At 35.7% G+C, this 72,089-nt stretch overlaps 1 long non-coding RNA gene across 1 annotated transcript; it reads left to right on the plus strand.

The window, feature by feature from the left end:
• The first annotated feature begins 15,290 nt into the window (after positions 1 to 15,290).
• On the plus strand, positions 15,291 to 33,921 carry LOC117064401. The gene is made up of 3 exons (XR_004429439.1): positions 15,291 to 15,324; positions 16,779 to 16,947; positions 32,808 to 33,921. It is a non-coding gene; the product is annotated as an uncharacterized LOC117064401 (long non-coding RNA).
• The last annotated feature ends 38,168 nt before the right edge of the window (positions 33,922 to 72,089 follow it).

Consider the following 72,089-nt stretch of genomic DNA (forward strand, 5'->3'; position numbering starts at 1 on the left):
AATAAGTTAGTTAATTTCAAGATACAATGGGGGTACAGGCATTGGGTAAACACTCCTATTCCATAAGGGAAAAATTAGCCAAAACAAAGGGTCTAAAGGCCCCATGCAAGTCCAAACCCCAACAGGGCAGTCATTAAATCTTAAAGCTCTGAAACAATCTTCTTTGACCTTATCTCTCACATCCAGAGCACACTGATACAATATCTGCACTCCCATGAGCTTGGACAGCTCTGCCCCTGTGGCTCTAAAAGGCACAGCCCCCACAGCTGCTTTCACAGGCTAGGATTGAGTGCCTGTGACTTTTCCAGGCACACTGTGCAAGCTGTCAGTGGATCTACCATTCTGAGGACTGAAGTACCATGGCCCCCTTCTCAACGCTCCAGTAGGGAATGCCCCAGTGGGAACTCTGTGTGGGGGCTCCAACCCCACATTTTCCCTCTGCACTGCACCACCCAAGTAGAGGTTCTCCATAAGGGCTCCACCTCTGCAGCAGACTTTTGCCTAGACATCCATGCATTTCCATACATCCTCTGAAATCCAGATGGAGGTTCCCAAACCTCAACTCTTCCCTTCTGCACAACCACAGGCCCAACCTCATATGGAAGCCACCAAGGCTTGAGGCTTGTATTCTCTGAAGCAATGGCCTGAGTAGTGCCTTGGCCCCTTTTAACTACAGTTGGAACAGAGTAGCTGGAACACTGGGCACCATGTCCCGAGGTTGCCCAGAGCATCAGGTCCCTGGGCCCAGCCTACAAAATAATTTCCCCCTCCTACGCCTCCAGGCTTATAATGGGAGGGGCTGCCTCAAAGGTCTCTGAAATGTACTGGAGACATATTCCACATTGTCTTTGCTATTAACATTTGGCTCCTCTTTACTTATACAAATTTCTGCTTGAACTTCTCCCAAGAACATAGGTTTTTCTTTTGTACTACATGGTCAGGCTGCAACTTTTCCAAACTTTTATGCTCTGCTTTCCTTTTAAATGTAAGTTTTCATTTCAAATAATCTCTTTCTTCATGGGTATGAGCACAAACTTTTAGAAGCAGCCAGGCCACATGTTGGAAGGTTTGTTGCTTAGAAATTTATTTCACCAGATACCCTAAATCATCTCTCTCAAGTTCAATGTTACACAGATCTCTAGGGCAGGTCAAAATACTATCAGTCTCTTTGCTAAAGCATAGCAGGAGTGACCTTTTCTTCAGTTCTCAATAAGTTCCTCATCTCCATCTGAGACCCCCTTGGCCCGGACTTCATTATCCATATCATTATCAGCATTATGTTCACAACCATTCAACAGGTCTCTAGGAAGATTTAAACTTTCCCACATCTCCCTGTCTTCTTCTGAGTCCTCCAGCCTCTTTCCTACCTCTGCCTGTTACCCAGTTCCAAAGTTACTTCTATATTTTCAGTATCTTTATAGCAATGCGCCACTTCTTTGGTACCAATTTTCTGTATTTAGCTCTTCTCAAACTGCTATAAAGAACTACTGGGTAATTTATGAGGAAAAGAGGTTTAATTGACTCACAGTTCTGCAAGATTAACAGGAAGCATGATGGGAGGTCTCAGGAAATTAACAATCACAGCAGAAGGTAAAGGGGGAGCAGGCACCTTCTTCACATGGTGTCAGTAGAGAGAAGAGCTGGGGGGAAGTTCCACACACTTTTAAACCATCAGATCTTGTGAGAACTCACTCACTGTCATGAGAACAGTATGGGAAATCCACCCCCATGATCCAGTCACCTCCCACCAGACCCCTCCCCTGACACGCGGAGATTATGATTCAACATGAGATTTGTGTGGGGACAGAGAGCCAAACTATATCACTAACCTAAGAAGTGCTTATCATGATTGAATTGTATGGAAAGCTACAATTCAAATTATGTGGTCAGAAACTCTATCTAATGATAGATGTTAATTCAAACACTGCCATGCTCTCCTGTCAGTTTCTCATATATTATCATGGATATGATTTAATTGTCCTTCAGTGTCATGGAACACATCCTGAGATTCAGCTGATGAAGTTGCAAACTGGGTAAATATAAATGATAATGTTTCAAAAAAGAAAGTCCTCACTTAGTAAAAAAAAAAAAAAAAAAAGTTTATTTTACACTTTCTTGACAGCTGTACTAACATAAAAAGCACTCACCTTGTTTCTTCCAGTTTTGCATGTTTTGATCGTGTCAACTGAGTTCTTCTTCAAGGGATTTTCTCTTTATGTGTCAGAGACACTTGTCCCCCATTCTGTTTTCCTGTATAATCTGAAAATTGGCAAGGAGTCTTCACTGTATGTGAAAAGGATGTCAGTGTTGCTTGATTTTATGTGTGACTACTGTTTGCGATTGTCCTTTTCTCAATATGACATGTAATTTTACAGCACAGATTACTTTTCAATAGAATTACATTCCCAGGTTTAGTAGAGGGAGCGGCTTATTTATTGAAATGTGAACTCGAATCTCTCAAACAGAAACAACAAATTCTTATACTAGTCTGTAAAGTAGTTATAAACTGTTATTTTTCAGAGTGAAGTATCTGTCAAAATGGCTAGTTTTGGTGTATAATAGAAATGGTATTTTATTCCTTTTATTTCTGTAAACAGATTAAGTCTGTATGTGTGTGTGCATGTGTGTGTACATGAGATATAATACAAATGTACCTCGACTTATAATGAGTTACATCCTGATAACCACAGGCCAAGACGTGTTTTGATGGATCTGGATATACTCATCATAAGTTGAAAATATTTTAGGTAAAAAATGCATTTTATACACTTAACAAAAATACTGGCAAACCAAATCCAGCAGCACATCAAAAAGCTTATACACCAAGATCAAGTTGACTTCATCCATGGGATGCAAGGCTGGTTCAACATATGCAAATCAATAAATGTAATCCATCATATAAAGAGAACCAAGGACAAAAACCACATGATTATCTCAATAGATGCAGAAAACTCTCAATAAACTAGGTATTGATGAAACATATCTCAAAATAATAAAAGCTATTTATGACAAACCCACAGCCAGTATCATACTGAATGGGCAAAAACTGGAAGCATTCCCTTTGAAAACTGGCACAAGACAGGGATGCCCTGTCTCACCACTCGTATTCAATATAGTGTTGGAAGTTCTGGTCAAGGCAATCAGACAAGAGAAGGAAGTAAAGAGTATTCTATTAGGAAAAGAGGAAGTCAAATTGTCCCTGTTTGTAGATGATATGATTGTATATTTAGAAAACCTCAGCATCTCAGCCCCAAATCTCCTTCAGCTGATGAGAAACTTCAGCAAAGTCTCAGGATACAAAATTAACATGCAAAAATCACAAGCATTTGTATACACCAATTACAGACAAACAGCCAAATCATGAGTGAACTCCCATTCAAAATTGCTACAAAGAGAATAAAATACCTAGGAATTCAACTTACAAGGGATGTGAAGGACCTCTTCAAGGAGAATTACAAACCACTGCTCAATGAAATAAAAGAGGACACAAACAAATGGAAGAACATTCCATGCTCATGGATAAGAATCAGTATCGTAAAAATGGCCATATAGATTCAACGCCATCCCCATCAAGCTACCAATGACTGTCTTCACAGAATTGGAAAAACCTACTTTAAAGTTCATATGGAACCAAAAAAAGAGCCTACATTGACAAGACAATCCGAAGCAAAAAGGACAAAGCTGGCAGCATCACATTACCTGACTTCAAACTATACTACAAGGCTACAGTAACCAAAACAGGATGGTACTGGTACCAAAACAGAGATATAGACCAATGGAACAGAATAGAGCCCTCAGAAATAACACCACACATCTGCAACCATCTGATCTTTGACAAACCTGACAAAAACAAGAAATGGGAAAAGGATTCCCTATTTAGTAAATGGTGCTGGGAAAACTGACTAGCCATATGTAGAAAGCTGAAACTGGATCCCTTCCTTACACCTTATAGAAAAATTAATTAAGATGGATTAAAGACTTAAATGTAAGACCTAAAACCATAAAAACCCTAGAAGAAAACCTAGGCAATGCCATTCAGGACATAGGCATGGGCAAGGACTTCATGACTAAAACACCAAAAGCAATGGCAACAAAAGCCAAAATAGACAAATGGGATCTAATTAAACTAAAGAGCTTCTGCATAGCAAAAGAAACTACCATCAGAGTGAACAGGCAACCTACAGAATGGGAGAAAATTTTTGCAATCTACCCATTTGACAAAGGGCTAATATCCAGAATCTACAAAGAAATTAAACAAATTTACAAGAAGAAATCAAACAACACCATCAAAATGTGGACAAAGGATATGAACAGACACTTTTCAAAAGAAGACATTTATGCAGCCAACAGACACATAAAGAAATGCTCATCACCACTGGTCATCAGAGAAATGCAAATCAAAACCACAATTAGATAGCATCTCACACCAGTTAAAATGGTGATCATTAAAAAGTCAGGAAACAACAGGTGCTGGAGAGGATGTGGAGAAATAGGAACACTTTTACACTGTTGGTGGGAGTGTAACTAGTTCAACCACTGTGGAAGACAGTGTGACGATTCCTCAAGGATCTAGAACTAGAAATACCATTTGACCCAGCAATTCCATTATTGGGTGTATACCCAAAGGATTATAAATCATGCTACTATAAAGACACATGCACACATATGTTTATTATGGCACTATTCATAATAGCAAAGACTTGGAACCAACCCAAGTGTCCATCAAAGATAGACTGGATTAAGAAAATGTGGCATATATATACCATGGCATACTATGCAGCCATAAAAAAGGATGAGCTCATGTCCTTTGTAGCAACATGGATGAAGCTAGAAACCATCATTCTGAACAAACTATCGCAAGGACAGAAAACCAAACACCACATGTTCTCACTCACAGGTAGGAATTGAACAATGAGAACACTTGGACACAGGACAGGGAACATCACACACCAGGGCCTCTCATTGGATGGGGTAGGGATAGTATTAGGAGAAATACTTAATGTAAATGACGAATTAATGGGTGCAACAAGCCTACACAGCACATGTATACATATGTAACAAACCTGCAGGTTGTGCACATGTGCCCTAGAACTTCAAGTATATATGTGTGTGTGTGTGTGTGTGTGTATATATATATATATAAAATACACTTAACAAATGTGCTCAGAACACTTAACATTAGCCAAAAGTCAGAAAAAACTATCTAACATAAAGCCTATTTTTAAATAAAGTGTTGAATATCACATGTAAATTATTAAATTCTGTACTGAATGTGAAAAACAGAATGGGTATATAGGTAATAAAAGTATTGTTTCTACTGAATGTTTATCACTTTTGTACCATGATAAAGCTGTAAAGTTGTACCGTTGTAAATCAGGGACCATCTGTGTTACATTAAAAAGAAAAGCTCAGTTGAACTAATAAATAAATCAGAATTTCTTTTTATTATGTAGGCGTTTTTTGCTGTTAGATAATTAAGACATCCAATTATTGCTTGCTGCTTCACCACGCAGACACAGCACAGATACAAATACAAACTCCATGAATGAGCATATGTGCTTGTTTAAAGAGACATATTAACCAACAGTTGCATGCTGCCATGATATTGATTATGTCATCAAGTTCCTTATTTAACAAAACACAGCTGTGCATGACGTATTTCTTTAAAATGCATGTTCAATAGCAACTGGAGTCTTGTGTATCCATATTATTTAAATAAGCACCTGGAGTCTAGAATTGCTAAAAAATATCTATGTTGATGCATATTAAGTTGATTTTGAGGTCATACATTTTGACAAGAATTGATATTATGGCACAATCATAACTTTACAAAAGATGACCTGAACTAACAATATTTTATGCTTTTACCAGTGGAATTCCCTGAAATATAATCAGACAATTTGTTATTAAAGCAAAACTAAGTTTATTAAAACTCTGTGCCAAGAAAGTACACCATTTTGACATATTTTGCAGTGTTTCAGGAGGGAATCTTGAGAGGAAGATTTTTCATGTCTGTAGAGAATGGCTTAAGAGAGTTAAATGAGTCTTTCAAAGTCTTTCATTAGCTGATTGAAATTGAGCTAAACTTAGAGCATAATAGGTTAGTCTAAGAAATTGAAAAAAAAGTTGATGCCAAGCATACAAGAAATAACAACCACCAAAAAATAGAACTAAATACAGACAAAACTAAATTAAAAACAAGAATAATATGTTCAATGTTAAAAAAAAAACACACACAAAAAAAACAAAAGGAACATAGACATAGTTATGGAGGAGTTTTGCTTTGTTTTGTTTTAATAAGATAAAAATGTACTTAGTTTTATACCAATACACTTGAAAATCTGGATCAACTCTGTCCACTACAGTTATTACTAGTGACATGTAGATATTGAACACTTGAAACATGGTGAATTTGAATTGATTTATGCTATGTGTAAAATACAAACTAGATTTAGTTTTAAAAATAACAAAACTGAATAAAAATTTTAATATTGATTTATGCTGAGATGACAATATTTTGGATATGCTGGATGAAATAAATATAAAATATTTTTAAAAATCACGGTATTTTTAAAAATCAAGTAAAATTGATCTTTTTGTTTTATTTTTTTCTTTTGTTTTGTTTTTTGAAGGGATAGAAATCACAGCCAAAATGGACCCTGGGGCATATCATTGACCATCATGAAACATGCACTGATTTGCCAAATGTATTATTTTCCTACGACTGTTAGAAAAATTACACACTTAGTAGTCTAAAACAACATAAATTTATTGTCTAACAGTTTTCCAGGTTATAAGTTCAACACAGGTCCTACTGAGTTAAAATCAAAGCACTGGAAGACTGTATTCCTTCTTTAGGCTCTGTGGAATAATCCATCCCCTCTCCTTTCCCAGGTTTTAGAATCCAGCTGCATTCTTTGATGAATGTTCCCTGTCTTCACTTGGAATGCTATAAGACAATATCATAGATGGGGTGGCTTAAACAACAGACATGTATTTCTCAGGGTTCTGAGGGTTGGGAAGTCCAAGATTAAGGTGCTGGTATATTTGGTTCATGGTGAAGGCCCACTCCCTCTCTGGTTGGTAGATGGCCACTTTCTCTCTGTGTTCACATGGCCTTTCCTGGATACATGTTTATGGAAATAGAAAGAGAAGGGTGGGGCAGGGGTCTAGTATCCCCATCTTTTCTTAAAAGAACACTAATAGTATCATGAGAACACCACACTTATGACATTATCTCAACCTAAGTTCCTCTGAAAATCTCCATCTCCAGATACTGTCATACTGCCAATTAATAGATTACTAAAAATAATCTATTAATAATTGAACAATGCCCATCATCTTAAATAGATTAATTTTAGGGGGACACAAATATCCAGTCTATAACAGTTCCCTTCCTTCACCTTCAAAGCTACCAATGAAGGACCAAGTCCTCACATTCTCCTTTTATATTTCCCTCTTCCACTTCTAAAGAATCTTATGATTGCATTTGGCCACCTAAAAATCTATGATAGTCTCTCCATTTCAAGATTCTTAACTTTAATTTCATTTGCAAACTCTGTCCTGCCAGGTAAGCTAACAAATTTATAAATTCTCTGGATTAGGACCCCAATATCTCTGAAGAGTCATTATTCTGACTACCACATCAATATGTTAGTTTATGTCAAGATTGCTGTAATAATCAATAGGTTCTGGTACCACAAATCCAGTAGCAGTCATTACGGTTGATTGAGTTTATTGATTGCCTTCAGCTCCATTCTGCTATTAATCTCTTTTGGGGTTATAAAATGAAGACCTTATCACACAGAGGAAGAGGTAGATGTGATAGGAGCTTGAATATGTAATAAGAATTCTTTATGATATGTAAATGTGAGAAATGAATTAAGTATGTGCCATTTGTTCTCTTCTTTTTAAGACATTTCTTTCTAAAGGTTTAGTGACAGAAGCTGCCTTATATTAAAGATCTCTGAGTGCTCTTCTACTGTAGGCATAAGCTTTCTTTCCTGGGTGCAGCATGTTAGGATTTAAGATTTCTATTTATCTAATGCTCTGCTGTTTGTCAGATAAAATGAAAATAAGCAGGGAGTTCAATTATTGATAAACTCAGATGTTTCATATGTGGAATCAATGTTAAAAAAAAAAAAAAAAAAAAAACACTAATGGGCATCCTAAGGAAAATGTGTGCAACTTAGCCCCGATTCAACTGCATGTTTAGCCAAATTGTGAACGAATTATAGCCAGCTTCTGAACTCTTCTAGAGAGTGAGGATGGCATAGAGAAATTAGGAATAGTAGCTTTATAGGTAAAGTAATTAAATGTAACCTTAAGCATAAAAAGATAAAAAAAAGGTAACTAGGAAAATAAAAACTCAAGATTTACAGATTAAATATGACACCCAATGGATCTTATTATGTGGACCTTGGTTTGCAGATACTGATATCTCATATAGCGATTCACATGATTTGAAGGCATTTGATGGAAGCTGTCTCCTCCCAAAGACTATTTGCTTTTGGAAGAATCCTAAGAGTCATTAGTTAGAGGTTTTTGGTAGAGTTACTTTCTGGTAATATGAAGATGACCTAAACCTCTTTACTTGAGAGATAGGAATCTGAGGATCAGTCTTTTAAAGATTTATGGGTTTGCTAGTTGCCAGCTCTGCCTGATACTGACTTTTTTCCTGGGATCTTTCTCTGCGGTGTCTCTTAGAAGACAAGGTATCCAGGTATGAAAACCAATTTTGCAGACATTGTTTAGGATACTAATGGGGAAAGTCTTCAGTAACTTTTGTTGAAAGAATGGATTTCCTGAGTCCTTACAGCATTTGGTTAAACAACTGTAGATTTCTAGAATCAGAGCTAATATTCCTAGACACTCAGTTTAGTCTGTTACTAACTCATAAACCACAGATGAACCACAGAAAGAAGAAATACCATAGACCACGCAGGTTTGACAATCTCTGTGAACTTTGCCAACTTTAGTTTCAGAATTCCATTTTTCTACCTTGCTAAAAGGTTGAAAGTGATATGGACAGTGAAGTCTGATTAATTGACAAAACTTTGCCACATTATTTAATAAAAATTTCAGTAAAATGATTTCCTTGTTACTAGAGATATAGGTTGGGATTCCCCAGGCTGAAAAAAAAAGAAAGTATTTTCTCCATGCCAACAAGACACAAATAATGATCAGAACATATTTAAAATCTATTGCCATCACTTGTTATCAAAAATTCATTTAGATTTTTACTGAGACATTTTATAGTTTTGCTAGGATTAATCTGGTGAAGGTTGAGACAAGTTATACAGATATAGTTATAAAGATATACTTACCAATTTTAGCAAAATGTTTGCCCAGCTATTGGTTAAATACATTGGTCAATTTGTCCTCAGTGTGCCAAGAAAGCTCAGCAGTTATGACTAAAGTTTATGTTAACCCACTGCCAGTAGAATGAAAGAGTTGAATCCTCTCTTAAATTATAATATGTAGTTGACTCCTCAACAACACAGGTTTGAACTGTACAGGTCTGCTCATATGTAGATTTTTTCCTATAAATATATCAGAACATTTTTGGAGATTTATGACAAATTGAAAAAGCTTACAAGTGAACTATGTACAAAAGAAATATTAAAAAACTAACAAAATGATGTCATGAATGCATAAATTATATGTAGATACTAGTGTAATCTATCATTTACTACAATGAAATATATATGCATCTATTACAAAACGTTAAAATTTATCAAGACGTAGGCACACACTTAGCCAATTGCAGTTGAGAGAAATGTAAAACATAAATATACAATATTAAATCATAATTGCACAAAATTAACTATATTACATACTGTATTACTGGAATAATTTCCTAGCCTCCACCTGTTGTTCTTGCAGTGAACTCAAGTGTTATGAGTATTCACTTAAAATGCCACATAATGCTAATCACCTTCTTGTGAGTAGCTTGCCTCTCCAGTAAATTGTCACAGTAAAAGGTGATCTCTCATGGTTCTGTATTTTTCATGATGTCTAGTGCAATACAATAAAACTTGAATAACACCTTCAGACTTATACAAAGTGCTGCTAGTGATGCTGAAAGTTCTTCCAGGAAGCAGAGAAAGGTCCTGACATTACAGGAAAAAGTTGAATTGCTTAATAGGTACTCTAGATTGAGGTCTGCAGCTGTGGGTGCCGCCATTTCAGAAGAAGGATCCATCTTGTAAACACAGGATTGTAAATTTGTGAGATAAATATAGTACAGTATGTAAATGTATTTTCTCTTCCTTATAATTTTCTTAGTAACATTTTCTTTTCTGTAGCTCACTTCATTGTAAAAGTACAGTGTAAAATACATATAGCATACGAAATATGTGTTAATGCTATCACTAAAGTTATATGTGAATGTTTGACTGTGCTAGGGTGGTGGGGAGGGGATAGGGAGGTTTGATGCCCCTAAATCTTGTGTTTTTCAGGAGTCAGCTGTACAATTTAGAATAATATGATTAAGGATTTCCCTGAGATTAAGAACATATTAAATGGTGGGAAGGATATTGATAGACCTCTGCATCTAGTGACACCATCAACTTTGACTGTGTCTGTTTGATGAAGGAATTAAAATCTAGTAACAAAAGCATTTTGTAGATAGTTATTGTACCAGTCTTTGTTCTTGAACATGAGTGTGTTTTTCTGGAACTGAAAATCACACATTGAATGAAAGGCTTTATCTCAATATATTTTATTTACACATAAATTTGAGCTGTTTTTGCTCATAAGTTTGGTTGATAAAAGAGCCCTCACAATAGCTTTAATTACCATTTAAAATAACAAAAAAAAGGGTTTTTTAAATTGTTCTCTCTTTTATAGGGTGAAGGAGCAATGCTTTTGGTTACTTAGTATTCTCTCAAGAAAATTTAAAGATAGTTTATACATAGAAGATATTTTAACAGGTTGTATTCCGAACTTGTGGGCTGGATTTGGAAAAAGCAATATCAAGTATGGTCAAGGGGACAAGAAAGAGAGAAGCATTTGTTATCATTTTTCAAAGTCAAAAATATTTAATCAGATAATATTTTAAAACCCAGCAATAATTAATAATGATTGGTATAATGTTTTTTGTCAAAGTTATTAAATAGGAGATAAAATTAAAAGCTTTATTTTTTGCATTAAAATAAAACTTTAAATATTTTGATGAGCATATTAAATCAACAATGCATGTATTATATTGAACCTGACTTCTTATTAAGTTGCAACCAAATCTTTAAGGGTAAGTTTAAGCCAGAGAGATAATTTTGGGATTTGTCACCATAAAGATAGGGTATAATGTCATGTAAATAATTAAGATCAGGTGGAAAGACAAACAAGATTGGAAGAAGACCCAAGACCAAGGTTTGGGGCTCTCTCAGAATTTCTAAAAAAAAATTCAGACTGAGTAAAGAAGGATTGATCAGTAAGGTGAAATGGATCAAGGAAATGAAAATACTGAGACGAATGTTGAATAATAAATTAGATAGAACAGATGTCCCAGAAATCATGAAGATAAGTCACTTTATTAAAATACATATTATAAACAAAGAAGGAATTAACTGTTCAAAAAGTTATCTTGAAGAATTGTTTTGGGGGAAAATATAAAATAAACCTTATTTTCTAAAATACATTAAAACTAATTCCAAAAGAATCAAAGGATTGTGTATAGATATTTTAAATTATTAAAACAATATTAGTGCAGATTCTCTTTAATTACTTCCCTGATTGTTTTACCTATAGTAACTCATTTAATACTACTAACAATCTTTTCATGTTTGATACAGCTATTCAAATTTTCTTTTGTTATTGCCATAGACTCCTAACCATTCTTCCACAAAACTGGGGCACTAAAAGGTTATGAAATTTCCTTAATGCCACAGAGCTATTTGGTGATGATTTGGCATTTGGAAGCACGTAATCTGTCTTTGAAATGTTCATTTTGAATTATAGCACTACACCATGCACTGAATCACTGAGGGTAAAAATGCACACTGTTAATAAGAAGGAGGGAGTCAATCTAATTAGTATTATGATATCTATACAGAATGAGAGTCCATTCCCCAAATTCACAAAATTAAAATAATAAAAATAAAAAATTATTGCTAGCAAATTTGCAGCAAAAAAGATTCATTCTCATATTCTGCTATGAGAAAGTAAATGGAATTAAATTTTTAAAGACATTTTTTGAAAGTCCCTTTTTTTTTTTTTTTTTTGAGACAGTCTCACTCTGTTGCACAGGTTGGCGTGCAGTGGCATGATCTCCACTCACTGCAAGCTCCGCCTCCCGAGTTCACGTCATTCTCCTGCCTCAGCCTCCCGAGCAGCTGAGACTACAGGCACCCGCCACCAAGCCCAGCTAATTTTTTGTATTTTTAGTAGAGATGGGGTTTCACCATGTTAACCAGGATGGTCTTGATCTCCTGACCTCGTGATCCGCCAGTCTCGGACTCCCAAAGTGCTGGGATTACAGGCATGAGCCACCGCGCCCGAACAGAAGCCATTGGAATTAACCAGAAAATTGTTAAATTCATAGTTTTTTTGACTAACATTCTTCTTCCAGGTTAATGAAATGTATATATAAATGTCACTCATTGCATATACTTTTGAGGGGTAAAATAATTACTAAATTTATGTACACTACGAATACTTCGTTTTATAAAATTGCATATATACCCATATGCAAATGTGCACAGAATCAATAGGTTAACTATAGACATAAAGTGATCAGTGTAGGATATTTTATTTTATTTATGCATTTTATATATAATATACTTCTCATTTAATATTTGTGCTAATTTTATTTAATTGAATATTTATGCCTTGGTTATAGAAAAACTAAATTTATTTTCAGAGAAACTCCCGTTATTATTGTCCGCAACACTAAAACTTGTAAACAATCTAAAAATTCAACCAAATACAACCATTTACAATTGTGCCTTAGTTGAATACATAATCATAGGAGAAAACACAGGTGATGAATTTTTATAATTTCATTTAAAATATAATTGACACAATCCCTCAAGTATCATATAAATTAATTGGATTGTTACTGTCTTGGGTTAACATTTATTTCAATTTTTTTCCCCTTAATATCTGATTTTTTCCCATTAACATTACCTATTTGGATAATCAGTAAAAAAATCAACATTGCCAAAAGATAGATAATACCACAAGCGAAATATCTACAATAATGATAGGAAAATGTTTTGATTCAGGATGAATGAGAATCAGTCTAGGAAAACAGCTTGGACCCTCTCATTCCTGTTAATGTCATCTCTGTATTTAGCACTGCTACTATTCCTCAGCCCTTAAGAAATGCTCTATTGCTGGGCATGGCATATGGGAAACCGAGAAAAATGACTGGCTGCATGGTGACAGCTCTCTACTCCTCATGCCAAGTTCTGCCAGCGATTCAAATATTAAATAATGGAAAGAATTTTGAAATCCAGGATGATTAGAGAAGTCATTTTCTGCAAGAGTGAAGCATTGTCTTTAAAGACTAAAATCTATGAAAAGAACATTATTGAAATACTAGACTTGAGACTATTTTTCTGAATTACTGTGACTGTTGAAATAGGTCTTTCAGCCCATGAAGATAAACACCACACTTTTCATGATCTTCAGCTGTAATTTTATAGTGAAAAGTACTTGCTTAAAAGAGTTCACACTATCTGAAAGATGTCACATGTAACAGTGACTGGCAGCCATTTCAGAATGGCAGACAGCCAATAAATCATTCAGAACTATGTGTCACTCGGTGTGACTTTAAAATTGTATTCCTTCTCCCTTGATAAAGAATATTTCTATGTCAAATAGTTTGTTCTACTGAAACTTATACATCAACTCAAATATTGAGATACACAATAAAATTAATTGATTGGGTAATACATTTAGAACTTATCTAAAAACAGCAAGATGTATTTGCGTGACAGATTTCTTTCACAAACCAATCAAGTTGTTGGTATCAAAGGCATGTGTTAGTGTTGATTTATGTATAGAGAAATTTGTGAAATTACATAAATAGAAATACTTCTTTATAAAATTCCTGGACCCTATGATATCTTGGTATTAAGAATCTTAAAGGAATCATTTTTAAAAATTCAAAAGCAAACGATTTCAATTTTACAAGAGCTAAGAAAAAAATCATTTTGTGATGGTCACAGATCGCTCTTCAAGAAAAGATTTTTCCCCCCTGGCTGCTAGGAGCAACATTACAAAGCAGCCTTCAGCTCTCAACTCCTTCAAAGTTTACCTCAGCTGTAACAGTTGTCTGGCTTAATGTTAGGTCATCCTGGAGTACCTGACATGCAAACATGAATGGAGATGAGGTATAAAGCCCGGCTATTTTGACCTACCTGGGAGGATTCTGACAGGTCCTTTCAGCGCCTGAGAAACCCAGGGCTCACATCCTTTATATTCTGATTCTTCTGCAGGGGTTGTTCCCATGGGTGATACTTAATAAAGCTGCCAAATACAAAGAGGCAGCCATGTAAATTTTTAGGGATTATTTCCAAAACTCTCATAACATCATATATATTTATTGGTTGTTTAAGTAGATTTTTGAGGAGTAGGTAGCAACGATAGAAGTCAAAGAAAGTAAATGCAGTTGTTAAAGGACTAGTCGTTCCATACTTAGCAAGTACACAAGTTGTATATACACTATGTTCCTTCCTTAGAGCAAAGTATTTCAATGCAGTTTTGTGTGTGTGTGTGTGTGTGTGTGTGTGTGTGTGTATAACTGAATTCATTGTAGATTTTATTGGATCAGATATATGAAGAGACTTGGAAGACTCGGGTTTGTCCGGAACTGGCTGAAATAGAGAAGGATGATCATTGACATAGAAAGCTCATTACTTTGTCCTTTGATTATAAATAGTCTTACAATAAAATGGCATCTCCACTGTCTAAAACACATTTTTACATTTGCTCTCCTTCTGAAATTATTTATGTGAAATTAACAAATCTGCTTATTACCTTAGAAACAAATGTTCCCTAATTTATATTATTTATTGTATATTTGTAGATCCACTTAAAATTGATTTGCAATATAGGGAAATAAATACATTTTATAAATTGTTTGCTTTGTGTAGTGGATCTGGTTAACCATAGGACTATTGTTGCATCGAAACAAAATAGAATTAATCTGTTCAGGTAAATAGAACTGGAAGTGAGATTTGTTGTCACTCATCCCTCCCTCAAGTACTGACCAGTCTTTTAATTCACACATAACTAACACTCTATGCAATAATATTTTTTTTGTTCTCTGTCTTTTCAAATAGAACTCAAGCTCCATGAAGAGATGTTTCATTGTAGGTGAGCACATTCTTGTCAGTTAATTCTTTCTTGTTTATTAGCATAGCCCCTGTGTCTAGAACATTTCCAGGTATTCAGTAGCCATTTAAAAATTATTTGTTGAATGAATTGTTATTTTTAAGAACATCCATAAGTTTTCTGATTGGGCATGGGAATACATGCCCATCTTTGGACTGAATATCCATTTTTCCCTTCTTTTATCAAAATATTGGTTAAATGATAGGGACAATTGTTAGAAGGAATTTTATATCTAAAAATAATATTTTCCCTCCTATGGATGTAAAAAATAGTGATAGTAGTTCTGGCTTTTACATTAATTCGATGTTTCAAAGTGTTTTTTCTTTTCATGACAATATTCTACATTCTTGAAAACCACTCGTTCATGTGAGTGCTACCATTTATGCTTGCGCAGCACATAAATATGGAGAGAAGATAAGGAAACAGTTTACCCTGTGTCTCCTTCCCTGTAACATAGTTTACTATATTGATTCGCCACTTTCTACTCCTGAAGTAAAATTTTGCAACAAGCATTTGGGAAACTCTGGATATAAGAAAAAAAATTTAATATCGTACAAAGAGACAAGAGGTGACTTCTTTTTTATTTATCATTTAGAGTTTATACTCTAATTAAAGAAAATGCACATATATCTAAAGATAATCATGGATAATAAACTCATATAATTACTACTTTCAGTGGCTATAACAACAGCCAAAGCACAAACAGAAATGAAAAAGGATTATCAGCATTATGCAAATACGTATCCTCTAAGAATTCCTGTTATAGTGAAAGCATTAAAATAATTCAACACATACAGAGACCATATACTTTGTGATCTTTTTTAAAAAGTATTCAAAATATATTTCTGTATGCAAAACATTTTCATAATGATCTTGTTTAAATGAAGGTATTTAGAATAGCACATTGTAAAATCACATTGCAGAGCACAATTATTTTTCTCTTTAGAAGACACATAATAAAATAGAATCATCAGTGTTTTTTTGTAAACATGAATCTTTAGAGTGTTACTTGATCCTGCATAATAAGGGTACTTTTTTGCTTAATGTAAGCATAGTATACTAATTCTTTTAAAATTCAGAAAGCATATTTACAGTCTAGGCAGATGGGATATGAAGGTCACACAGCATGAGCAGTGAAATATCTCATTTACCTAGAGTTCTAGAGAGAATTTTAGGAACTCTTATTTATTATCAGTGCATAGATAATAGTCAACTATACAAAACTGTTTGCAAAACTCTCCTCTTTCTACTCAGAAGGACTTCCCTAGAATAATCATATGGACTCTGTCCATCCTTTACTCATTCACTGCATGGGAACAGGTGCTAGTTATGAGATTGGTGACTTTAGAAAGCTAACCAATTTCATACCTATTGTGCAATTCTCAATTCACAAACTGTTGTGCGTTTCTTAATCATTTCCTTTCTTTTTCTTGTAGAGAGCAGTCATGATGGTCTGCACTCCACACAATGCAACAGAGTGAAAGGGCAGGTTCTGGTTCTTTGGGGTAGTCCTGAAACTTCCTGAGAAAGTTCACATCAGGTGATGGATAGGAGCAACCCTACAAAACCAGCCTTAGACTACTTTTCAAACAGTAAGTGATAAAGGTGACATTTTGATCTTTATCTGTTTAATTACTTCTGCTGTAATTCTATTGATTCTAACATTGAAGGAGCAGTAAATTTATATGTATTATCAAACTATAAAACAATAAAACTATCAAATACATTATCACATCCGTATGTTCTTATAATATTGTTCTTTTTAAACAGTTTTTATTCTTATTTGTTGATTGGTTTGTCTTCATGTTATGTCTTTTCTACTATCAAACTGAACATGTTGACATCATAGGCTATCAAAACTGTACATTTCTGATGATAAGCATAGAGACTTAGCAAGAGTAAATATGCCAAAATGGAATGTTGTTAGCCATAGTGTGTATTATTATTATTTCTTTTATACGTTTCATCACTATTAGAAGAGTTTATCAGTGTTTAACAGTGTTTAATGACACACAAACCATCTACAAACAAATCATACCTTATTTCCTCACTGCAATTTTTAATGTTGCTATTTTTGCCTGTTAACATTCCATAGGTTTATCACATTGCTTAAAGTTTTAATTCAATTTCTTTATTGTTGTCATGAGAGATTGCTTTTAACCTTCCAATGTGCATGGTCTCATTTTCACTAACGTAATCTCAACTTTAGCTAAGCACAATACCACATTTCCCAGCATCCCTTGCATCTGGATATAGCTGTATTAAAATAAGCTGTGTGAGGTCGGGCGTGGTGGCTCACTCCTGTATTCTCAGCATTTTGGGAGGCTGAGGCGGGCGGATCACGAGGTCAGGAAATCGAGACCATCCTGGCTAACGCGGTGAAACCCCGTCTCTACCAAAAATACAAAAAAATTAGCCGGGCGTGGTGGCAGGCGCCTGTACTCCCAGCTACTTGGGATGCTGAGGCAGGAGAATGGCGTGAACCTGGGAGGCGGAGCTTGCAGTGAGCTGAGATTGCGCCACTGCACTCCAGCTTAGGCGACAGAGCAAGACTCATCTCAAAAATAATAATAATTAAAAAATAAATAATAATAATAACCTGTGTGAAACTTCTGGGATGGCTCCTTAAGTGCAGTTGACTCATTAGGGAGGTATGACTTTTTTATTTTTCTATACTTTCTGCTGCTGTCCTGGAATGCAGACATCGTGTCTAGAAGCATGAAATTGCCTTGAAGATAGAAGTCATGCATTGAAGTTAGTAAAAGAGAAATGTAAGTGTATAGGTTTGTGAAGAAAATGGGAAGCTTATGTACTAGCAACAGAATACTTACTATGCAGGCTTCTTATGTGTAAAAGAGGAAAAATTCTCATTTTATTAAGTTTCTGAAATTAGATTTCTAAACGCTGGTTCTCTTTTTTATTGAAAGTAATGGCAAAAAATGGCGTTTTTTGCCATTTCTAAATGCCATGAATAGTGTCTGTTAAACCCTGGAGATGATCAAAACAATAATTTTTCTGTTAATTATAAAATCTGAACATTTTTCTGACTATATTTCACACATGACACACCGTTTTATTTGCAGATTTTTTTTATCCCCAATGTTTTTGTTAATTTATTAACAACACAGCACACAATTCTAGTGGCAATGCATTATTACCTCTGCAGCTGATTTTGAATTCAGAAGTCCTATTTATTGCATTCATTACTGCTTAGATGACATCTTAAATCCATTAATTAGATTATTATGCTCTATTCTATACATTTATTGATCTATAGATTTGTGGACACAAATTTCAAAACATACTGGAAAATTTAGTAATAGCTTTTTAGAATCTATTCTTCAACATAGTTATTGAAAGTGAACAAGAAGGACCTCCTCTAGATATTATGTTGAGAACCACTTCTTTGATTTGTTGAATATGTGTACAGTGGATACCATGTGGCTTTATTATGAGGAGCCACTTATGTGGCTGAGTTACAATTCACAAAACCTTGTCAAAGGGAAAATATCAGGACAAATTTACAAGTCACATGCCAAGAAAAAAATCTTTCTAAATGCTTATAAGAAATACCTTAATTAACGGGAGCCCTTCAAATTATATAAAACGTCATAACTAGGATGTGCAACAAAACCAGCAATTTGCTGATTGAAATGCGTTCATTCATACTGACTTCACCTGCTGAATGGAATATTGTGCTGTACTGTCCTTAACTTTGGAGAATTAAGGAATATTCCCTTCTGGTGTTCAACAACAACAACAAAAGAGCAAGAAAGATATATTCCTAATTTTTAAAGAAGAATATAGAGATACTTAAATGAGACACTGAAGGTAGCAGAAAGAAGATTATTACCATCCCCAAAGTGTTTGCTCATTAAAACATTTTGTGACTTTCTTTGCCAATATCATACCTATTTGGATAATTGTTTTACTATCCACACAGTTATGAGAGTGAGAAGAGGGAATATGAAAGATGGAACAAGAGGGAATCTGTGTGGCAATCACAGTAATCACAGGCTGGTTGGGATCCTAAACTTGGCCACATCACAAAATCATGTTCAAGTTTAAAGTCATGAGAGAGGCCAGGCATAGTGGCTCACACCTATAATCCCTGCACTTTGGGAGGCCAAGGTGGGAGGATTGCTTGGGGCAAAGAGTTCAAGACCAGCCTGGGCAACATAGTGAGATCCCATCTTAAAAAATTGTTCTTTAAGTTAGCCTTATGTGGTGGCGTGTGCCTGTGGTACCGGCTACTCAGGTGGCTGAAGTGGGAGGGTCACTTGAGCCTGGAGGTTGAGCGGTAATCATGCCACTGCACTTCAGCCTTGGTGACAGAGCAAGACTCTGTCTCCAAAAGTAAAAACAACAAAAAAAGTAAAGTCACAAGAAAATGAGATGCTATTAAGGTTGTTTTATGTTGATTTTCAACTAGACCAGCATTTAGCTTATACAAAGGCATATACAAAATAAACCCTGAACCTAAATGGAATTCAGCAGCAGCAGTGTGGGTTAAAGAAGCCACCAGTTCCCGGAGGCCAGAACCAGAGGTCTGTGATCTTTTTTATTGTTTTGACAGGGAGGTAGAAAGCAGGAATATATCTATATTCAAGTGCCTGCTCTGTTGCTGTCTGAGAAAATCCGCGCTGTAGCACATCAAAGTTTTTTCAAACTGCATTTCTTAGGACATCTTTGGGGTTTACGTAAACATTTAATAGAGCTGCCCTGGCCCCCGCTTACACACGACACAAAGTCATATGTCTAGTCTCATATGTATATATGCTTAAATTGTAGCAGAAAGTTTGCAAAAATTTAAGTGAAGTAATGTTGAAGGTTGAATCATTTGAAACAAATTACCTGCACCAAAATATTCTTTGCTGTACTGATTTCTGTCCCACCCCTAAAGGGGCTGAATTTTAATCTTAACTCTGCTTGTAATTAGGTATTTATATGTGTCTGTTCATTTTTTGCAAGATGTCTCTTCAGAGATAAAATGAGGGTAGCAAAAAATAATTTTTACAGACATTTATATGGCTTTGATAACAACTGTCTGTTCTACTTATTTGACTGATTCTAAATTCTAAAGGTTATTTTACAGTTAGTAAGTTACATAATTTTTATGCAACAATTTGCCTGCCAGGATTCCTATAATACTTGTCAGCTATCAGTAGGTATAAACCTGTTAGCCTCTACTGTGAAGATAGTATCTCTTTAAGTTATAATGCATTTACAATTGTTAGAGTTTCTAAGGTCTTTTAAGTTACAGATGCTTCTGAGGATGATGGTTTTCAAGGAGATAGTTCTTTGACAAAAAAAAAACAATGTGGGACTTAGTGTTATATTAATTTACAAATTATGTTTTTGTTATAAAGAGATAAAAGATGTGCTGTACTAGCTATAAATTACTATATGCCACATTTTGTATGCTTGTTTTTCATATTATTATAGAACGTGGCACTTAAATAGTATCATGAAGAAAGTTTATTCGAGAAATAATAAGACATTAATGAAATATGATTAATATATATTAAGACTATATTTAAAAATAATTATGTATTTCTAATCCTAAGCTTTTTAATGTGACATTATTTTTTTCTGTGATATAATTTCAGTTTAGAAGAACTTTAAATTTTAATAAGATTTTAAGATGATTCAGTAATGTTAACATACTTTTCTTTGGTAAATTTTGTTTGTTAACATTTTAGCTGCATTAATTAAATATTTATATAGCTAATTTTAATACTGATATTTTAATACAATTCTTAATTTTACTCCTGGCTTTCAGTCATTCATATATGTTTTTAAAAATTGCTTTTTTCATTGCTTTACTTTTTAATTACTTTTATCAAAGTCTTAATTGTATATAGTTGATTTTAAAAGTTAAATATTTCTATAAGATTTATAAAGACAAGCCGGGCGCAGTGGCTCATGCCTGTAATCCCATCACTTTGGGAGGCTGAGGAGGGCAGATCACTTAAGGTCAGGAGTTCAAGACCAGCCTGGTCAACATGGTGAAACCCGTCTCTACTGAAAATACAAAAATTAGCCTGGTGTGGTGGCAGGCCCCTGTAATTCCAGATACTTAGGAGGCTGAGGCAGGAGAATCACTTGAACCTTGGAAGTGGAGGTTGTAGTGAGCTGAAACCATGCCATTGCACTCCAGCCTGGGCAACAAGAGTGAAACTCCATCTCAAAAAAAAAAAAAAAAAAAAATTATAAGACAATAGAAATGTCCTGGCTATATCTATGTCAATAGGTCTTTCACATTAAACCAAAGTCTCAAATATGGTTTGATTCTAATTAATTCTAATGCATCTTGCAGGTTACAAACTGTATTGTATTATGTAATTATCTGTTGATCCACTCTGTATACTGTTGTGTAAGTTGGGGTGATTAATCTCCACCTTTATTATGTAATTCAAATGTAGCATATAGACTTCAATGATAAGATTGATCATGGTGCATTTAATCATTAATTTATTATTAATCTCTTTTATCCTAATACTTAGCAGATTTTTCTCAACAAATATTTAAGCAATAATTAAATAAAATAGGCCAGGCACGGTGGCTCATGCCTGTAATCCCAGCATTTTGGAAGGCCGAGGCAGGCGGCTCACCTGAGATCGGGAGTTAAAGATCAGCCTGACCAACATGGAGAAACCCCGTCTCTACTAAAAATACAAAAAATTATCCGGGCATGGTGGTGCATGCCTGTAATTCCAGCTACTGGAGAGGCTGAGGCAGGAGAATCGCTTGAACTCGGGAGGCGGAGGTTGTGGTGAGCCAAGATCGTGCCATTGCACTCCAGCCTGGGCAACAGGAGCGAAACTCTATCTCAAAAAAAAAAATAATGAATAAATAAAATATAGCCTTGTGTCAGTTAGCAATGAGGATATGTTCTGAGAAGCGTGCGGTTAGGTGATTTTGTTACTGTGCAAACAACATAGAGTGAGCCATCTATAATGGTGATAGAAATTTTTCAACCCTATAATAATCTTAATGGGCCATTGTTTTACATGCTGTCTCTTATTGATGTAAACGTTGTAATGTGGCACATGATTATATAAAAAATATGAATCCATTCATTATTTATGCATTCATCCATTTGACCTATGGTAGTGTCCTATTGCAAATGAGTTTTCGTAATATAGAAATCCACTATTAGTTGTTTTCACTTTCTCTTTTTCGTGGGGAAGTGTGGGTATTGATTTTAAAAGTCTAAAGAATGAGGTATACACACAATCAATTATCAAGCACTGGCACCTTGTGTGAAATGATAAACCCATCTAAGATCCTAGCAATTCATTCAGAAAATAAACCTGGAAATATATCTTGGATATGTCAAATGTTATTGTAAAAATTAATGAAACTAAGCAATGGGAATATGAGTAGGAAATTATTGGAGAAAATATTATAAAATTTACTTTTTTAAACTTCAAAACTTTATATTTCCTTCTTTAAAACTGAAAATGTTTGTGTACATATCTAAAACTAATTGTGTCACTTTTCATTTTGTTACAATATAGAGTAATGCTTCAAAATACAAACATAATAGATAGAGTCAATTACTTAGGGGAGTTTAAACCTGCAGGTAACATTAGAAATAGAAATAATAAACGCAGTGTTTTTGGATTTGTCTGTTAAGATGATTTTAATCCAGATCCTATTTAATGGTTTACATAGTTGTATATCAAATTTGGTTTCACAAATAAATTATATAGTAAATTTTAAAATGCAAAAAATATATATTAAGTTATAATATGCATTCTATAACCTATGAATCCATATAACTTGGGCAAGAAAATTATGTAATTAAAAATAAAACCTTTCTGTTCTGAATTACCTTTTAGGGACAGCTATATAATTCACACTCACAAAGGAATCATAAAAACTCTATGTATAATCTTATAAGTAAAAATATTTGTTGTATCATATGTATGAAGTATACAATTGATTAAAAAATGACAAGGTCTGCCTTCTATCCAATGGCAGTAACAGAAGATAATGGCATCTAAGTAGTCCTGTCTCCTTTCTTTTTGGCATTGATTTATATATCTTCACTAGCTTTGCTGTTTTCACTCCAATAAAAGATTATTTAGTAAGCCAAAGCAAAACAAACAAACAAACAAATCCTGTGGGCAGCCCCAAACTGAAGGACTGTGATTTTTAGTCAATGTAAATAACACATAATTTTAGGTTAACCGATGTGTCAAAGAGAATGAAGAAAAATTATTACAAAAATGAACAAATAAACTGGTCTAGGTCAAAATGTACTCCTTTCAAAGAGAGTAGACAACTGATATTAAAGCCTATGACACAGAATGTGCCATATTGAGTATGCAATATCAAAATATTTCTGCTTTTTCTTTCTCTAACTACTGCAGACCCTAATTATCTCCTTATCTGATCACTTTAAAGTTATTCAACAAATCATAATTATGCCATTGTTAGCATCAGAAACTGAAAGCCTACTGTCAAAAGTGATTTAAACTATCACTATTTGGATTTATTATAAATTTAATTTACTTATAAAAAGATGGAGTTTCAATTTGAGAATAACATAAAAATCAATTCATTCCTCTGTGCATCCGTATTGTGTCATTGGTAGTTTAAACTTTTCATCTAATATTAGATTGCATGCAGGATTTTATATCTAATTCCTCTGATGGATGTACTTTAGAAAATGCAAAAATAAAATGCAGCAATTCATATTGGCAGATTTACTATTGAGACCAATGCTTTTTTAACTAAAAGGTTTTGTTTAAAATCCTTAGTTTAGCAAAACTGATAAAGATTTTTGAATATCAGAGTATTTAAAAGAGATTCTTACTTTAAATCTGGCATATTTCTTATATTATATATTACAATTTAATTGAACATGGCTGTCTGTAAAACCATATATATGATCCAGAAGAGACTCAAACTAAATTAAGTTTTAACAGCCATCAATTTATTTTAAAATGACACAGGCATGAAAAATGATCTATCAGGGTTTGTAAATCTTATTCTGTTAGCTATTGCTAGAGATAGTCTAAACATATTCCACTTGGAATTTGAGATCAAGAGAGAGATTTTCTATTAGTAATAATATTCAGATTATTTTTACTTTAATGTATAAATTTAAAATTCTTAGAATATTTTCAACAATATTTTCCATTTCCAAATGTATTTAATTTATAAACAAATGTAATTACTCTAATTATTTATTAACTTTTATTTTCAGTTCAGGGGTATATGTGCAGGTTTGTTATATAGGTAAACCTACAGGTAAATAGGTATACAAATTATTTTGTCACCCAGGTATTAAGCCTATGTGCGTTAGTGAAAAATGTTATTACTTTAAATATCCAAATTATTCAGCTGCATTTGATCTCATTCTTTAGTCCAATGTAAATAAGAGTAAAACAATGACATTTAAGGCCACCAGGCTATTCTCATTTTCGGAAAAATGCTGGATTACATTACCAGCATATTAAATGAGAATATCAAGGTATAATATCTCCCTAGAAATTGTCTCACCTTCAATACTATTGATATTTTTGAACCTGATAATTTTGTTGTGGGCTGTAGCCTTGTATTATAGGAGGTTTAACAGTTTTCCTGGCCTGAACTTACTGGATGTGAATAGCACACTCCACTACCCACAGTAGTAAGAGCTAAAATTGTCTCTAAACATTGACAAATGGTCCCTGGTAGTCAAAATCACCCCTGGTTGAGACCGTGTTGTTGAAAATAAAACAAAAACTTTCACATCAATAACTATGTCAGGCTGTGTATATTAAGGATTATCATTAAGACAATATGGAGCAGGCACTACATGAAAGCAGTGACGATTTGGAATTAGTGGCACATTATCCTAATAATTATCTTAATATAGTGACTTTAATATCTAAATATCATCATATAGAGTTTTTCATAGATTTTTTCATTAGTATAACTTAGGATGTTGTGTATACAGTTATTTTGAGAGAAAATTTTGGGAGATTTTGCCAAGGTATTTTCAATTATAGGTGTTTAGTAAATACATTCTAAGCAAGTGGGTCTCAAAAAAGGGAATTTAACACCCCACATTCTTCTTCCCATCCAGTGGACATTTGTCAATGTGTACAGATATTTCTGATAAAAAACTGTGAAAGAGAGGGTGCTACTGGCATCTGGTGGTCGAGGCTAGGGATGCTGCCAGTCATCTTAGATGTACATGATAGCTCTCCACAAAGACTTTGAGAAACCCTGCTCTAACACTACTGCAGGATGAATTTTAAGCACAATTATGAGAGAGGACCTAGAGATTGAATTTTAAAGGAGAAAATATAAGTGCAAAAGATGAATGAAGATTGTTATAACAAGGGCAAGTAGAAGTTAGAAGAAAATGTGATAAAGTAAATCTACGTTTTAGAATAGTTCTGGAAGTTATTATAAGGTGTTACAGACAAATCTGAGAGTTCCATAAGTGACCTAAGAAATTATGGACACTGCAAGACTAAATAATCCTTCATTTAGGAAGGAGCTTAAAAATACTTTCTCAAGTGTGCTAAGTCACAAAAATATGAGTTATCTTGAGCTTTTTTTTAACTGTAAGCTTTCAAGTCATTGTTTGGAATCTTCAGAACCTCTTTAGGGTTTGGGATTTAAGAAGCAGTATGTAGATAGTGAGCTTAAGATGCCAAGCACAACATATAAAACTACAAAAATCCATATGATCTTGAAAGCTTAAGTGGAAGCCCAGCACAAAACAGTTGCTGAGTATATTATTCACATTATCTGAAAGTATGCCAAACAAACACGTTATATGTTAATAAAGATATGAGAAAGAAAATTCCAAAGAGTTTCCAAAAAGTGAACAACCACAAAATTTCAATGGCATACAACAAAAATTTTCTTCTTCTCACTCATGTTACTTGATGGAAAATCAAGGCTGCCTGGAGACAGCGTGGAGGGAGAGATTGATTACTGAGGTGCACAAGAAAACTTTTCATAATGATGGTTGTGAGTGTAGTGGTATTTCCAAAAGTATATACATACATATTAAATTTGACCACATCATACATTTCAAGTATACTCAATTGACTATGCATCTCTTATTATATCCCAGGAAAGTTGAAGATATGACAATGAAAAAAAATTCTTCCATCGACTACCCATCAATTTTCTTCTCTCGTTAGTCTCATAGATTTCACAGTTAATTAAAGGAAAGATGCAAATATGTTCAAAGTGTACATATTCTGAGGCCCATACCTTGTCATTAGCTCAATAAAGAGAAACATTGTCCCTGGCATGAAATGAAAACCTGTACACTCCCTATATGGCTTCTGGACACTCTAAGACATGAACACACTTTGGAGGCTCACCCCGTTGTCATTCATTGCTCTTAGAATTTAAATGAGAAAAACACACAAATAAGACCAAAAGATGACATTTAGATGCCCATCAAGAAAGATATGTTGCGAACTGGAGAGGTCAGGGCTTTAAGTACTATATCTTACTGTATGTTAAAGTACTGTATGTTACTGTAGAAACTTACTCATTTTCCCCTCAGAAAAACTCTGTCTCAGGAGGTGAGTCTGAGAGCTACTGTTTCTTTGTAAAGGTTTTATCTGATCAGACCCACTGTCACCATGTCAGTCCCACTGCCCCTAAATGGTTTGACTCCTGATGTTTTGATTTCAAAGACTTCTGATTCTAGCTACATAGCTGTGTCCATTTCCCACCTTACCACTATTTACTTTGAATTTTGTTGCATGCCAAGACCAGTGACTGCCACAAATGTGACTGTTCCTAGAATCTGCTTTCTGCTCTGATCTTTAGTCAGTGTGCAGACTCTAACATAAACTCCTTTCTATCGTATTTTCTTGAGTCCAAGAGCCCATAGATTTTATAATGCACTATTTTATGTCCCATTAAGCAAGTAAGTAGCATTATGGTTAATTAAACTAAGACATACCACTGAATTGTAAAATGCATCATATTTTCAGGAGATATGAAAATATGAAACGTATGCGTCTTGGAATAGATGAACTGTGACAGTATCTTTGGAAAGTTCATTCAGTGTGTAGCATTACTGAAGATGTCTTTAAGAGCTGAGCTGCTTCCTTTAGTTTGTAATACATATGTAAATTATTCGCAGAGGATATTTGTCTCTTCTATCTCATCATTTATTTATTCAATCATTCATTGATATCAATATGGACTAAGGATAATTACATTTTTTGGTATAATCCAAATATAATACTATTTAATTTATTGTGTTGCTAAAATTATTCCAGTAATTGAAAGGTCTTTCACTTGGCCCCTGTGCTTGTTTGACAAATAGGTTTTTGTTAGTATTTTCATAATTTCTGGCACTACAGGATGTTCCAGGCTCATCTTGTGTATTTTATTCCTCATTCTTAAAATCAGCCACTTTCACAGATGCCCTTCTTTCTATATAAGAAATCAATATTTAAGTGCTAGGTGTACTTATAGCTAAGGGAGTATCATTTTTTCATAGCTCTCTAACCTGAGAGAGTGAAGAAATATATGTGTATATTCTTACACATGTATAGGCAGATATCTTTAAATATTTCTATATGTAACCATCTGTATTAGTCCATTGTCTCATTGCTATGAAGAACTACCTGAGACTAGGTAATTCATAGGGAAAAAAGATTTAATTGCCTCTCAGTTCCACAGGCCGTACAGGAAGCATGGATGGGGAAGCCTCAGAAAACATACAATCTTAGCAGGAGGCAAAGGGGGAGCACGCATATCTTACATGGCTGGAGAAGGAGGGAGAGAACTAAGGGGAAGATGCTACACACTTTTAAACAACCAGATTGTGTGAGAACTCACTCATTATCAAAGAACAGCAAGGAGGAAATCTGCCCCATGATCCAATCCCCTCCCATTGAACCCTTCCTTCAACACTGGGGATCAAAACTGGACAAGAGATTTGGGCGTGGACAAAAATGTAAACCATATCACCATCTATGTCTACACTAAGCTCAACATGGATTCTTACTGATGTCACTACCTCTAACCTAGTCCCACAAGCATCACTACCTTCCTGTATCTCTCAACCCCCACTCCAACAATAAAAATCCTGACTCTGACCATCTGACATCTATTTAGTTAATTGTTCACTGCCAGTATACATGTATAGCTATACCAGATTGATAACCTGCCCTTGGTAGAAGAACATATTTATCAACTAGATTAAATGCCTTGTACAAGTTTCTTTTGCCTTTCATCTTAAGAGAGTGCACTCATTTTCAATATCACTTTGACCAGCATCCTTTCCCTTAAGTCCCTCATTGAAGTTATTTTGTATGGTTCCTAACAGAGCTAGATAAATTTGTAACAGTCTGCATTCCATCCTGAGATTCTAGTTGTAGAATTAATTTTTTATTAAAAATATAACTATTATTTTGGTAAATATTAGCATTTCTGTGCCACACTGCTATATAAAAATATCAAAAACAGGTCCAGCAAGCTATAGAAAATTTAAGTAAAGTGCTGAATGTTGAGCCTAATAATAACTTGGCTAAAGTAAGTATAGAAAGCAATTTTTGTTTGTGTAACTTTATGGGATATAAATATCATTTTGTTACCTTCATAAAGTACATGGTGTTGAAGTCAGGGTTTTAGAATATACATCACCTGAAAAATGTACATTGTACTCATTACATAATTTCTCATCATCCCCTCCTCCCACCCTCCTGAAATTTCCAAGTCTCTTTTGTCTATCATTCCACATTCTACATCCATGTGTGTACAGTATTTAGCTTCCAGTTATAAGTGAGAACGTGCAGTATTTGTCTTTCTGTGTCTGATTTGTTTCACTTAAAATAATAACCAGTTACATCCATGTCATTGCAAAAGACATGATTTTATTTTTTATAGCTGAATAGTATTCTAGACTGCACATATGCTACTTTTATTAATCTGATCATCCACTGACGGATACATTGCTATTGTGAATAGTGCTGAGATAAAAATATAGGTGCAGATATCTTTTTCATATAATTATCTGTTCTCCTTTGGGTAGATATCCAGTAGTGGGATTGTTGGGTGAAATTGCAGTTTTATTAAGAATGTATATCCTGTAGTTGCTGGGTAAAATTTTTCTGTAAATATCAGTTAGGTCTGTTTTGTCTAAAGTTGAATTTAAGTCTTATGCTTGTTTATTTGTTTTCTGTCTTGGTGATATGTTTAATGCTGTGAGTGAGATGGTAAAGTCCCCCACTATTAATGTATTGCTGTCTATTCCTTTTTTACATCTAGTAATATTTATTTTATGAATCTTGGTGCTCTAGAGTTGGAGGCATATGTGATTAGAACTGTTATATCCTCTTACTGAATTGATCCCTTTATCATTATGTAATGGCCTCATTTGTCATTGTTATACTGTTTTAGGTTTAAGTTCTGTTTTACTCGATATAACTATTCCTGCTTGCTTTTAGTTTCCATTACATGGAGTATCATTTTTCATCCATTTACTTTAAATCTATATGTCTCTTTACTTTCCATCTATATATGTCTATACATTTCTTGTAAGCAGCCTATTTTTGGATTTTTTTTAGTTCGTTCCTTTTTGTTTTTTTTTTTTTTTCTTAGATGGAGTTTCACTCTGTCATCCAGAATGAAGTGTAGTGGCGCAATCTCAGTTGACTGCAACCTCCGCCTCACAGGTTCAAGCGATTCTCCTGCTTCAGCCTCCCAAGTACCTGGGATTACAGGTGCTGGCCACCACGCCCAGCTAATTTTTGTATTTTTAGTAGAGACAGGGTTTCACTATGTTGGCCAGGTTGGTCTCAAACTCCTGACCTCATGATCCACCCACCTCAGCCTCCCAAAGTTCTGGGATTACAGGCATAAGCAACCGTGCCTGGCCCAACATCAATCTATATCTTTTAAGTGGAAAGTTTAATTCATTTATATTCAAGGTTAATATTAATACATGAGGTTTTCTTTCTGCCATATTGCTGTTTGTTTTCTGCTTGTTTTATAAGTTCTTTGGGGTTATTTTGTTGTTGTTTCTTGCTTTTCTTTCTGTCTCTTTGTCTTTGTGGTTTGGTGGAAATCTGTTGTGTTGCTATTTGATTTCTCTTCCTACTTTGTGTGATTGTTTTACAAGATCTGTGACTTTGCTACTTTCCTGTGTTTTGATGATGATGCATGTTGACCTTTCGTTTTTGTGTTTGGGACACCTTTGAGTATTTCTCATAGGACTCGTTCAGTGGCAATGAATTCCCTCAGTGTGTGCTTGTCTGGAAAATACTTTGAATCATTTCAGGAAGATTAGCAATGAGTTATGTCAATCATGCCATTGGTGTGTATTTGGTGGCACATTTACTCTGTATTATTTCACACCGGAAGCATCTGAGTTAAGTTTTATTATTTGCTCTATGTTGCAGATGAAGAAACTGAAGCTGAGAGAGGTTTAGTGAATGACTAAAGAGGTTGCCAGGCTGCAGGGGAAAAAAAAAAACTGTATCACTAACCTGCAATGCTTCCCAAAGTATGCAGCTTATTATTATCAGTCACTTTATGAGCACAAAATGCTGTGCTATATAACAAAATAATACAATGTACATATGTATAAAAGTTAACATATACATATTAAATTAACATAAGCATAACTGTAATCACATATATTGATAAACAAAAATATAAAGTAATATATGGTAATGACCCAACCACTTGCCTAAGTTACATGTATTACAGAAGTTTTGAGGAGGGACTTCAGCTGTGTGTGAATCAGCAATTTGGATTGTACAGTTGATTACCCATTAGTTCAGAATTTTAATAATTTAAAATACATTTATTATATATTTAATAATTTAAAATACAATTATTAAAATGTATTTTAATAATTTAAAATACATTTATCAACAATTGGAAGACCTTATAATAGATGGGGAAATTTGATAGATGAATAATGCTCAGGAGATAGCAGCACGTTTTGGAAGGATATTCCCTTGAAGAGCAAAAGTATTGTGGGAAGTGTGGGAAGTGTTATGGTGTGAGAGTAATATAGGTTCCAGAATGTGTTTACATTATTTTGTTGGAGGTGTTGGGGAACCTTTCATGGAAAGTGTGTGGTAGACTGTGTGGACAGGTTTCCTCAACCTTCATTCCACTATTCTTAAAGTTGAAGAGGTTAGAAAATTAAAACAAAACAAAACAAGCAATGCAGCTTCCTTTGAGCCAGTTTTATGAATGCAGCTTAGACCACTTATCCATTTTTTGCATATGAATCAGACTTAGAAAAATGGAAAAGATCAAAGCCTGTCTTGCTATTGTTGATTCTGGCAAGTGAAATCATGGAGACAATAGTTCAGAAGTAGTGGAAGTGGCAGGATTCAATATCCTTGTGCCTAATCACCAGTTTCATGGGCATAAGAAGCTTAAAGTTTTAATAGTAGGAGCATCTTTTTGACCCAGGATTACAGAAATGATTGTATGCCTTTGAATTCAATAACTCAAAACCTTCCTCCATGCCACAGTTACAACCATACTTTAGTTATTTTAGCTTTTCCTATTGCATATGTATGAAATGCAATTTCTGTTTAAGATACCTATTGCGGTTTTTATTTCCCTATTAAAACTCTGGAAAAATGTAGCACTTAAATTATGTTTTGAGGAAATTCACTAAGCCAATAAAGCTAAAGAGGGAGAGAGTTAACCTTCTCTGCCCCCTTTTTATCAGAAGTTAGTTGTAGAAGAAATATACAATTTTTACACAATTTTAGCACCATCTAAGTTTTGTAAACAATTAAATAATACACAATTTTAGCATCATCTAAGTTTTGTAGGTCTGGAACACAGAATGGTTAGATGAGCATTTCAGGAGCACTACAGTTGCAAAGTTAAGCAGTCACCACAATTTTATGTGTCATACAAAGGTTTTTAACTTGATGTTTAACCAATGAGCCTAGAAGCAAATGGTATTTCCACCAATAATTGTCTCATATAAAGTAGAGCGTTTTGGAAAATGAAGTTATTAATACATAAAAACATGTTCATACATTTGGTTTCTAGGTATGACAAACCTATTTCTTGGTAAATTACAAATCCATTGCACCTGTGTTTATAGGCTCATTTACCTAAAAATCTTGGGGTTTTTTCTGGTGATCTATTAAATTTTCTTTCTGATTATCTTTTCTAATGCTGTAATAGCATTTCTAACACTGTAATGAAAGAGAACAAAAGTACATGCTTGCTCATCATTTACTAATTCAAACAATATATATTGAATACATCTATGTAGCAGGTACTGTGGTAGGTGTGGAAGACAGCTGAGACAGATAACAAGCCCAACATTATGGAGCTTAGCATCACCACATAAAAGAGTTTTTTTTAAAAAAAAAAGATAAATGAATAATAATTATAAAGACAAAGAGATTCTTACCATATAATTACATATAAGCAAATTTAGGTTGTGATTAAAGATTTTGATACTGGTCTTCTGATTCGGCTGTAAGGGGAAGTGTTTATAAGTCATCCCAAGGAAGAAACAATTCAGATGAGAATTACTCAATGGATTTGCAATACCAATCCAAAGTTGGAAGAAAATACTTCTAAGTAGACAAAATGGTAAGTATAGAGAATCTAAATTAAGAGAGAGCTTAGCTTTCAGATGAATTAAAAGATCATGGTGATCAGAATGTAGAGATTGAGGAGAAACAAATGAAATAAAACTAGAAGGACAAGTAGAGATTTGTGGGTCAAGTTTTTTAATTTTATTATAAATGCACTGATACTGTTCTGAACATTTTCTTAAGCATGGAAATTCAATGATTACAGCTATTGAAAAATATAACTCTTAATTTTGAGAATGAAATCGGTGGAATTGCTGGGATGAAAATGTTCAATGCAAAACAGGAGGCTAATTTAAGAAGATACTGCAAAATTGGTCATGATGGCTCAAAATGCTGTTCGTAAGAGAGAGAAGAAAATGGATAGAGTTACATATGGGTGAGAGTAAACTGACAAGGCTAAATGCTAAAATGTGGGTAGTGACAGAATGTAGGTGTCAAAATAGACTTCCAGGAAAAGAAAAAATGGGTCTACAAAAGAGCCAAATGATGATCTGGGTTACATGATCCTGAGCAGTTGCGGATGTAATTGGTTAAGTAAAGTAAGTTCTTAAGATAGATTTGGCCTGGCGCTATACATTCTAGAGCCCCTGAATATAAGTGGGATATAAAACCATGGGAGTGACTAAGGAGAGAATTTGGCAGAAGAAAAGGAGATATAAGATGAAATACAGAGGAAATTCAAACTTAATTGGCAGGTGTAGGAAGACAAGAAGATGACAAGGGAACTGGAAATGAGTAATCAGAGAGAGAAAAGTGAAAGTAAGAGTAGAATGTCATGGAAGAGTAGAATGATCGTAAAGCTTTTCAATAATTGGAATGTTTCAAGAACAGGGAAATGGGCAATAAAGAGAAGAAAAAAATAGTGACCAGAGGGTATAGCAATGTGTAGATATTCATCTTGTGTTAGGTTTGATTGTTTAGACATTTTATAATAAAAATCTTTCCCAAAGAGTAATAAAATAGTGAGGTTAGAGAAAGAACATATGATTTAGCCAAAAAGTGGGAAAAGTTAGGAAATGAAGAATAAATATGTTTAAAGATAATGTTATGGCTACTCAAAGTGCAACCTCTATTCTTTTATTATTTTTAATTTTCATATTTTAAAATAGTAATTACCACTTTTAAAAATTGTCCTCTTATTTGTTACATAAGAAAATGCACTAATTCAAGCCACATAGAATCATTTATATTATGACTCTCAAAACATTAATAGAATTACTGGAACTATTAACCTAATGGCCCGAAAATGTCAACTCACTTCTCTATCCTGATGATCATTAGTGAAAGGAAAGACTCCATTAAATAATGCTTACTTATAGAGAACTGGTTATATCTGTCTCATTTGCATACATATAGCTATATAAGTTAATTTGATTAATAAAACAAACACAAGGAACAAACAACAAAATAAAATTTATAAATGTCATTGAAATATGCATGCCTCTACCATTTGGGTATTTGTAATTATAAATTGATACACTTCATTTTTTATCCAGGAGTTAGTTAGATTGAAACTTTACCTAATGTATGATAAAATAATATGTGATTAAATTTAAAAACATGATGAATTTATTTAAAATTGTCTTACTTCAATAATGTCAGAAAGTAGTAAAATAAAATGATTTCTTCAAAGAAATCTGTTTATCGCTTGAGATCATCTCTCTTGGCCACAAATCAATACTACTTTCTTTCATTCATCCGTGATCATAAAGCTTTTCAATAATTCTAATTTTAAAGGATGATTACAGCAAGTATATAGTCATTGATTACTTAAAGGTTGCAGCTAAAATGAACATAAAGGTAATTTTATTTTTAATAAATGAGCCCTTTTGAAAAGTCAAGCATTTTTCCTCTCACAAAACTTTGTGTAATAAAGTTATAGATTTGATTATGTATGAGTTTGCACTGTGCGTGTGTGTATATGTGTGTGATTGCAGCAATAAAGTGCACTGTTCCACAACTGGGAATTTATTCTGCTTAACTGAAAATTCCGTTTTAAAATATTTCTTTAAAGTTCTAAAATGGGTTTAAATGGGTTCATGAGCTGTAATACCATTAAAAAAATATATCCACGTGTTTGTTTATTCTCCTCAGTTTAAGAAGTGGAGCTTCATACTCCTTCCCTGAGGGCAGGCTAAGCTGAGTGACTCCCTTCTAAGAAATAAACCACCACAGGACTGGAATGTTACCTTCTGAGACAAGGTCACGAAGGCTAGGGTTTTAATTTTGAGTGAACTATTTTGCTCCTTACTAGTGTTTCCCTCTCTTTCTCTCCTTCAACTGTCTATGAGCCCAGCCACCATGCAAATAATTCCAAACTTTCTTTTCTAGAAAGCTCACATAAAGAACAGAGGCATCCTATGTGATATCCAGTCAAATGATTAAACATTCTAGAAGCAGACTACAATGCTTCTGAATTTGTGAAATCCTACCCCCCAGTGTAATGATATTAGGAGGTAGAGCTTTTGGTAGATGATAGTCTGTCTTCATGTTGGGGATTAGTGCCTTGATTTTTTTTTTTAATTTTTATTTATTTATTTATGTATTTATTTTTTTGAGACAGAGTCACGCTCTGTCACCCAGGCTGGAGTGCAGTGGATCCATGTCAGCTCACTGCAACCTCTGCCTCCTGGGTTCAAGTGATTCTTCTCCCTCAGCCTCCTGAGTAGCTGAGACTACAGATACGTGCCACCACACCTGGCTAATTTTTGTATTTTTAGTAGAGACGGGGTTTCACCATACTGGCCAGGCTGTTCTCGAACTCCTGACCACGTGATCTGCCTGCCTCGGCCTCCCAGAGTACTAGGATTACAGACGTGAGCCACCGCGCCCAGCCGGGGAGTAGTGCCCTAAAAGAGACCCCGAAAAGCATCCTTGCCCCTTCTGCCATGTGAGCTAGAGGACGGCAATCTATGAACTAAAAAATGGGCTCTGACCAGACACCAAATCTGCAAACACCTTGATTTTGTACCATCCACCCTCCAGGACTATGAGAAACATTCCTGTTGTTCATAAGCTACCCTGTCTATGGTATTCTGTAGTGACAGTGCAAACAAACTAAGACATGGACCTTCCAAAACGAGTTAAAGGCTTCAGGGGATGCAACTTGGGTCAATAACATGACAGCAACCTTTACTCGTGAAAGACCTCAAGTCAGAACCACCTACCCAAATCCATCATTTTCCTGACTTCTATAATTGTGTGATACATATTTGTTATTTTAAGCCATTAAGTTTTAGGGTAATTTTTAAATGGAGATGATACACGATCATAGGTAAAACTATAATTAACAGAAAAATCTAATGGCAATAATATTTACCATTGATTGACCATAAAAACTCTATTAAAACATTGCTTCTACAAATTTAGTGAGAGCTTCAATAATCAGTTTTTTCAGTCTAAAAGATGCCTCTTAGTTGATTTCACTATTTAAGTCTTGAGTAAAACAAGATGCTTTCTGTACATGTGACATTGTATTATATTCATAGGCTTAATCAAATACAGCTCGAATATTGGAAAGGTGGAAGTAATTCACATAATATATTAAAAAACATTGACTCCTTTTTTATTTTACTTCCTGAAAATTAGGTTTATTTTATCCTTTATATTACCATATTTCCAGGAGGATGAAAGTCTGTGCAAATTAAAGATGGAAGAATAAATGTTCTCGTGTAAGTATCTTGAAGAAAAGTAAAGAAAGTAATTAGTTTAGGGAGACAGAAAGTGAATGAGGAAAAGAGTGGTAAGAGGTGATATATCAGAGCCACTGGCTTTCTTCCTGTCACTATGGACAAAAACTTTTAAACTACAGTCTGTAAAGAAAACGCGGTTTGTGTTTTTCTTCTGCTTTAGGGTGTGTGGGAAGAGCCAGTCTCATGTAATGTTCCAAACTCCCCATGGGGTCATTAGGGCAGAACAGAAATAATTGCATCTTGTTATTAGGTAGCTTAGCCTGAGTTTAAAATGAAGCTAGCAGGGTAGGTCTCTACCAGGCTTTATTAAGAATCGTGATCTTTTCCTTGGGGCAAAGAGAGGTCATTGAAATGATATAATACTTAGGTGAAGGGCAGACTTGAATTTCATAATTATTACCCTGGTTACAGCGTGTAATTTAAAATGGAAAAGTTCAATGAGGAATTGGGAGATTAGTTATAAAGATAAGGAAATATTAATAGTTCATGTACAAATGTAGCTTTGACATGAACGGTGAATGGAGGAGATGACAAGTGGACATATTTGTATAATACGTGGGAAAAAATCAGCAAGCCATGAGGGTAGATTGAATATGGAATAAGAGGGAGGGAGATAGGTATTAAGAATAATCCGAAATATTGTTTTTCATGAAGGGATATGTAGGGTGCCACCTGGTGGAATAAGAAACACTGAAAAGGGACCTGTTACAAATGGGAGCAATGTGGACTAAATTATCCCCTTGTGAGCTTAAGATGATTTGCAGATTTCTAAGGGAAACTGTCGCAACATAAATTGTATATGTGGGCCTGAGGTTTTAAAGAGAGGCCTAAGATATACAGGAAATTTAATTTTGTGAGTCACATAATATAGATTAACAGTGAAGGTCTGTGTTTGAGATTGCCCGTTGGTTACATAGAGTGGCAAGGGAGAGGGCAAAGAAGTGAGCATTCAATGACTGTGCATAGAATAAGAGTGACTCTACAAAGGAGACGGAGAGGGAATGATCCAAGGAGTAGGAGGGACACGTGATGAAGATGACATCTTAGCAACAAAGAAAAAAGAAAAAGAAAGGAATGCTTCATGTTAGAGTTTATGCTGAATATTAATGAATAATGACAAAGGTCAAATAAGAAAAAAAACTGGAAACAAAACACCACCCCTTCCCACATCCATTTATTTTATAATTATTACTCTCCACAAAATTTGTTATGATGGCCCAATATCTATGGCCACTAGATAAGAATGGAATTGTGGAAATGGAATCAATAAATGTAAAGAACTCTTGGTAAGTTTTGTTGTTGAGATGAGGTGAGAAATAAAAATACAGTAACAGCTTTTTCCTTGCCACCTGAACATGCTTAAAAACAGATGGTAAGTCTCTGTGTCAGAGGAAGAGGTTAACCATCTAAAAGTGATAAGGAGCAATAGACTGTGTGGTCTCTGAGAAGGTGGTAGGGAAAGGATTGTATCACATACTGGGGTGGTTATGATGTGGGATCATAGATTATGGGTTTCTGATATGTGAAGAGAGACAATTAGGAAGACAACTCAAGTGACTGAGCTAGCAAGAGAAGAGTCAGATAGAGTTAAAATCCTCTGTGAATTTGCTATTCATAGATTTATGGTAGTTCCAGTATGTTCTATCATGTTCTCCTGGAGTTAAGCTGTTTCAAAGCAAGTGAGATACAGGACATGGACAAATGAACTTAGAGCATTGGCAAAAATGTAACTGAAATTATTGATGAAATGAAGAACAAATCTAGAAATGTCCTAACATATTAGAATGAGAGACTGTAGGGACAAAGAGGAGAACACTTTAATTAATCTAGTAGTCACTTGAAATGAAAAGGGAAAATGTATGACTGTAGGCATGCATGGTTAAAGTTGGCATAGGAGAAGCTCAATAGATTGGAGGCGGTGAAGACATGAAAAGACTATGATCTTGCACAAGTCATTCTCACTGACCTTGAAACTCACTCCAGGGTTAGAAAGTCTTGAAGTGGGCCAAGCGTGGTGGCTCATGCCTATAATCCCAGCACTTTGGGAGGGTGAGGCAGGTGGATCACCTGAGGTAGTGAGTTCAAGACCAGCCTGGCCAACATGGCAAAACCCACTCTCTACTAAAAATACAAAAATTAGCTAGGTGTGGTGGCACATGCCTGTAGTCCCAGCTACTCGGGAGGCTGAGGCAGGAGAATCGCTTGAATCCAGGAGGCGAAGGTTGCAGTGAGCAAGATTACACCACTGCACTCCATCCGGGGTGACAGAGCAAGACTCTGTCTCAACAGAAAAAGAAAGAAAGAAAAGAGAGAAAAGAAAAAGAGTTGAAGTGTAGAACAAGGCCTGGAGACAGGAGCCAAAGTCTCCTATGAAGTGGAAAGATTAACTTAGATTTCCTTAGACTGCAGAAATGAAGGTGAAGGTGATGATAATAGTTGACTGTTCTGAGCTTTCCAGATTTTTCTTCTTGTATATTTTGTTTTTTTGTGTTATTATTTGTTTTTAAAGAGGTTATGAGAACCAATGACGTGAAAATAATAATAATTATTATTATTATTATTGAAGGACAGAGGGCATGGTCCATCTTTCCTAAATTGAGGGATACTAAACTACTGGTGCATCTCTGGGTGAACAGGAAGACTCTTCAGTCCTGGAGGCAGAGAAAATGCCTGGGCCAAGTTTCACAGCACACAGAAATGCTCTAAATATGAAATTCTCAGGAAGCACACTGAGAATTATGGAATTTGGGATTGATGAGCAGCCAGGTGTCGAGGTTCAGTAAAAGTTGACTAGCTGGAACTCACTGGGCCATGAGGAACGAAACTATGTAAGAGAGAGATACTGGTAAGTGTAAGAAAAGTTGCACATTTGTATTTTGGGACTATTAAGGATATATGAGACAAAACACAAGAAGTATCTGAGTCGGCTTCTCATTAGGTAATTAGAGAGTTGGAGTGAAAATATTTAGTTCCTAGAAAAGATTGTCTTAAGGAATGCAAGACAGGAAAATATCATGGTAGAATTCTATTGCATGTTTATAAAGAAATTAAAACAGAGAAATGATCAGGATCAGCCAGTGTAAAATATTTTTTTTCTAAGCCAGGTGCTCATTAGCTTTTTAGGTAAATACCAGCTTCATGAAGGATTATGTTGCTTTACCTTAACTGCAACCCTCAAACACTGGTATTTGCATTTTCGTGGAAATCTGATGAAGAAAAAATTTTAGGGGAAAAAATGTAGAAATAAAAGACAGATAAAGGAGAGGAAAACCTAAAGTAGAATTTTAGACACTAAAATATTCAAAAATTTAAAAAATAATGAATGACGTGAACCACAAATAGGTAGCTAGATATCATGTCTAAGAAAATCACTGAGACAAAACAGGCCAGATTTTTATAAACTCTGGATGATTTACTCGCTCAGTATAACTTGATTTAGTTACTATTTCATTCTTTGTGTTCCCAAACAATATTATATATTTTACTGTAATTTATAAGAATGGGAACTGGGCATTTTTTAAAGAAATATGTTGTGTTTGCATAGTTTGACAAGCAAATAACACAGAAACACATAAATCATAAACTTCTGTTCATCAGGGTACATGTTCCCTCCTCTGAAGATTTCCCTAGCCTCTTTCAAATAATTGCTTCTCTAATTCTCTATACTCCTCTTGTTCATTCTCAAGGCTGATAAAATAAATTTTAGGGTAAAATAAATTATTGGAGAGGTTATAAAAGAGGGTCAAAAATTCTCCTCGTCCCCTTTCTGTGACATTTTCCGGTTGATAAAGTTGAAGTAACAAATTCTGAGTTTCTACACAGGAATTAAATCTTAGAGTTCAATGCAAATGAAAGCAGACTTCTCTTCTTGACATTCTATAGGTCAAGCTGCAAAGGGTAACCCAAGACTCTTCTATCCATCTGGTATTCCAATTCCTCATCTTTTCCAACACTAATCACCTCTGATATCATATTTTAGTTGTTTCATGATCAGCATCGCCTGCTGAAGGCAACACTGTCACTGAAGACTGCTCAAAGCATCTACCTACCTCCTTTTTCAATCTAAACTTTATATGTTAAATATTCACACCACATCCTACTTTGTTTTTTTTTTTTTTTTTTTTTTTTTTTTGAGACAGAGTCTCGCTCTGTCGCCCAGGCTGGAGTGCAGTGGCCGGATCTCAGCTCACTGCAAGCTCCGCCTCCCGGGTTTACGCCATTCTCCCGCCTCAGCCTCCCAAGTAGCTGGGTCTACAGGCGCCCGCCACCTCGCCCAGCTAGTTTTTTGCATTTTTTTTTTTTTTTTTAGTAGAGACGGGGTTTCACAGTGTTAGCCAGGATGGTCTCGATCTCCTGACCTCGTGATCCGCCCGTCTCGGCCTCCCAAAGTGCTGGGATTACAGGAGTGAGCCACCGCGCCCGGCCAACCACATCCTACTTTGTTTTGGCAACTGACAAATAAAGAAGGAATACTACACCAAAAAAAAGAAAAAAAAAGAGAGAGAGAGACAGAGAGAAATGCAACTGGCAACTAACCTAAAGAAGTACACCCATTTCCTGGAAGCTTAAGACAACAAAAACTACAGTTTCTTTCTTGCCACAAATTTTCCGATCCTCAGTTTGCAATATCAACTCTGACTTTTCTCTGAAACACGAAATGAGCTACTAGGATCTACCTACATATGCTTACATCTGATTCAGCGTTTCTTACCATTGTGATTCTCAATTTACCCAGTGAGAGAAATGAAGCTGATTCTGAGTATTCTGGGGATAATTCATCTGCAAATAGTTATTTAATAACAGATTGTACATTGCTTGAGAAATATAATTAAAAAGTCTTCTGCAAGCTCAAAAAAGCTCCCAACTAAGGAAGAAAAGAAAGAAAATGGTTTTATTAGTGAATAAGCCTTAAACAAATATGTGATGTGGATCACAGACAATGCACTTAAGAGATAGCAAAGACAGAAAAAAATTCACTCTTTATATAATCGAGCAGATGTAACCTATTGCATCTATGTTCTTACGATAAACCATAATTAGTCCTCAAGTAGAGGAATTGTCATTGTTGGAACTCAGAAATCCATCCTCCAAAATATGGTACCTTGACATGCTGTACGCAAGCAGCAGCCTCAGGGTCTTTGACCTCTTTCTCTCCTGTCTCTCAATCCTCTGTCTCTTTCAAAGCGCAGGTTGAAGTTATTTTCTGAAATTCCCTGATCTCGCTTGAGTCCAGAGCCACCAAAGGAAAAAAAAACCTCTTGTCTCTTTCCTGATTTTTCATAAATTTATGTCACATAGCAGGAAGACAGACTAAAGTCTTTCAACAAACTTGGACAGATTTTTGTCACAAACCATTGACAGCTCTGTGGGTCCAACAGACTTTGTCCCGAGCCACTGCATGTTCTGTAAGTCCACTCATTTTCCCTAAGAATTATTTACTATACCCCAAATTGCTACATTTCCCCTCTCTCCCCTCCCCTAAGAAGAAGGGCGTTAAGCATCTGTACCCTATTGTGTTATTGAATAATCACTCTCAAGTGATCCCTCTGTGCTATGCACATTAAAATAAAATTTTGTAGGCTCTTTCTCGTGCTAGTCTTCCTTTTACCAGTTGATTTTCAGAGGACAAGTGGAAAGTTTTGCCTTTGCCCCTAAAGCAGTACCATTTGCCACACTATAGTTCATCAAAATGTACTAGGTAATTGAGGTAATCATCTGTGTTAGCTAATTGACTTTATCCAAAGGAAAAATAAACCTCTCATATCTTTATTTCAGGAGATAGTTTGACAACTCAGTGGAGTTATCCCACAGAAGGTAGGCTCCTATCCTCCCACAAATACTGGGAAATAGGGGCATTATCTCCCTTGATATTTCCATTCCAAAGAGAGGCTCCACAATCCTTTAGAAAGACAGCCCTGGATTATAAAGCTGGCAAAAGTCTTATCTTGCCTTTAGGAAAAGTACATACATTTCAAAGAGACAAGTAATCAACCATTACAAATTGCCTAAAGTAAATGTTTTAAGTAAAAGAAGATTGTCTCTTCTCTTTTCAATGAGAATTAAACTCCTAATTTTTAATTTGTATTTGCCCTTACAACATACAGATCGTTTACTCCCCTAATAAAACAAGCTTCCAAAAATTGTATTTTATTTATTTAATTTTTTAGTTTTAAATTTAAAAGTAAAAATTGTATATGCTTATGACATGCCACATGATATTATGATGTATGTATATATCGTGGAAAGACTAAAACAAGCTACTTGACATGTGTATACCCTTACATACATTTTTGTGACGAGGACATTTAAAATGTTTTCTCTTACTCATCCTTACTCTTTAGAGCTATCAAGGTCATGAAAGACCAGGAAAGACTGAGGAACTGTTATAGATTGAAGGTGACTAAGGAGAAGTAACAACTAGATGCAATGTAGGATCTTGAATTGGTATATTAAAAAAAAAAAAAAAACTTACTAGGAACAGTGGCTCACACCTGTAATCCCAGCTACTCCAGAGGCTGAAGCAAGAAGATTGAGCCCAGGAGTTTGAAACTGAAGTGAGCTATAATCATGCCATTACACTCCAGCCTGTTCGACAGAACAAGACCTTGTCTTGAAGAGGAAAAAGCAGAAGGAGGACGAGGAGGCAGAGAAGAAGAACAAGAATTGCTAAATTTTGAAAGAACTATAATTTAATTAATAATATTGTACCAATATAAATTTTCTGGTTTTGAAAATTGCACTACAGTCAGTAAGATATTAATATTGTTAACTTTAGGGGAAATGAGATAAGGAATATAAAATAACAGTTTATACTCTTTTTATAATTTTTCTGTAAGTCTAAAATTAGTTTAAAATAGAACATTCATTTCAGAAGAAGAAAGAATGAATGAAAAGAGAAAGAAAGAGAGAGAGAGAGAGAGAGAGAAAGAAAGAAAGAAAGAAAGAAAACGTGCCGCTATGATTTCGCTTCCACTCTTGTGCCTTGCATGTGTTTTCCAGAAGTAGAACTAACCTGCTCAAGGTACTAATAAAACGACAACTACACTCAAAAAAAAAAATTATCTTAGCAATTTTCAAATTTACAATATATTGCTGTTAACTGAAGTCACGATGATAGAAACAGACTACCTGAATGTATTCCTCTTCAATTTTGTGTCAATGCTCAGCTTCACTAATGATCAGGGAAATGCAAATCAAAACCATAACGAGATGTTAACTCAGACCTGTTAGAACTGCTATTACCAAGAATTGCTAATACCAAGAAGATGAAAGATAAACAAGTGTTGGAGAGGATGTGGACAAAAAGCAGTCCTTGTGTACTGTTGGTGGGAATGTAAATCAGTACCACCACTATACAAATGTGTATGGAGTTTGTGATGGTTACTATTGAGCGTCAACTTGATTGGATTGAAAGATGCAAAGTATTGTTCCTGGGTGTGTCTGTGAGGGTGTTGCCAAAGGAGATTAACATTTGAGTTAGTGAGCCAGGAGAAGCAGACCCACCCTTAATCTGGATGGGCACCATGCTGCCGGCATGACTAGAATAAAGCTGGCAGAAGAAGGTGAAGGAGCTGACTTGCTGTGTCTTCCAGCTTCATCTTTCTCCTGCGCTGGATGCTTCCTACCCTTGAACATTAGACTCCAAGTTCTTCAGCTTTTGGACTTTTGGACTTACGCCAGTGTTTTGCCAGGGGCTCTCCGGCCTTCGGCCACAGATTGAAGGCTGCACTGCCAGCCTCCCTACTTTTGAGGTTTTGGGACTCAGACTGCCTTCCTTGCTCCTCAGCTTGCAGACTGTTTACTGTGGGACTTCACCTTGTGATCGTGAGAGTCAATACTCCTTAATAAACTCCCCTTCGTACATACATCTACCCTGTTAGTTCTGCCCCTCTAGAGAACCCTAACTAATATACAGTTTCCTCAGATAATTACATTTTTGACATCTCTACCAATTCCAGCCTTCCAAGCACGTGTCTAGAGCATTAGGTCATGATCTTTCTTTAGAAGATGCCTCTAGTGCCCAGTACTTCCCCTCAACTGTTTGCTGCATGCACTTGAAGCGTAACAAGCAGACAGTTCTGTGTAACTTGAGACTCATAACACTAGGATACTCTTCCCACCTCCAGGGCATCCAAGCTGTCTATTCCAGAGAGCTCTGTCTTGCAGCAAGCACTCATGCAGTCTCATTCTAGCATAATCTAAAAGAAAGAAAGTTATGACAATGTCTGCATATCAGAAAACAATGAATTTTCCAAATGGCAAGATGTATAGACTCAAAGTCTTAAGTGATTCTAAATTGAATAAAGTAAGATCAATATTTAGAAAAATTACAAGATAATTCCAAAGTGGAGATTGGTTACCTTTATTTCAGCATTTTCTCCCATTATCAAAGCTTGGCTTTTTTTCTATTTTTCTCGTTTTGTCACCCAGGCTGGAGTGCAGTGGTGTGATCTTGGCTCACTACAACCTCTGCCTCCCAGGTTAAATCAATTCTCCTACCTCAGCCTCCTGAGTAGCTGGGATTACAGGTGCACACCACCACTCCCAACTAATTTTTGTATTTTTAACGAAGACAGGGTTTCAACCATGTTGGCCAGGCTGGTCTTGAACTCCTGGCCTCAAATGATCTGCCCACCTTGGCCTCCCAAAAATGCTGGGATTACAAGCATGAGTCACTGTGCCTGGCCAGTGTATTTTATTTTATTAACTTTTTAAAATGTATTTTTCAATTGAGAAATAATAATTGTTCTTTACAATATCCTATGTATTTATATTGTACAATAGTTTGTTTTAAAATATGTATACATTGTTGACGGTTGCATAGCATACATTAATATATGCATTACTTCACATATGTATTTTTTGTGGTTAAAACACTTAAAAATCTACTCTCAACAATTTTCAAGAATATGATATAACATAATTAACTATAGTCATCATTTTGTACCATAGGTCTCTTGAACATGTTTCTCTCATATAAATGGAATTTTCTAGGCTTTGATAGACATCTTCCATATCATTTCAAATATACATAAATATGTAACTTTGAAAGAAAATAATTTGTTGAACATCATTACACTTTATACAAATTTTGTATAAAGTGTATTGTATAAAAACAAATTTTATTTTTGATTCTATGAGAATAATAATGTGCAAATAAATCCTGAAGCTATATACCGACTCTTCTTCAGAGATCATTTTTGTCATTGATCAAACAAACGAGCTTGAGGAGTTACACAGGTACAATCTAGCCCAATATTAAAATTTAAATTTATAAGAATTACTTAATAATTATTACAAAAATATAAACATCCATAAATATTGATTCATTATTTAAGATAAATATATTTTTTCAACTATATAAGTAGCTCTGTGTCTTACTCTTATGTTCGAAAATGCTAAATATATTTTGACCTATGATTTATAAGAAAATTCAGGGAATTTATAAGTTCATATTTACTAAACCTATACACAAGGATACCTTATCGTTACAACACAAGGATAGCCTTCCACCTCCAGGGCATCCTGTTAGCTATCTATTCCAGAGAGCTCTCTCTTGTAGCAAGCACTCATTCAGCCTCATTCTAGCATAACTTAAAAGGAAGAAAATTATGACAAGGTCTGCACATCAGAAAACACTGAGTCTAATTCCACTAATTATTTTAGGCATCAGAAGATTGTGTCTAATAAATGTAACCATGTATATTACTCAATAATCTAATTTTACCACTTACTGCTCCAAAGGATGAATTATTCAAGCCAAAAATCACATTATTTTTCTCTTCTAGAAAGAAAAAAAAACATGCCATTTTTATTTCTATTCCTGAAATTTGATTGTTGTTTTATTCAGGAAAAAAAAAAAGTATTATCTTAAGTGTCATGGAAGGTGAAAGCTAAAATCTGTTTCTAGTCTATTGCCAAAGAATAGAAAATAAACTAAAATCTTAGGAAAGCTTTTAGAGATACAGTGCTGTCTTTAAAGCAGACCAGTGCTCTTATTCAAACGAAAAAGAAGAAAAGCGAGTGAACCAGAAGCAGAGCATTTGACATCCTATTTCATTCTAAAAGTTCAACCCCAAAAGGAGTCAACTTCTCAGAGAAATAGGATAGTTAAGCAATGAGAAGACATAAAACCACAGAAAAATGTAAGTTTTATGGAAAATTATTTTTCTACCTTGATGCATTACACTCAAAAGCTTTTAGATGAGATACTTATTAACTTGCTTTAGTCATGGGAACAGTTTTAAAATTGGATTTAAAAGAAGGAAACAAATATGGAGTTTCTCTCATGTAAAATACACATAAATAACTAGAAAAAAATTATGAACAACTGATATTGTTTCATATTTAAAAATCTGCTTTTCATAGTTTAATCAAAAGATTGCAAGATATTTTACATTTTGTTGCTTTTAATTTAAAATTGTATTATATTTGTAGCCTTCATATTCATTTCTGAAGTTGATGCTCTGTCCCGATAGTAAAGTAGATCATATGACTTTTGTATGGTGCAGTATAAACACGTGAACTCTGAAACTAGATTTGATCTAGTTTGAAACTAGATGTGATCATTCCCTTTTCTGTCAATTTTTCAAGACCATACACAAGTTAATAAACCTTTTTTAAAATCAGTATTTTTATAATACAAAAATGATAGCTTATTCCCAAGGTAGTGGGCATTATAGAGAAAATGAAATAATATACATAAAACTCTTAGTACAATGAAAGAGACATAGCTGGTACCAAATAATGATGACCTATGTGGTGTGCAAGAACTGAGGAATCAATATTTCAACCTTCATCTTTCAGAGGAACAACTGAGAGTAGCATCTGACACTTAGATAAAAAAAAAAAATTGAAATATCCTTGGTATAAATAAGTCATCTATCAAACAAATTTGTTTATCATGCTGGTATTAATTACTGACTAATGGCTAAAGACTTCTTGCCAAGATGTATCATCTATCATCACAGTAGCTGAAACATCACCTAGGACTTGATAGAAAGCTAAGGTAGGCCAGAGACGGTGGTTCACGCTTGTAATCCCAGCACTTTGGGAGGCCGAGGCAGGCAGATCATGAGGTCAAGAGATCGAGACCATCCTGGAGAAACCTTGTCTCTACTAAAAATAAAAAAATTAGCTGGGCGTGGTGGCGCATGCCTGTAATCTTAGCTACTCGGAAGGCTGAGGCAGAAGAATTGCTTGAACCTGGGAGGTGGAGGTTGTAATGAGCTGAGGTCGCACCATCGCACTCCAGCCTGGTGACAAAGTGAGACTCCATCTCAAAAATAAATAAATAAATAAATAAGCTAAGGGAACCAGATCAAGTTGTGCAATCTGGAGTTCCCCATATCCACAAAAGTTTTATAAAAGGAAATATGTTCAAAATAAAGAAAGGTAATTTTGGAGAAAAAAAGAAAAAGAAGGAGAGTAAAGCACAATTGTGAGAAAATGAGGAGAATTACTGTTTTTAAATAGGCAGTAATTTGTACAGAGGATTTATGATTCCATTATTCTAAACACTTTTTGATTTTACTGTGTGTCATGCTGTGGGGTATATACAATTTAGATAAGTATCAAACTATGAAACTATGAAACTATACCTGGGGTATCTTCTTATTCTCTTCTTCAAGTCATTTCCTAGTGCTTTCCAATTTTTGGAATATCCTCAGATCATTTAGTTTTACCCTCATACATGCTTAAATTAAATATGAAATGAAGGAAAGGCATGGAAGTTTTATATTTGTCATGCTCTTCTGTCATATAAATTCAGAGATCTCAAAAAGATGTTTGTCATCAACTTGTATTTTCTTGAGTCAGAAAATTGATCAATCAGGAAAGTAAACTGCCATTACTGTTCACTCCTACTTAACCTCATGTTAAATTCAGGATTCAATACGCTACTACCACCACCCCTAAAGATAGCCCTGTCATCGCTGTATTTTCTGCTTTCTAACAAATCATACTAATGTCCTCAAGATTGTATTTTAAGTTTCTCATGTACTTCTATTAGACTCTAAAGGCCAAAGTAAAGGTTTTTGAGAGCATGCTGCAATATATAAGCAAATGTCCATTTTGGCATCTGTAGCCACCATGAAAGTCAAAGAATAACAGATCAGTTTTTCTGTCCTGTCAGTGACAGCCCTGCCTCTATTAACTGGAGAGCAGTATTTCAGCTAAAGCTCTCCAGACTAACCCCCAACACTGTTTGAAAATGTGACCTTTTTCATGATAGATGTATCACTAACACCAACATTTTACCAACTTTTAAAAGAATTGTCTGTGTCAGAGCTTGAGAATGGGGATTGTTTCTATGCAATATTTGAAATAGATTTATAATATTAAAATATGATGGATGAGAATGGTGAAAAATAATAAATTCCTATGTGACTGAGCTTTCAATAACCTAGAAATGCAGGCTCATCAGAGAACTCCAACTAGAAAGTTTAAATCTCATAAATCAGAGGTTTAATACCTTGAACTTACAGAATCACATGATAAACTTATAAAACTGTAGATTATTAGATTCTGCACCAAAATATTCAAGGAGAATAATCAAGAATGTGTATGTTTAACATTTTTCCCACCATCAGTCTACTGAGTGAGAGTAGTGGCAAGTAGTTAGAAGTTAGTTTTCTGCAGTCAGAATAGCAGCATTTCAACCTCCAACTCCACCTGTTTCTAACCACCTAAGTTCGTTCAATTCCCTAAATCATAATCATTACTTTTCATAGCTATAGATTATGGAAAATAACTATATCTTTCACATAGGATTAAATAAAATAATGCGTGCAAAAGGCATATAGTCAACCCTTAAAAACATTGTCTTTTGTCATTGTCATTCATTGCCAGTAGAGTTAAAAAAAAAAAAAAAAAAACAGTTCTTTGAGACATGTTATCTCTACATAAGCAAGCAATTTCCAAACAGATCTTTTCTAAATATTAAGGAGACCATTAAAAATATTGTAAGAAATTTTTATGAAGGGGTCAGTGTATATTCCAGAGAAGCCTACAGAGGAAATGTTACACATTCTATAAAATATATCTAACAAACTATTTATTTATTTATTTGCTTATTTTTTAAAGAGTCAGGGTAGTGCTCTATTGTCCAGGCTGGAGTTGCAGTGGCATAATCATTGCTCACAGCAGCCTCCACTTCCTGGGCCCAAGCACTCCTCCTGCCTCAGCCTCCTGAGGAGATGGGACTACAGACATGCACTACCACACCTAGCTAATTTTTTTTTTTTTTTTTTTTTTTTTTTCTGTAGAGACTGAATCTCATTTTGTTGCCCTGGTTTGTCTCAAACTCCCAGCCTCAAGTGGTCCTCCTGCCTTGGCCTCCCAAAGTGCTGTGATTACAGGCATGAGCAACTGCACCCAGCCTCAATTTTCTTCTTGTAATGAATTTTTTTTTTTTTTTTTTTTTTTTCCCAAAGAACAGCCTTTAGCTTGATTCCCTTACTGGCATCAAATAACACTCACAACTCATTATCTTAGACAAAGAGAAAAACAAAACCTTCATTCCATCGCCATTTCTGGGTTTTCTTGCCAGGCTAGGAGAGGACACATGAATTATTATTTTCATACTGCTTTAAATAACTGTTCGAGACTGGGTAGTTTATAAAAGAAAGGGATTTGATTCACAGTTCAGCTTGGGCTGAGGAGGTCTCAGAAAACTTACAATCATGGCGGAAGGTGACGGGAAAGCCAGGCATCTTCTTCATAAGGCGTCCAGAAGAAGTGCTGAGCGAAAGGGGAAGAGCCCCTTATAAAATGCTCAGATCTCGTGAGAACTCACTCACTATTATGAGAACAGCATGGGGAAAACTGGCCCCATGATTCAATTACCTCCACCTGGATTCTCCCTTGACACCTGGGGTTTATGGGGATTACAATTCAAGATGAGATTTGGGTGGGAACACAAAGCCTAACCATATCAACGTATTTGTGATAAAATTCCATATTAAAGAACTGGTACACATGCTGGGGGCGGTGGCTCACTCCTATAATCCCAGCGCTTTGGGAGGCCCAGACGGGCCGATCACTTGAGTTCAGGAGTTCAAGACCAGCCTGGCCAACATATATTAAAACCCTTCCTCTACTAAAAATACAAAAATTAGCCAGGCATGGTGGCACACGCCTGTAATCCCAACTACTTGGGAGGTTGAGGCAGGAAAAATCGTTTGAACCCAGGAGGCGGAGGTTGCAGTGAGCTGAGATCACGCCACTGCACCCCAGCCTGGTGACAGAGTGAGATTTTGTCTCAAAAAAAATAAAATAAAATAAAATAAGGAAAAAGAAAAGCTTCCTGAACTATAGGCATTAAGTGAACAAGAAGCAAAATGACTTCTGAATGGGTACTGGAAGTCCAGACTGTTGATTGGATTGGACTCAGTATAAGTTTTGTGCTGTGTTAGGACCTGATAGACATTATCAGCATGGTTCTATAACTGCAATCCCTGAGAGGTCATTTCTGAGAACCCTGTGTGAACAACTGTGGAATAATAATCAGAATATCCTGGATGAAATTCTGGTGAAGGTGACCAAGCTGCCCTTGTCTATAAAAAGAGTCAAACTGTAAAATACTTGAAAAGATAAATTCTGAGCCAAATATGAGTGACCATGACCTGTGACACAGCCCTCTGAAGATCCTGAGAATATATGCCCAAGGTGTTCAGAGTGCAACTTGGTTTTATACACTTTAGGGAGACGTGAGACATCACGTAAATACGTTTAAGATCTGCATTGGTCCAGTCTAGAAAGGCAGAACAAGTTGAGGTGGGAGATGAGGCAGGGTGTTTCCAGGTAATAAGTAGATTTAAACTTTTTCTAATTGGTAACTAGTTGGAAGAATTATCAGTAGAAAGGAATGTCTGGGTTGTGATAAGAGGTTGTAGAGACCAAAGTTCTATCACACAGATGAGGCCTCCAGGCAGCAGGCTTCAGAGAAAATAGATGATACATGTTTCTTATGAGACTTCAGGTCTGTGTTGATGTTAATGCTAGATGGTATAATGAGGCATGTCCAACCCCTCTTTCTTCATGGTCTGAACCAGTCTTTCAGGTTAAATTTCAGAGCACCCTAGTGAAGAAGGAACTCCATTCAGATGGTTGGAAGGCCTTAAAATTTGATTTTTGGTTTACACTTAATGAAGTTTGAAGTGCTGCAATAACACTGCTAGGAGATGACACATGGTAGATGAGGCTTGTACAATTTTAGGATGAGAGCATCTCCAGGATCTTGCTGGGTTTCCAGATAGAAAGCACTCCAATGTGAATCATAAGCACCCTACCATGCCACCTGACCTTTAACTTAGGCCTTCTCAGAAGAGACCATCAGTGACCTTCCCACATTTCTGGCACATTGAAAGTCCAGGAATTGGAGTTGGTCTAGGTTTACCATCTTCTGGGTGGTATTAGACTCTAGCCATGAAGCCGTATGCTACCTCTTCAAACTCTATTGCAAGTATTATGTTAGCATTGCCATAATTAGAGGTGAAATCAGGGTACATATATTTATGGAGAGTTTCTAAAAGGTGATGCTAAGGTAGTAACAAGAAAAGCAGAGTGACATGAACCACTAGAAAGCATGAACCACTAGAAAGCAGAACCACTAGAAAGCCACTAGATGTCTTGGGTAAAATCTTTACTCTGTCACTGAATTGTATAACAAGTTACTTAACTACTGTTTGCCCAGATGATCTTGTTCCCAGTGGAAGGTATCCAAGATCCCAGCACAGTATCCGTACCTGTCTGCAGTAACCTCAATCCTTGTCTCCTCAGAAGAAAGAATTTGACTGAGGACCATAAGGCAGAAGAAGAGACCAAAGTAAGTTTCAGAGCAAGAGCGGACTTTTTTTTTTTTTTTTTTGAGACAGGGTCTCACTCTGTCACCCAGGCTGGAGAGGAGTGGTGTGATCTTAGCTCACTGCAACCTCCGCCTCCCAGGTTCAAGTGATTCTCCTGCCTCAGCCTCCCGAGTAACTGCAACTGCATGCGCCCACCACCACGCCCAGCTAATTTTTGTATTTTTAGTAGAGATGGGGTTTCACCATATTGGCCAGACTGGTCTCGAACTCCTGACCTCAGGTGATCCCCCCACCTCAGCCTTCCAAAGTGCTGGGATTACAGGCATGAGCCACTGCATCTGGCTAGGAGTGGACATTTATTTTAAAAGGCTTTAGAACAGGAAAGAAAGGGAACTTCACTTGGAAGAGACACAAGTGGGCACCTGAAAGTCAAGTGCTACATTTAGCTTTGGTTATGGGACTTTATAGGCTCATCTCTTTCCCATGGTTTTCTCTTAGGGTGAGCCGCCCGCATGTGCAGTGCCCTCTTTGCCCTTGGGGACTGAGCATGTTCTGCATGTTTAGGAAATTATACACATGCCTACCTGAGGCTTTCTTCTCTCTTCCAGTGGAGTGGTCCCCAGAAGCTCATACTTTGCCATTGTTTTCTTTTAATGAGCATGCCCAGGAAGTTGCTTCTCCCTGGTGTCTGCATTCAATTCACACTTTAATGTTAACAGCTATGGATCATAGGAGATTGTCTCTCCCTGGCATCCTGGCTCCAGCTTCCCAACTATCAGTTTTAGAGAGGTATGTGATAACTGTCAAATCATCACCTGACATTCATAGTGGGTAGAGGAGAAGAGCCCTCTCCTGTCCTGGTCATGCCTAACTACCTACCTATAATAATCTCATTGTTTAAATAGATAGGGCATGTCATAAGGTTGTTTTTAGGATGAAATGAGATAATACACATAAAGTACTTAGCTTAGTGCCTGGCATATTGCATTTGATAAAGAAATATTGGCTACTGGCCGGGCGCGGTGGCTCAAGCCTGTAATCCCAGCACTTTGGGAGGCCGAGGCGGGCGGATCACGAGGTCAGGAGATCGAGACCATCCTGGCTAACACTGTGAAACCCCGTCTCTACTAAAAAATACAAAAAACTAGCTGGGCGAGGTGGCGGGCGCCTGTAGTCCCAGCTACTCGGAGGCTGAGGCAGGAGAATGGCGTGAACCCGGGAGGCGGAGCTTGCAGTGAGCTGAGATCCGGCCACTGCACTCCAGCCTGGGCGACAGAGCGAGACTCCGTCTCAAAAAAAAAAAAAAGAAATATTGGCTAGTAATATTGACTTGAGATATAGAGATGGAACCTTAGGTGGAGGAGGCCTGGTGATGTACCATATGTTGGTAAGGTGTGTCAGCAAGATGCAGAAGATTTCAGGGAGAATATACCCTTTCACATTAGCAATGCTTTTCTGAATGTCCAGTGTCACATCTCCCAAGGGTTGACAGGTGTCAACTGAGGCCTTTGTCAAAGGGGAGGTTATAATGAGATAAACTGGCTGAGGATAAGGCAAAGTCTTAGATCTCCAAGACTCATTACTGTTGCTAGGCAGTCAACATTTGTTGATATCTATCAAATGGAAATTTTTCAAAATGCATATGAAAAAGTGGATTGATTTGTTATCTGCATAATTTACAAAGGCTGTTCATCTGTGTTTATCTGTTAAATATGAAGGAGTTTTAATCTATAGAAACTTACAGAAAAAAATCATAAGCACTTAACACTGAAATCTATCAACTCCTCATGCTCTTCTGTAATTAATATAGATATTTTTTCAATTAAATTGAATAGATGCCATTAACAGTCCCATGTAGCATTCTCCTAGCCTATCCTCCCTCTGAGGTAACTACTATTCACATACGCTGTTTATCCTATGATTTTCTTTTTATGCTTGACTATGTATCCGTGTATTTATAACAATGTATAGTATTGTTTTGCGTTTTTATGACATTTATATACACAATATCTGTTAGCCAGCCTCAAAGATGGACTTCAATAATCTTTGCCTCCTAGAACTCTAGAGCTGGTCTGTGTGAGCAGTAGACTCTGGTGGAGGTGACAGGGTCTGACTTCCTTTGTTATAAAGGAAGTATGGCTGCTGGCTTGATCTTGAATCTCTCCTTTTTGGGTGAGTGTGGACATAGGCTGCCATTTGGAGAAGTCCATGTAGGCAGGAACCAAGGTCTCCCATCAACAATTGTGTTACCTTGCCAGCTATGTGAGTGAGCCACCTGAGAAGAAGATGCTCTACCCCTAAAAGAAATAGGTTGTATTACAAGTACATGGTGTAAACCAAAAATAAAATTCTAAGCCCCACCGCCAACCATCTGAATGGACTTCCTCCTCAGCAAGCCTTCTTTTAAAATTTAACTGAAAGACTGGTTCAGGCCATGAAGGGAAATGGGTGTCAAATATGCCTCATTATATTTCTCTGGCACTAAGGTCAACACAGACTTTAAGTCTAATAAGAATCATTTTACAACTTCCTCTCTCTGAAGCCTGCCCCCTGGAGGTTTCATCTGCATGATAACTTTGGTCTCCACAACCTTTTATTGCAATCCAGGCATTTCCTTCTGTTGATCCAGGTTTTTGGATAAACTCAACCAATGATCAACCAGAAAATTTTTAAATCTACCTATAAGCTGGAAACCCCCCACACCCTCCTGTTCAAGTTGTCCCATCTTTCTGGACAAAACCAATATATTTATTAAATATATTTGATTGAAGTCTCATGCCTCCCTAAAATGTACAAAACCAACCTCCACCTCAGCCACCTTGGGCATATGTTCTTAGGATCTCCTGAGGGCTGTCTCACAGCCCATAGCCACTCATATTTGACTCAGAATAAATCTCTTCAAATATTTTCACAGTTTGACTCTTTTATCAACAATGGTATCATGTTGTATATATCCTACTGCAAACTGATTCTTGTCACTCAACATTATCCCTCCTTTAGATTTACTTTGGTTGATGCATGTAGCTCTATTCTTCATTTTAATTGTTTTATTGTATTAGAGTACTCTATAATTTATATACATATTATTTTAAAGTATAGAGTGTGAGTTGCTTTTAATTTTCCACTTTAGAATGTACGTCCAACAAAACACTTGAAATATCTTTTTCTTTAGCGTATGTGCAAAATTACACATAAGTTATTGATTTAGTAGTGGATGTATAGATGGCCAGATCAATTTGTCTTTAAATTGATAAGATATTGTCGTTACTCTCCAAAAATATTTGTACAAGTATATAACCTTCAAAACAATGTATGAATATTCCCAGACATCCACTTTCCCACCAACAATTGATGATATTAGACTTCAATTTTTTCTAATCTGATATGCTTTTACCGTTGCTTCTTATAAAATATGCTTTTATTTATTAATGTGTTTAAACCCCTGCTTTACAATAGTACAGCATTGCTAAATATCAGACATTCTGTGTAAAAACGCTAACCAGAATCCTACTTCCCATTATATTAAAAAGAAAAAAAAATAGTAAAGTCATATGTATCATTGCAAAAACACCAATCACATCCTTAATTCACCTACATATTTAATGTGTTATTGCATTGCATTGTAAAATATAAACATTGCTTACTGATCATCAAGAAGATGTCTTTTGTTGGCACATGCTGTTTTTCCAACGTCTATATATAATTCAGACCTTCTACCATGAGAGTGAGAGAATCTCCCAATATTGTCAAATGAACTTACTGGAAAGCTTAGCTGGACAATCTAAAAACAACAGCTAAAATGGAGGAGGACTTTTTCATGCTTTAATTCCCATGTAATTGCTAGGTGACTGTGGCAAAATTTCATGGAGCTAGAATGATCTGATTCCTGTAAATCAATCTAACTCAAAAGTAACCAATCTAAGTTTCCACCCAGAAAGGACCAGAAAGAGGAGAAATTTGGGGGATAATATGAACAATGGAGACAGAAAATATTAGATAAAGGCGAGGAAAGACATAAGACTAGCAGTAAGCTCTAGCAGTAATTTCTAGAGCCGTGGGACTAGAAATGATATTGGGTCCACTCTCTACCTCTTAATGTCTGATAAGGTAAATGTAAAACCAAAAGTCAATAAAATAGGCACAGAAGAAAATTTGCAGTGTGAAAATCTACAATAAACAATGGGACGTAATTGCTATCATATTTTTATACCTGAGAGTATAAGAGCAACTTCCATAAAGTAGAGACTACTTGATATGAAAGTTGAAATAACAACACACTTGTATCAGTTTAAAGCAGATAAAGTCTCCAGAAATTAGTAAAGATATGATGAAGTTACATCGACTAGTTCTATGTCAAACTTTGTACTCCAAGAAGAGAATACGTATTTGTACTTAAGGAACACAGATTACTAACAAAAATTAAAATACATCTCAGTAAATTTAAAATGAGAGCTAAAATTTACAAATACTGAATTTTGTGAATAAAAACATAAATATATGAAAATACACTTCACTGACTGAAAAATATTTTAGTGAAGTACATGTAGGGTCTGTGACCCTGGGCACTGAAATTGAGTGAGGTCCACCAGGAAAGTCTGAGTGTTTTCCTATAGTTTTACATATTGATGAGCCCCTTGAGCTTGCTCTTCTGTGCATAGTTTGTTCATACTTAGATTGGATTTTTATATTAATTTGCCAATTTAAAAAAGCTTTGGGTGTTCTTTATAATAATGTGGATTCTAATAAGCATTAAGATGGATTAAATTATGTTATGATGAAAAAATAAAAGCAGAAATAAACCAACAAGTTTATATATCTCCCTCATGATACAAATTCACTGTGAGGCAGCTGGGTCTAGGTTTTACCTCATCCTCACTTGGGGTCCCAATGGTTAGAGCAGCTGCCCTCTGGTCTAGGACACTTCTAGTCATCAAAGGCAAGAAAAGAAAAAAGAAAACAAACTACAAATTTGCTTTTGAAGTTCTGACCCTGAAATTGCACTCTCACACATGCCACTTTGATTCAGATTTCTTTGATAAAGCAAGTCCAGTCTCACAAGTTCTAAGTAGGCAATAGGCAAGGAAAGTGAACCATATCACATGTCTGATAGAAGTGCAAATATTTACTAAATAGAACAATACAAATATAATCACAGTTAATTTGCAAATATTTTCTCTCTGTTGCTTTTATCACTGTTGGTGGTGGTGATTTTTAGACTAATGATTTTCATAATATTGTCAAATTTATTAAATATTTTTGTCAGTGTTTCCTTGAGTGTTTTTAAAGAAACATTTTTTCCACATTGAGTTTATAAAGGCATCTTACTATGCATTTAAAATGTCCATACAGTATTGTTCCAGCTAGTTAGATAGATATGAACGGGGCAGAAGCAGGATCTTCCTCCATGCACTAGGAATACCAGGTGATGGTTTGATGACTATCACACGGCCTCTCTAAAAATGATGATAATTCAGCAGCCCACCCAGGACAACAGGGAGAAGCCATTACCTGGTGATCCACAACTATTAACACTAAATTGTCAATTGAATGCAAATGCCAGGAAGAAAAAACTTCCTGGACATGCGCACTAAGAGACAAAATGGCAAACTATGACCTGCCAGGTGCACTACCCCGGAAAAGAGAGAAAGCCTCACACGGGCATGTGTACAACTTCCGAAAAACCCTGCACTGCACGTACTCAATTCCCAGCGTAAGGAGAGCACCGGCATGTGGGAAGTCCACCCTAAGGGAAGAATCATGGGAAAGAGGTGAGCCTATAAAACCTTAGGGTCAAGGTTAAACACTCTCTTCTCTTTTTGACCTTCAGACGCCGTCTTGGATCTCTTCCAAGTGAACTTTCCTTTCTTTCGTGTTCTAAAGCCTTTTAAATAAAACTACCACTCCTGCTCCGAACCTTTTCTCAGTCTCTTTTCCTGCTTTATGCTCTTCAGTTGAATTCTGTCTTCTGAGGAGTTGCTGCAGACCCGCATGAATACAGTCACCAGCAACTCCAGGTAACAATCTCTTCCACCAGTAACAGTATGATGATTCACATGCATACCTTTAAATTATCTGAAATCTTTTCCAATCATAAAATCACTAAAACTTCATAATTATTTTTCCACTCACACGATGTTAAATCTGCATACTACATTGTAGATTTTTTCAGCAAAGTCAAAATTAACCTCATCACGAACACAAAAATGATCCTTTGCAATCTTTAAAATTAAACACTCACCTCACACCCATCCTTCTAACATTGTCTAAAATGCCAATTTTACATCTTTTAAAAATTTAAGAGATATATATTGTTGTAATATTTTCTGGTAATTGTAAAATCCACTAGCATATTTTATTGATGTTTTCCAGTCCCTGTTTTTTCTTTTACCACATGGTTTTCTTATGATTCAATTTTTTTCTTTGGGTGAAGTAACTGATCATTTATTTAGCAAAGACTTTTATGTGCTAATGTGTGAATGGTTTTATGCCTGATAATATCTTCATCATTCTCTCTTTACTTATAGCTTAGCTGGTATAATGTTCTTGTTTGAATCTTCATATTCCCTTTGCAGATAGTGTTACTCCATTTTATTGTAACATTTCTTATTTCTGATGAGATATCTGTTAATATTCTAAATGTCATTTTGTTGTAGGTAATCTTCATGTTTTCTTTGGTAATGTTTAAGAAATGTATCTTTATTCTTTATATTCTGCTGAATACAAAATAGGTTTAGTTACGATAACAAAAAATTAAATAATAACAATTAAGAAAGAGAGAAACCAACATAGGAACAAAATTCTGGAGTAACAATCAGGGCTGTTATGAGGGTCCCCAGTCATCAGATCAAGGCTGTTCCTATTATGTGTTTCTCTACCATCTGAAATATATAATTTCTACCTGGTAATTCAATACGGCTACTTTAGCTATTTTTCTTCCTGTCTTCCTGTCTGCTTTATGCCCCTCAGTTGAATTGTCTCTTTCATTTCAACAAGAGGAAAGAAGAAGTAGGTGAAGAAAGACATTCTTTCCCCATATTATGACAATTCCTGAGACATGCTAACAGCATTTTCACTATAATCTCATTACACAGGAGAATGTGTTTCCCATCTTTCTTTATATAGACATAGTATTATTTTTCTTTTTATGGAAAATTGTTAACTTCATTCCTCTTCCACATATGATTATTCCTGTAATAATAAAGAACTGAGCAAGGTCTCAGATTTTACCCAACTTTCAAGCTAAGGATGAACCTGCCACAGTTTTATAAATGCAATTTTGGGTAAGAATCAAAAAAACTTTTATCACTCACACAACAGCAGGCAGCATAAACTTTGGGTTTAGATTCATTCTCTGTGCCCCTCAATTCCATGGGGACCATGCTAAACAGCCAGGTTGATGCTGTGAACACAGTGGACTTGTGACACAGCTGAGCAACCCTGCATTTGGAAAATCCTTAATCTTATAAAGAAGGCTATAAGCAAATCTGTCCAACTATATCTCCAGAAAGAGCATTATCTTTACTATCAGCATGAGAAAAGAAATGTGCCTTCTTTCCCAGAAAGAGACTCTATCTTTACCTTCAAAGGTTTTTTGCTATACAACGTCCTTAAAATAGAGTCTGAAACAAATACTGATAGAAGACATCCAGAATTCCATGGAGAATTGTCTTCCAAAAACCAATTTCTTTATTATCTCCTTCTGAAATTGCTATCAGATACATGAGAGCCTCTCAATCACTCCTCCTAATCCTTGCATTTGTAGTTCGTATTTTAATTCTGTTTGCTTGAAAGGGTACACTGCTGAAACCTTTTCTATTCCCTTCTTTTCATTATTGCATTTTGAATTGTGCATAATACAGTATTTCTCTAAATTTAATAAATTTAATTTTTGAAATTTGATTTAAATTTTAGTTAGATTTTACATGTCATGTTTTCTTATTTCGCATGGGCATCTATTTTATAATTTTGTTTTTATTTGTAATTTTAATAATGTCTTTTTCTTCCTTGAGCATTCCAAATGTGCTTATTTTAAAATCATGTTATTTCATCTACCTGACTTCAAACTGTACTACAAGGCTATAGTAACCAAAACAGCATGGTACTGGCACAAAGACAGACATATAGACCAATGGAATAGAACAGATACCTCAGAAATAACACCACACATCTACAACCATCAGATCTTTGACAAACCTCAGAAACAGAAGCAATGAAGAAAGGATTCCGTATTTAATAAATGTTGCTGGGAAAACTGGCTAGCCGTATGCAGAAAACTGAAACTGGACTCCTTCCTTATACATTATACAAAAATTAACTCAAGATGGTTTAAAGACTTAAATGTAAAACCCCAAACCATAAAAATCCCAGAAGAAAACCTAAGCAACACCATTCAGGATATAGGCATGGGCAAAGACTTCACGATGAAAATGCCAAAAGCAATGGCAACAAAAGCCAAAATTGACAAATGGGATCTAATTAAACTTAAGAGCTTCTGTACAGCTAAAGAAACTATCATCAAAGTGAACAGGCAACCTACAGAATGGGAAAAAATTTTTGCAATCTACATGTCTGACAAAGGTCTAATATCCAGACTCTATAAGGAACTTAAAAAAATTTACAAAAACAAACAAAAAACAGAATAACCCATCAAAAGTGGGCAAAAGATATGAACAGATACTTCTCAGAAGAATACATTTTTGTGACCAAAAAACATATGAAAAAAAACTCAACATCACTGATCATCAGAGAAATGTGAATCACAACCACAATGAGATACCATCTCACGCCAGTCAGAATGGTGATTATTAAAAAGTCAAGAAACAACAGATGCTGGAGAGGATGTGGAGAAATAGGAACACTTTTACACTGTTGGTTAGAGCATAAATTGCTTCAACCATTGTAGAAGAAAGGTGGCGATTTCTCAAGGGTCTAGAACCAGACATACCATTTAACCCAGCAATCCCATTACTGGGTATATACTCACATTCTGCTTTAAAGACACATTCACACATATGTTTATTGTAGCACTATTTGCAATAGCAAAGACATGGGACCAACCCAAATGCCCATCATTGATAGACTGGATAAAGAAAATGTGGTATATATACACAATAGAGTACTATGCAGCCATAAAAAGGAATGTGATAATGTCCTTTGCAGGGACATCAATGAAACTGAAAGCCATCATCCTCAGCAAACTAACACAGGAACAGAAAAACGAACACTGCATGTTCTCACTCATAACTGGGAGTTGAACAATGAGAACACACGGACACAGTGAGGGGAACAATATACACTGGGGTCAGTTCGGGGGGGCGGCAGTGTGAGGGTAGGGAGAGCATTAGGACACATAGCTAATGCATGTGGGACTTAAAACCTAAATGACAGGTTGATAGGTGCAGCAAACCATCATGGCACATTTATACCTACATAACAAACCTGCATATTTGGCACTTGTATTCTGAAACTAAACTAAAATAAATTAAATAAAACAAAGTAAAAGCAAATTCAACTAGTATAAATTCACAATCCTCTTGTTGATGTTGGTGGTTATTTTCTGTAGTCCATTTTCATACTGAAGAATGTATATGTGTAGGCTCATTTGGAGTGGAAACTGTGTGTGTTTAGGGTTTTCTTCTTTCTCACTCTGTTTCTATCCCTTCTGCCAGGTCCGTTCCACAGACCCTGGCTCAGTGACGGAGTACTCAGACACAGGTATGCAGTGTAAGAGCAGCTGGGGGACTGCCCAGCACTTAGCGGCCATAGTTTGAGTAGTCTCAAACAGCTGGAGTTGCTTAGTTTTATTCAGTACAGACATAATGCTGAAAGCCTGGAGACAACACAATCTGTGGGTAATTAACATTATTGTTCTCCCTTTCAGGGAGAAGTCACGCACACAGATGATCAAAGGTCGGTTTCTGGTCAACATAAATAAACAAGCCTGTTTATGATAAATTCCCCTACCCTTCCTTGTACCTACTCCTTGCCCTCTGCCTCAGGGTCAGAGAAGAGCTGCCTTCAGCTATTCTCCCCTGAAGCTATGCAGAGCCTTCTGACCTTTCAGAAGATCACAACTGCTTAGAACACAACATCTGGTAGTGTACTTCAGATTTCCTCTCCCTGAACACAGGAGGGATTATTAGAGATACGTTCAATGAGTACAAGTTTTTATGGCTCAAGTCTTAAACCAAGTTCTTCAGAAATTCTGTACTTACCTCAAGTAATAACCCTGGTTCCAAGTAGTGACTGATATGGAGAAATTTTAGTCCCTATTCTATTGTAGAAGGCAACCTAATGGCCATCACTGATGGCCTTGGTAGTAGAAGTCCTGGATTCCATATCTTAAGGTACAGTCTAAACTCCGTGTGTGTGTGTGTGTGTGTATGTGTGTATGTGTTTTTAAGGCATTTCATCTGACTTTTAATTTTCACTATGTAATTATGATTTTCCCTTTTCACAATATTCTAAAATTATCCTGTATTTGCAGAAGTTAAATGCCAACTCTGATCACACTTCAATATCTTCATAAAAGTACAGTGTTTCATTTTTATTTATTTGAAGTAAGCCAAGCTTAGGTATATTTCACATCTGACAGAATACCCAAACTTTAATTATTTAATTAGAATTAAACAGAGAGAGCAGGTCACAAAATGACAAAGACCAGTTAGAGATTTTAACTCAATTCCTTATTACTTTCTGATTCCCTGTTGATTTTTATGCCTGGCTAGAGCTGGTCACCCATAATACTGTCAAGTGTTGTCAAAAGTAGGCTTCTTTGGTGTTACAAATAATTGTGCATAGCAATGTTTGAGTTGTTTGCCATTTTAATAATAGTCAATCCCCTTCAGGAATATAAACAAGCTAAGGAAATGTATTTGATTACTCAACTGATCTTGAGAAAAACAAATTGTCAAAAAAACTGTATTTTCCTTAAAGTGATATTCTTCAAAGTATAAAATGAATATTGGTAATAGAGAGTGAAAGCTCAAGATATATGTTGTTTATAAAATGTTGAGTTTGCTCAGAATTTGGAAAAGTGTACTTAGAGAGTTACAGCAGTTTAAGAAAGCATCCCTAGCACAGCAAGGCATAAGAAAGTATGGTATAATAAGATAAATTAGATGGGTGATGATTCTTGTAAAATAATATTTTTGACCCAGTATATCTACATCTCTTTTTATCTTCTAGAGTTTATTTCCAGATTTTGAGTTTCTGATATTTCTTCATATTACCCATGATAGTTTAAAAACAAATCAACCAACCAACAGTGATTGATTTGCTCTTCAGTGTCTGTGTTTTGACTCCTGAACTGGGATTAAGCATATCTCACTTCAGAAGAATAATTTTGTAACAAGCTCCTTTTCTGTGTTCCAGACTTTCTTGCATATTTTAAGAGAAGAGCTCATTATCAGTAAGAGAAACTTTTGAGTTATGGAATGTAGTAAGGGAAATTCAGGTTAAACTGAAGTTTAAATCATGATATACAGCTAAAGGTTTTTAAGGCTAATTTTGGACATAGTGAGTTTTCTGCTACCCCAAGACTTTAGCCATGGGGTGGACTAAGGGTAGAATATGTTTGATTATGGAAAAAATTCCAATTTAAGGTGAATCATTTTCTGAACCTTTATCTGACATCAACATTTTCATATGTTTAGAATAATTTATACTATAATTTAATATGCACCTATTTTCAAGGTAGAATATAAATAAACATGCAATATAATGTTTCCTGTTTAGTTGTTCTTCCTAGTTACTAAATGGTATATTCAAGAAAATGTTATTGGTTCAAAGAATCCATAGAATAAGCTTTAATCAGAAAACAAGTCTTTGTAAATTATTTACTTTTATAATTGTATGAGTCATACATTAGAAGTATTTTTCTTTTCCAGTTTGTCACTTAACAATTTGTAAATAGCCTTAAAGTGAACTCAGATTCTTAATACAATCTTCTTTAACTATTTCGATACCATATGAACTAATATAAATAAATTTTTCTCTTATTTGAATAACCCTATAAATGTTTGGTGAATCATACAGTTTTAACCATCTTTCTTTATGAGAGAAAAAAATACCTTATCTTAAATTTAACATTAGTAAAATAAACAACCTCAGTCTTCTAATTCAAAACTATAACATATTACCTACTATAGATACGCATCTGAAAAACTTTATCATTCAGAGTTTTTAAAAAATAGAGTTTATTTCCAAATTACCTAACTTTATTTTCTTCTTGTCCTCTTTAGTTACTTCTCTCTTTCTTGCCTTTATCCTTCTCCTTTTTACCCATTCTTTTTCCATTCTCTCTTCTTTAAGTCCCTTCTTTCCACACTTTCTTTTTTATTTTATTTTTTTTGAGATGGAGTCTTGCTGTGTCATCCAGGCTGGGATGCAGTGGTGCAATCTCAGCTCACTGCAACCTCCACCTACCAAGTTCGAGCGATTCTCCATCCTCAGCTTCCTGAGTAGCTGGTGTAATGTAACGGGGAGCCGAGCAAGAAGACATGAGGCAGATGAGAACAGAGGTAGCCTTTATTGGGCTCACGGGCCAGGTTCACCGGACCCCTAGGAGGAGGTCCAAGGAAGTCACGGTTGGGGCGGGTATCAGGGGCCTTTTTTTAGGGCGAGGTAGGCGGTGTTTGTAGGTTTCGGTTTTCCTGAGTTAGGTTTCGATCTTTGAGGAATGACATGTCCAGGAGCTTGCGCAGAGCGGAGGTTTTTTGGCGGGCCCGAGCTTTTTTCACGTGCTGAGAGTCTTAGCAGGAAGTGAAGGGCGGGAAGTCCTAACAAAGGGCCTGCCATGGCGGGTGATACCGCCATGTTGGGTCTAGATTCCTGCCTAACAGCTGGGATTACAGGTGCCCACCACCACACCCAGCTGATTTTTGTATATGTACTTTAGTAGAGACAGAGTTTCACTATGTTGGCCAGGCTTGTCTCGAACTCCTGACCTCAGGTGATCTGCCTGCCTTGGTGTCTCCCAAAGTGCTGGGATTACAGACGTGAGCCACTGTGCCTGGCCTTTCCACACATTTTTATTGAATACTTTTGAATGACAGACACTGTGTCTATTCAGCAAATACAACCATGAAATTCTAGACACCTACCTTCGTTCTATTGGGAAACTTACCATCAGATAAATACCTGCAGCATAATGTGAATATTGTTCTGCTTAATTTTTCACACTTTTATATTTTTAGTCCATTAGCTTTCTTTTTGGCTAGGAAGGTTTAAGATGTCACCTTTGTAAACTGTAATTATGTAACATTTATTTCTAGTAATGAAGTTACTAGATGAAGCATTTATCATAAGCTGTGTGTACTGCTTCGTTATTAAACCTGAAGCAAAACCTTTTTCTTTTTCTTTTCCTTGAATTTTTTCCATCTTTTATGGGGAAAATAAATTAGACTGAATCTATATCTTTATTATATGCAACACATAGCCCACAAATAAAAGCTTGCCATTGTAGGCGATAATAATGTCAAACTACATTTGGTTTCATATAATGAGGGAATACCAATTTCCCATTAAAAAGCAAACCCTGAATTTCATAAGGTTAAATGGATGATATTTAAATAGAATTCTTGGAGGTTAAATTTAGAATGCAGAATATGTTCAGTAGAAGACTAATCTCTGGCCCTGTTGAATTGTACTTAAAAAAACTGACACATTTTCAGTCACTTTAAGTTCCTGAGTTGCTGTAACATTGCAGTTTGTAAATTTTACGGAACCATTTCATTAAAAACGTTTAAAAAGGCATACTGATAAAGAATTCAACTCGGGCATTAAAAATGAAACAGAAATATAGTAGGATATATTGGCATGGAAAATGGTAAATAAAAAAATGCATGTTTTAAAACAGTGACTACACTATGAAGCATATATACATATGGTAATACATGAATGCATATTTGCCAGTTTGCAGATAAAAATCAAGTTACACGAAATGAAATATTCAAATTTTATTGAATTGCTTTGCCTGTTGTATAATATGAAAATTCATCTTCCACCTCTTTGATGAGAAACTCTTCTAGCGTCTTTCATTATTGTCACTCTCTTTGTTGTCCGCTTCTTGCAACCACTCAATATAGATTTTAGACTCAAGTTTATTATTCCCAGCAGAAAAATGACAACACGCAACTTGTGTCATGCTGTCTTCAGCTCACACTCTGTCTTAATCTGCTATAAACTAACTAGTGGACACAAATGACTGCCCCACCACATACAAACTTATTTTTCATGCTCATAAATGTTTAAAAACTTAAGCTGAAAAGGAAATCTGCTCTTTACATGTAAGCTTATAAATAGATAAAGAATTGAAGGACCATATACCAGGATATTAACAGCCATTAATTCTGAGGACTAATAATAAAATTCATTCTTTTTTACTTAATATGTTTTTCTACTGTGAACATATATTGTTTTTTGAAGAAAAGCATAACAATAACATTAAGAAGTATAAGTATATACAACTCAGAAAATGTCTAATAATAAAATAATAAATTGCTTAGTTAAATTAACATTGCCCAAAGACCTACTGCACTGAACCAAATTCTAATACTGATTGAAAGTAAAAAAGAATCTAGGCCGGGCATAGTGGCTCATTCCTGTAATCCCAGCACTTTGGAAGGCCAAGGCGGGCGGATTGCCTGAGCCCAGGAGTTTGAGACCAACCTGGTCAACATGGTGAAAACCCATCTCTACTAAAATACAAAAAAAATGAGCTGGCGTGGCAGTGTGTGCCTGTAGTCCCAGCTACTAGGGAGACTGAGGCAGGAGAACTGCTTGAACCCAGGAGGCGGAGGTTGCAGTGAGCCAAGATGGTGCCACTGCCGTCCAGCCTGGGTGGCAAAGAGAGACTTTGTCTCAAAAAAAAAAAAAAAAAGAAAAAAGAATCTAAATAAAATCTATTTGTTGTTTTTAAAATATTGGATAGTTCACTAATTCTGCTTTTTTGTCATAAGGTTACTACTCTAAGGCATGGCTTGTTATTAATATTTAAATTATTCAACTTTATAATGCCAATAAACAGTAGTGATTATTTGTTAGCATTTGTTTCCATATAGATCACAGGGTGATCAGGGTGGAAATATATTACTAAGCACATATTCACCCTAAAGTATTAAGTTTTGTAATTGATTGGAATTAGGGGAAATAAAAGAAGAACCTAATTAGTTTAGGGCCATAGAAAGACCCTTTCTTTAAGAAAATAAACTTTAAACTGAGATGTAAAATATTAAAAAGAGTTATTCTAGACTAAGGAGAAAGAAGGCATTTTGGAAAGGAAAATGATACTTTCACATTTACCTTTAAAAAAGAATACTGAAAGTGGAAAATATTCTTCCATCAATAAATGTATATAAGAAACACACTAAACTGAAACAGTTTTAGAAGTTCTTGAATGTATTACTCATCATTCAGAACATCTAACTAAATTTATACAACAATATTCAAGAATATATATGTACTATACATCTTTGCAAGGTAGTATAATAATATAATAGCCCTACTGTTTATAGTAAATGATATCATATTATGTTTCTGCTTCTTTCCTAGTGGCCATAATATCCGTAACATATATGCATGTAACTCTTTTCAAAGAGTTTGTGTGTGTGGTGTGTGTGTCTGTGTATGTGTGTGTATGAATAGGCTATAAGTAGGAGGGTTTACTTGTTTATTTCTTCACTCTTCATTTCCTAAGCTTCATTAAATATTGTGTGAATAAATATTTCTTATCCAAGTAAAGTGTGTTAGAGATACCAAATGTGTCATTTATTTTTTATATGTGTAACAATGTTAAACAGTATACAATTTAAGGCAAGGTGAAACTGGTTTCTATTGTTTCTGTTTTCTAATAGGGCAAACTTATGTGAATATAAGCAACAAATAGCATTATTTACTATTAACCTCCTGTCCCACCAATTGACAGTGTTTACAAATAGGAACTACTGGGGAGGCCGGACACAAAACACAGTAGCTCATGCCTGTGATCCCAGAATTTTGGGATGCCGAGGTGGGTGGATCACTTGAGTTCAGGAGTTCGAGACCAGCTTTGCCAACATGGTGAAACGCCGTCTCTACTAAAAATACAAAAGTTAGTGCAGGATGGTGGTGGGTGCCAGTAGTCCTAGCTACTTGGGAGGCTGAGGCAGAAGAATCTGTTGAACCGGGAAGTGGAGGAGGTTGCAATGAGCAGAGATTACACCTTTGCACTCCAGCCTGGGTGACAAGAGCAAAACTCTGTCTCAAAAAAAAAAAAAAGAAAGAAAAAATCAACAAAGCTTTTGGCTTACTTGAGGCCAGTAGTTTGAGACCAACCTGGGCAATATAGCAATACCCCACCTCTAAAAATACTTATTTTAAAAAGACTAACAGGGATCTATGAGGATCCATTCAGAAAATGGAAAAATCTAACCTAGATACCACCCCCTCAAAACCACTTCACAATAAATCTTTTTTTGGAAGCAAACTAAAAGTAACCTAAACCGACCCAAAGGAAAACATAAGACATTCCATTCCCTTCCTTTGCTCCAAAGTTATGCAGCAGCACTTCTTCACTATCTAACACAAAGTTGTCCAACTTGCAGCCAAGGATAGCTTTGAATGCAGCCCAACACAAATGGTAAATTTTCTTAAAACATTATGAGTTTTCTGCTGCACACTGTGGCTCACACCTCTAATCCAGCAATTTGGAAGACTGAGGTGGGCGGATTGCTTGAGCTCAGTTTGAGATCAGCCTGGCCAACATGGTAAAACCCCATCTCTACCAAAAATACAAAAATCAGCCCGGCATGGTGGCAGGCGCCTGTAGTCCCAGCCACTCCGGAGGCTGAGGCACAAGAATCGCTTGAACTCGGGAGATAGAGGTTGCAATGAGCCAAGATTGCGGCACTGCACTCCAGCCTAGGTGACAGAGAGAGACTCTGACACACACACACACACACACACACACACACACACACAAAGGAAAGAAACTACTTGGGAGTCACCACCCTTTAACTTACCCTGCATTTCCAGGAAACAATTAGAACTTAGTCTTAATTTTGCATTCATCTGATTCTACAACTCTTCTGGTGGCAACATTAGCCTAATAATAGCAAGGATGGAAATAAAATAGGGAATAATGTTTGTTAAAAGGCTACTTAATGAATGATAGAACAAAAACAAGTCACCTATTTTGGTTGCCTGAAAATACTACTATGTCCCTTATTACAGAATGAGACTATGATAGAGAAAGTAGAGTACTATCTGAATTTTTAAAAAAAATAATACGCTGCTATTTTTTATGTTACCCTTATGTACTTCCCCAGTGTAGGATATGTTAACTCTTTTTTTTTTTTTTTTTTTTTTTTTTGAGGCGGAGTCTCGCTCTGTCGCCCGGACTGGAGTGCAGTGGCTGGATCTCAGCTCACTGCAAGCTCCGCCTCCCAGGTTTACGCCATTCTCCTGCCTCAGCCTCCCGAGTAGCTGGGGCTAGAGGCGCCCGCCACCTCGCCCGGCTAGTTTTTGTATTTTTTAGTAGAGAGGGGGTTTCACCGTGTTAGCCAGGATGGTCTCGATCTCCTGACCTCGTGATCCGCCCGTCGGCCTCCCAAAGTGCTGGGATTACAGGCTTGAGCCACCGCGCCCAGCCAGGATATGTTAACTCTTTGAAACACCAGGGAAGCATTTACTCTACTGAGGAACTGAATTTAATAGGACCCTAGGAGCTTGACAAGCAACTTACTCAGTGGGAGAATTCGGCTCATTACGTTCAGTGATGCAGCACCCAAAGGTATTGAATTTTAAATGAATCTATGAACCTAATAAATCATCCCAGCTGTCAAGTGAAATCTAATTTGTGAAAAATTTATTACCCATGATTATCATGTATTAAATATAAGATTTAAAATCTAAGCAAATGTTATATTCCTAGTTGGATAAATACTCTAGATTGCAAGGAGTCTTTAATGCATTTTGACATCAAGTTGGCCAAGGCAGAGTTGATATCTCTAGTGAATATCATCTCAGTCTTTGATAGCTCATGCTTTTCGTGTCATTCATAGTACTGAACCCATCTCTAATCATATCACATATATCTTTGTGCTTTGACTTCTAAATCCATTCATTCATTGCTTTCTGAATCCCCATATGTCTCCTTAACTGGATCCAGTGTGCTCATTGTCATTTTGGAGGTGATAAAAGACAACACAGACTCTGAAGGAAGGGTGTATAGTGACAAAATGCACCTTGAAATCACTAAAATCGGATTTGTGGTTTATGGCTGCCTTTCACTGCAGCAATACAACTCAATGAAACATTTATGTTTTTAACTTCTGTCTTGACCAAATGCGCCATTCCATATATAAAAGCAAACATTATCTATATCTTCATTAATGTTTATGCATGGCAGAGGATGACAAAATTGATAAAAATCTACCCCTAACATTTTGACCTTATCATTAAATCAAGGCCTAATAAAATTCATCCAGTGATTATTGAAATTTGTAATTGATTGATATAAAAGTTGCCAAACATTTATTGTGCAGTAGTCTATAAGACCATAGTGCCAGGTGTGGTGGCTCACGCCTGTAATCCAGCACTTTGGGAGGCCAAGGCAGGCAGATCATGAGGTCAGGAGATTGAGACCATCCTGGCTAACAGAGAGAAACTCAATCTCTACTAAAACTACAAAAAATTAGCCAGGCATGGTGGCTGGTGCCTGTAGTCCCAGCTGCTTGGGAGGCTGAGGTAGGAGAATGGCGTGAACCCAGGAGGTGGAGCTTGCAGTGAACCGAGATCGCATCACTACACTCTGCAGGGGCCATTGAAAACAATATGCTAAGAATAGATAAGGCTCAAGGACAGTATCTCTAGCTAGTTGCACCTTTAATGAACTCCAGTAGTCAAGGACAGTATCTCTAGTTGAACTTTTAATGAACTCTAGTAGGCGCCAAGAAGGCAGACAAATAAGAAAGAGCTTAGAGACAAGGAACTAAGCAGAAGGTTACATCTGGTGCAGAAAGTTTGTTTTGCATTGTGTTATTTTTGCTGACGTGGGGTTTATGGAGTATAAATAAAGTGAGGTGGAGGCTCTAGTGCCGCCGCCATGTTCTCTGTTTGTCTTTGTCTCGTGTCTGTTCATTCTTCACCACCCCCAGCACAGTCCTCAATAACACTCCAGCCTGGGTGACCGAGAGAGACTCCGTCTGAGAAAAAAAAAAAAAATAGTAAATATAATTCACATCTTGGCTACAGCAAATCACACAGCAGAGATCCATTTCTGTATCTTGAACACCAAAAGCTAAAATGTCTAGGAAACTGTTGATTATCTGTTCAATTTACAGTTATCAACAGTCTCTAGATCATTGCTTAGAATCATTAAGATGTTCAAACACATTTTTAAATGTTTATGTCTATTTGTAAAATTTGCTATGAGAGAAATATCAAGCTGTTTTGGGGGAAAATATGCAATTCATCATTGACTTTATGAATGATAAATACGTTTACATCACATATTTACATTATAAATGATACATAAATTCGTAGATATACATTTATGCGAATACATTTGTACTTTCGAAAGTATACACATATACTTTCTAAAGGGTTTTCTTTTAGTTCTGTACTTTATTTAAGTGATAATTAATATTGCATTTATTTGCCCATTTACAAGCATATGCAATACATAAGCTCCT

Source organism: Trachypithecus francoisi, unplaced genomic scaffold, assembly GCF_009764315.1.
Source record: "Trachypithecus francoisi isolate TF-2019V2 unplaced genomic scaffold, Tfra_2.0 Lachesis_group2, whole genome shotgun sequence".
Classification (NCBI taxonomy): domain Eukaryota; kingdom Metazoa; phylum Chordata; class Mammalia; order Primates; family Cercopithecidae; genus Trachypithecus; species Trachypithecus francoisi.